Source organism: Mercenaria mercenaria, chromosome 17 (genome assembly GCF_021730395.1).
Source record: "Mercenaria mercenaria strain notata chromosome 17, MADL_Memer_1, whole genome shotgun sequence".
NCBI classification, from domain to species: domain Eukaryota; kingdom Metazoa; phylum Mollusca; class Bivalvia; order Venerida; family Veneridae; genus Mercenaria; species Mercenaria mercenaria.
In genome coordinates this window covers 3238589-3292605 of record NC_069377.1, presented here as the reverse complement: position 1 = coordinate 3292605, position 54017 = coordinate 3238589, and the positions used below count along the sequence as shown (strand labels likewise).

The 54017-nt window shown below is 33.8% G+C and overlaps 1 protein-coding gene and 6 non-coding genes across 7 annotated transcripts; 1 reads left to right on the top strand and 6 right to left on the bottom strand.

Annotated features, from left to right (window-relative positions):
• Positions 1 to 1728: 1728 nt before the first annotated feature.
• LOC123537458 (low-density lipoprotein receptor-related protein 6-like) lies at positions 1729 to 42760 on the top strand. Its single transcript, XM_053528790.1, has 23 exons — positions 1729 to 2190; positions 4120 to 4383; positions 4839 to 5091; positions 7718 to 7874; positions 9516 to 9626; positions 10024 to 10197; positions 12609 to 12767; positions 14963 to 15128; positions 16976 to 17110; positions 20861 to 20966; positions 22325 to 22481; positions 22627 to 22758; positions 23522 to 23752; positions 24552 to 24729; positions 25169 to 25299; positions 29019 to 29187; positions 30794 to 30915; positions 31044 to 31175; positions 31446 to 31667; positions 32276 to 32443; positions 34625 to 34745; positions 35331 to 35492; positions 37025 to 42760. Exons 1-23 carry the CDS (start codon positions 2123 to 2125, stop codon positions 37083 to 37085), a joined length of 3579 nt encoding a protein of 1192 aa, XP_053384765.1. The 5' UTR covers positions 1729 to 2122; the 3' UTR covers positions 37086 to 42760.
• Positions 42761 to 45370: 2610 nt separating this feature from the next.
• Positions 45371 to 45443, bottom strand: Trnak-uuu (transfer RNA lysine (anticodon UUU)). The gene has a single exon. It is a non-coding gene; the product is annotated as a tRNA-Lys (tRNA).
• A 3973-nt stretch (positions 45444 to 49416) lies between these two features.
• Positions 49417 to 49489, bottom strand: Trnak-uuu (transfer RNA lysine (anticodon UUU)). The gene has a single exon. It is a non-coding gene; the product is annotated as a tRNA-Lys (tRNA).
• Positions 49490 to 50905: 1416 nt separating this feature from the next.
• Trnak-uuu (transfer RNA lysine (anticodon UUU)) lies at positions 50906 to 50978 on the bottom strand. Its single transcript has one exon. It is a non-coding gene; the product is annotated as a tRNA-Lys (tRNA).
• Positions 50979 to 51678: 700 nt separating this feature from the next.
• Trnak-uuu (transfer RNA lysine (anticodon UUU)) lies at positions 51679 to 51751 on the bottom strand. Its single transcript has one exon. It is a non-coding gene; the product is annotated as a tRNA-Lys (tRNA).
• A 778-nt stretch (positions 51752 to 52529) lies between these two features.
• On the bottom strand, positions 52530 to 52602 carry Trnak-uuu (transfer RNA lysine (anticodon UUU)). The gene has a single exon. It is a non-coding gene; the product is annotated as a tRNA-Lys (tRNA).
• Positions 52603 to 53416: 814 nt separating this feature from the next.
• Positions 53417 to 53489, bottom strand: Trnak-uuu (transfer RNA lysine (anticodon UUU)). Its single transcript has one exon. It is a non-coding gene; the product is annotated as a tRNA-Lys (tRNA).
• Positions 53490 to 54017: the final 528 nt, after the last annotated feature.

Here is a 54017-nt window from a genome sequence, read left to right as displayed (position 1 = left end):
TAAATGAATTATAGATTGCAAAATAAGTTCAACATTATCTATGCGATAAACGAATTATATATTGTAAAATAAGTTCAACATTATCAATGAAATAAACGAATCATAGTTCAACATTATCAATGCAATAAACGAATTATAGTTTGTAAAATAAGTTCAACATTATCAATGCAATAAACGAATTATAGATTGTAAAATAAGTTCAATATTATCTATGCAATAAACGAATAGTAGTTTGTAAAATAAGTTTAACATTATCAAAGCAATAAACGAATTATAGGTTGTAAAATAAGTTTATCATTATCGATGCAATAAACGAATTATAGTTTGTAAAATAAGTTTAACATTATCATTGCAATAAACGAACTATAGATTGTAAAATAAGTTCAACATTATCTATGCAATAAACGAATTATAGATTGTAAAATAGGTTCAACATTATCAATGTAATACACGAATTATAGGTTGTAAAATAAGTTCAACATTATCTATGCAATAAACGAACTATAGATTGTAAAATAATTTCAGCAGTATCTATGCAGTCAACGAACTTGAAAATGTTAACAAAAATGTCTCAAGGGGAACATTATCTCTGTAGCAAGTAAATTTTTATCAGTAAATGTTTTCTTAGGTGAACATTATCTCTGAAGCAAACTCATCAGTGAATATTATCGCTGAAGCAAACACATCAGTGAACATTTTCTTTGAAGCAAACACATCAGTGAATATTATCGCTGAAGCAAACTCATCAGTAAACATTTTCTTTAAAGCAAACTCATCAGTGAACATCATCTTCGAAGCAAACTCATCGGTGAACATCATTTTCGAAACAAACTGTTTAGTGAACATTATCTTCGAAGCAAACTCATCAATGAGCAATATCTTCGAAGCAGACTCATCAGTGAACATCATCCTCGAAGCAGACTCATCAGTGAACATCAAACTTGGAGCAAACTCATCAGTAAACATCAACTTCGAAGCAAACTCATCAGTGAACATTATCCTTACAACAGACTCATTAGTGAACATCATTTTTGAAGCAAACTCATCAGTGTACATTTTCCTTGAAAGAGACTCATCAGTGAACATTATCTTCGAAGTAAACTCATCAGTGAACATCATCTTCGAAGCAGACTCATCAGTGAACATCAAACTGGAAGCAAACTCATCAGTGAACATCATCTTCGAAGCAAACTCATCAGTGAACATTATCTTCGAAGCAAACTCATCAGTGAACATCATCTTCGAAGCAAACTCATCAGTGAACATCATCTTTGAAGCAAACTCATCAGTGAACATCATCTTTGAAGCAAACTCATCAGTGAACATTATCATCGAAGCAAACTCATCAGTGAACATTATCTCTTTATCTCTGAAGCAAACTCATCAGTGAACATTATCATTGAAGAAAACTCTTCAGTGAACATTATCTTCGAAGCAAACTCAATGTTGAACATTATCTTTGAAGCAAACTTCGAAGCAGACTAATCAGTGAAAACTATCTCTGAAGCAAACTCATCAGTGAATATTTTCTTTGAAGTACACTCATCAGTGAACATTTGCTTTGAAGCAAACTCATCAGTGAACATCATCTTCGAAGCAAACTCATCAGTAAACATTTTCTTTGAAGCTAACTCATCAGTGAACATTATCTTCGAAGCAAACTCGTCAGTGAAAATTATCTCTTTATCTCTGAAACAAACTCATCAGTGAACATTATCATTGAAGCAAACTCATCAGTGAACATCATCTTCGAAGCAAACTCGTCAGTGAACATTATCTTTGAAGCAAACTCATTAGTGAACATTATCTTCGAAGCAAACTTCGAAGCAGACTCATCAGTGAAAATTATCTTTGAAGCAAACTCATGAGTGAACATTATCTTTGACGAAAACTCATTAGTGAACATTATCTTTGAAGTAAACTTCGAAACAAACTCATCAGTGAACATTATCTTTGAAGCAAAACTCATCAGTGTTGTAAGAATCAATTCTTTCTTATTGCAGAACGTGGTTTGGTTTTAACAACTGTTGGCAAGGACCAGAATGGATTCATTATTCTTCCATTCTATCCTGGGTACGAGACTTTCGGCGACCGAGTTGCTAGATTTTCAATTTTAGACGGAATGCTTGTTCTCGATTTTGACGTAGAATTTAGAAGTAAAGAATTTTATATGTACGAGTACCGTCAATCGTAAGTACAAATCAATTATATGGAACTTTGGCTCTGTCCTATTTTTACATGTGTGATGATGTTTGGATAATATTATTTCAGTTTGAAAACCGCTTCCATTTCATGATTTCTAGATCTATATACTCTGTTTTCTCAACATGTACTGAATCTAAATTCCAGTTCAACACTCCGATTATCAATTGTAATTTTGTGTAAAGTGTAAAAATTAATATTTTTACTCTATAAGTAGCTTATATCACATACATCAGAACATTGGTATCCATGCGATTTTATGCGATATTAAGATATTATTTTTTAAGAATCAGTTTTGCCATGGGCCATTACTCTCTAATTCGCCCGCATTGTTTCCATTCTTTGGAGTTTGAATCAGAGGAAAAACGGCCTTTACTCAAGTTTCTAACAGATTAATAAAAATCTGTCACTGTATTCAGCCGTAGCTATGCTATACAAAGTTGCATTTTCTTCTGTCATCGTACTTGTATACAAGCATCTCGTTTTCATTGCCTTGTCTTTCTTTTAGATAGTAACCGACCAATTCACTTTTACCGACTAAAGAAAGTTCAAAACTTGTTTATTTCTATTTATGCGAAGTCTTCAATACCATAGAATAACTATTCAAATTTCTATGAAGCAAAAAATAGAATTTATAAGTAGCAAAGCGGCAACTGCGCAAAATATTGCGTAGTAACAGCTGCAGGAAATCTGTTTATCAACTTGCGACTCTCTACTCAAAACATAAGGTAAAAGCCCGGGCCTTTTCAAATAAATTTCTACTTACTCCGTATAATCATCGCAGTCCTAAGTTGGTTTTCAGTATTTTCTATCTTCAGAAGTTACCAACAGCACTTAATCTTAATGTAAAATTATTACGATCGTCTATTCACTGCGTGTCCGTATTTTATGCATTATTTGCGCAAGAAGAGGGACTATTTAAGTTAATTCTACTGTTTGAATCCTTTTATATGTTTCTTTTAAATTGTTTTCTAAGAAGTACATTACGGAATTAATATAGCCAGAACAATATGGCAACTATTTTTTTCATGCTATAACATCTGCAAAATACTTAGGGATATGTCGGGTGCCTGAAAACAATTACTGTGAAATCATTAATATTTGTGGGTGACTAATTTTCGTGGATTTCGTTTCCAAGTTTATTCAACAAATTCTCTGTTTGTATACATACAAAATCATGAGACAAATACAATAATTTAAGGAAGATATTACATAAAGTCACGCAAATCAATGAGGGCAACTCACAATTACATTAATTTTATCGAATTAAGGAATCTATTAGTTCGTGGTTGAGCTTATCCACGAAAATTAATCTCAATGAACAAATAAAATTCCCATTCATTTTGTTCAAAGGTTGAAATCCACGAATTCATATCCCCACGAAATTGCCGTTTTGACCAAACAAAAACCAAGAAATTAGATGATTTTACAGTAGTTAGAGGAGACACCACCTTATCCCGAGGAATTATGTGGATGCCATAACAAGATAAATAATGTGCCTTCAAGCTTTTCTAGTATGAAATATTTTCAAAGCTAGAATAAATTGATAGAACGTTTCCTTTCATAATTGTTGAACATTTCGCCAAGGCACGAGTATATATGATAAGATATTTTAGAGTGTTTGATCTCCTTGTTAACAACGTTTACTCTCACAGTGCGAAACGAACAATCAAATCAAGCTTTAACAGGCAATAAACTCTTACTGACATATGAACCATTACTCTGTATTTTGGCACATTCCATGCTCGAGCAGCGTTAATGCAGGTTTGCATCATGTTATTACATCAGCAGTCTCCCGAGGATTTTGCAGCTTTTTGTAATAAGAGCTAATATTCAAGATCCCTACATTTCAACTCATTTGATTGGCTCTCTATCTAAGTTCAGACTATCTAAGAATATCTTTTCTTTTCTTTTCAGGTCAATAATAGTTGGCAGTGGATACAACAAAGACCTCAATTTTACAGACAGTAAATTTAATTCTCTACACGTGGGCGTGTCTAAAGGTACCGTACAGTTAGCAGTCGATTGGCTGTCACACACCGTGTACTGGAATGACCCCTTGTTTAGATGGATTGTAGCAGTACCAGGGGGAAAGCAGAAATTAGACAAAGACTATTACAAAATAATTGTTGATGATCATCTCGATGGTCCTAGCGGTATTGCACTGGATCCGTTGAAAGGGTGATATTGTTATTTATGTTTTAGTTTCTTATTTGATACGAAACCAAATAATGTTCAACAGAAGAGTAACCATGTAACCATTCAAAAGAGGCAAGATGCAAATTTAACGCTTCATTATCGAAGATAACCTCTTATCAAACGTACAATTAAAACCGATCGCTCAAGGCTTTTCAGATCAAAATCAGTTCTAAAATCGCTCTAAATACCAGTTGACAGGAGCTTTGATTGTTTCTAAAACACCCATAAAAACTGTATATATATTACATACACTGAATTAAAAGCATTTAAAAAATAAAATTGGTATTTCAAGGTCAGATTTTCAAAGTAAGTTAATGTCACTTCGATTTGATAAAATCATTCCAGTGACCTATTTCTGAGATACAACCGTATTGATCAACAACTTCAAAGATACGCATAAACACACAAAATAGAATAATATAATTTCTATGTGGCAGATACCTATTCTGGTCAGACAGTGGAAGACATCCGAAAATCGAGCGCTCAGATCTGAAGGGGAACAACAGACACACATTAATAACCAAACACTTGGTGTCTCCACTGTCAATGGAAGCAGACATATTTGGCAAAAGAATTTACTGGACTGATACATACACACACTCTCTTCTCTCGGCAACATACAATGGAAAAGATATGAGAATGATAGCAAGCGTACCGAATTCTGTTCTGTTTGATTTAGCTATTTACAAGGTAACTCCATCTCACTTTATAGAACCGTAAACTCTTGCTTTTCTTATCAAAACAATCCAGTTAATTTTGAGAACCATGACATCAGCATACGACCATGGCTTTCCCTAAGTAACAGCAAATATATGGACTTGTTCTATAAAATTCTTTTCTTGTGTAATCATTATCTGTATGATTAAAACTCATTGTTTTCACTTTGCTTTGCTTTTTAAATTCATTTTAGCATCCACAACATAAATGTTATTTCTAAAGGTCAGAAATTACTGTTAATGTTTAGACAATTGCATTACTTATTAACATTATACCAGCACATCAACAAAGTCAAACATTCAAAGAAATAAGTCCCATTGACGGAATTATTAATGACATATCGATAAAAATGACAATCACTTGAATAGCCAGGATGTCTTGTGTCAATTTGACTTAAATGCGCAAAACATCATGAAATGGTAAGTTGTCATGTTGGTTTGGACCATGCAAGAAAATCATAAATCATAGAAACACTGTGCACTAAATTTGTCCGATACAAGCATGATTTTAGAAAACAATATTTCCTTGAACTCTACCATAAACTACCAACATCATATTATTATTTTTTATTTTTTTATACCAGGTTTATGTAGCGCCCTTTTCATGATAAACACGTTCAAAGGTGCTTTACATATAACATCATTAATACATTAATGGAGTTAAAATAAACCAAACGGTTTTGACAAAATATAACTACAGTTTAAAATAACATTTCTCTGAGATCTTTAAATAATATACTGAAGAAAACATGTAATACAAATAATTCGTTTTATTCTATACCTATTTTATCTATCCAATCGCGAACGTTCATTTGCAACACGTGACCGTACAATATATTACGGTATTTGGATGCACGTGCGTACAAAAATCCCGTATTTTCTGTATTTGGACGCACGCGCGTACAAAAAATCCTGTATTTTCTGTATTTGGACGGTTCAACAGTCCCATGTTAAACATACGATAAAGCCCGAAACGCGTGAAAATGTTCCGAATGTAAATCAGATGAAGTTGGCGCTCTGTGTACAGAGTTTGATTATGCATCTTGAAATCTGGATTTAATTTGGGTTGTTGTTTTTTGTTTACAACACACAAAAACGATTCAAGAGATAACAATGCTATCTTAGATATTAAAACGTTCGTTAATAATCAAAAACTTAAAAATACAGTAAAAAGGACCATCAGATGTTGGAATATTTGAAAAGTCGCTAAAAGAAGCCGTTCCGGACGAAACCTAGAAATTGCTATCAGCCCTGACTATCTGAATAGCTACCTCAGTATTTTTGTTTAACGGTTAAGAAACAAAATGGAGAAGATTATAAATCGCAGCGGGCGGTCAGCATCCAAAACATGTCTGCTCTATAATTCAGTTTTCGTCGGCTCTTCACCAAACTTGCTGAGAATGTTTGTGGGCATTACACCTCGGCCAATTTCGATAACCAGCCAAATTGTACCAGGCACTCTTTGATTATAGTCCTTGAATTACTCGAAAAACGGGGAATTTAGCCTTGTCCGCTCTTTAAAGTCGAACAGTTTTCATCCGATCTTCACCAAACTTGCTGACAATGTTTGTGGGCATAATATCTCAGCCAAGTATTATTACCACCCAAATCGCCAAATGGCTGTTGTAGAGAGGTTGCACCATATACTTTTTTAATGATGATACGCAGAAAAAAACAACATTCAATGAATTACGTATATTACGTATGAAGTGAAATAAATATAGAATGAAAAGGTTATTTAAGGTCTAACATTGTTCTGTATAATATATATTTGCACTCATACCAAGCTGGGAAAAACTAGAAAAGGCAGGAATACAATATTCAGTGAAACATTTTTAATTTAAACTATTATTATAGTAAGATAAAATAGATATAGAATAAAAAGGTTATTTAACATTGTACTGTACAATACGAGATATATTTGGACTCGTACCCAGCTGAGAAAACCATACTGAACTCGCCTAGCGGCTCGTCCAATATGGTTTTCTCAGCTGGGTACTCGTCCAAATATATCACCGTATTGTACAGAACAATGTTAAATAACCTAATATTAATTAGATCTGATACAAACAGGTGGGGGACTCCAAATCAGTTAGCTCTCTCATCTGGCCAAGACTGGTATAATAATGTGATAATAATAACTGGGATTTGATTTGTACAAAGTTTACCTAAAGTTAAGTGTATAAAAGATTCATGTGGCGGTGAGTAGCTTTTTTACACTGTTTCATTATACAGTAGCGTTTTGGGTGTTAGCGAGATTTGGCGCAACTAAACTTAGCCTAGTTTAAAGTCCCCGTTTCAAAGACGGTACATTGCTACGTTCCCCTCATTTTCATACTTGTGTCTGTTCGTTACTTCTGTGGTTCACTTTTAGTTGTTAGGTATACACTTATGTACTCTATATGTACGTGAATGCAATAATGTGTAGGGAACTGTGTATGTTGGTGATAGCGTTATCTAGATCCAATGGACTTTTAAGATATGACACTATTTAAATATGTACAATGCACATTAGGTTATGAGTATTACTATTGTTTGACATTTGCATTTGACATGTGGCTATTATCAAGACGTTGTTCTATAATATTAATGTGATTCAGGACGTCGTCTACGTTACTGACATTCGCAATGCCAACTTATACACATTTAATAAAACAACTGGCCGATTAGAAGTAACTGTAAAGCTTAGTACTCCAGGACAAGAAATTTTTGGTGTAACCGTTTATGGAGAACACAACCAACCTCTTAAAGACACAGGTAAGAAGTAATAGTTAGGAATTATGGAATTATGTATCATGTATACCATTTGATATTCTGCTATAGCACCATTATTGACAAAAATATGTAATACTTCCATACGTATCTCAAAATATAGTAAGGCATCACATATTAAAGTGCCACAGCTGTTCCATGTCAATTAATTAATGATAGTCAAGAATTTTCACTTTTTATTACCTCACGACAGATCATTTTCCCTATCGGAAAATGTTTTTTTCGCAATGAGAAATATTAACGATTTCCCGGCTAGAAAAATGGTTTGAATTTACATATAATTGACGCAAAGTTGTAGTAATTTGTGTTTAAGTGACTGATATAAACAAGAGCACCACCTTGCGGGTGCTAACGTTCAGTTGACTTTTTTGTCTCTATATAATAAAAATATTGTCCTGTTTTTATGATATTTTCTAAGGAGCCATAACTCTTACAAAAAGCAGGATGGAGTTATGTTTCTTGCTGAACAAAGTCAGCTTCTGATGGTGAACAAGTGTTGCAAGTTTTAAAACAAAGCTTTAATAGTTTCTTAATCAAGAAATCTGATTTTCTAAGTCCAGAATTGGCCATCATACTTGCAAGAAGCAATATATAGTTACAGTACTTGTTGTGCAGAGTCAGCTTTTAATGGCAAATGACTGCAAAACGTTTTAAAGCAATAGCTATGACCGTTAATGAAAAAAGGTAACCTTAACGCGAAACATAACCAGGAAATCTGACATTTTGTTCAAAAGGGGCCATTATTCTTGCAAAAAGCAGGATAGGGTTATCTTTCTTGCTGTACAGAGTCAGCTTTCAATCAAAGGATCTATCAAAATATTCTAGGGAATTACATTCTTAGTTACTAGAAGCCTTCCAAGTTAAACCAGATATTTCTTGGTTTGGTTACGTTACAAGTAAAACGTTTTGGCCAATCATCGACGTTACGCAAAATAATTGGTGAACCAATTAAAATAGGCCATTAAACCGTTGTAGCGTCCTTGAGGTAATTTTTAAACATAGGATTAGAGGAATAAATCTTTATAAATCGCACTTAATTTCTTCTGTATTCATTGTTAGTAAGTACTTTGCTTAGTTCGAAGTGGGCGTGCCGAATAATAGCGAACATTGACTGAAAACACTCCCGGTAGTAATAAAGAATGATCATGCTCACAGAATAAACAAAAAAACATAAAGTAGAGGTTCGTCTTGCGATTTTGAAGAACCTCTGATAGATGAGAAAATGGAATCATAGAACGCTGTAAAGCAAAATAATAACAGCCTGGGTTTGACTTAATCTGTGCGTGGGAGGTAATGAAATACATAATACCTTACACGCCACCCAGAGTACTTGGTTAAGCTAAACTCTTTAATACAGATATATTTAACAGACTTGATGATCTCAAAGCACGTGGAACCCCCCTCACGCCATGTGGAAAGTGTGTAAAATTTGCTAAATCGGTTACAAAGTGTTTGCAGGGTACTTAAAGCACATCGTATTAGAAAAAGCTTGATTTTTTTCACTCTACTTTTGATAATCGTGTTTTAATATTCACAAACAGTTTGTTTTTTAGGTTAATTAAAGTATGTACAGAGACCTTTATAAAGCAAAAAAAGATATTTGTGTGACTTTCTTTTATTTTGTAGACTATTGTGGTAATGAAAATTGTGAACAGCTTTGTATATCTGAAGAAAATAATGCCACGTGTATATGTTCCGAGGGGTATGAGAAAAACGCAACTACCGGAGCATGTCAGGGTATGTTTATTTCTGTATATTAAGATATCCTTAGAATAACACAACATTTAGCACCTGACATACTTCTTTTGAACATATTCCCTAGTCATGAATATCAAATATCCTATTTCTGCTTTATGATTTAAACGACCTCGGTTTGAGGTGAGGTTTTATGTGCAATTGGTTAATTATTACATTGACTTCTTGATTATATATTTTCAAACTTTGACCAATATGTACGAAACTTTGCCGATCTGTTAATGTTCATATGAGACTCGATTGTCCTAGCCAAAACAAGTCAGGAAAAAATCAAATTCAACTATTTGGAAAATATCACAAATTTAATGTACATATTAAAAAAGACACCATCAATATAGATATATAGAGAGTAAAAATATCATTATTGCCATATTTTCAGATTCATATGCCGAATTCCATAAAGCTATTGTAATTGCAAATGCTACTCATATTTGCATGCTTGACATTCGATATTTTGCCAACTCTACCTACGATGTGGTTTGTAGGTACACAGTCATTGGACCACTTACATCAACAGTAGCCCCAGATTCATCAACACAACCAGCACCAACAGGTAATAAAAAATGAATATGCAGAAACAGAAAAAATGACTTTGCAAAGGAGAGCAAAACGTTATATTTTTATTTACGAGTGAGTTTTATTTACAGGGTGGACAATATTTAAAAGGTTTCTAAAGACCAGTTGTCCTTACAGGTTGTCGTTTGCATAAGTACGATTGTATTTCTCTTTCCTTCTAAAGTGAAAGTGCCCGTGATATATTTAAAGAGACATAAAAAGTAAAGATAAACGACATATATCTCGAAAAGCTTAAACACGTGTATAGGAAGACAGTTTTGAAGCATAAAACCATATTATCAAGCAAACTACTATTTATAGCAGTCTATTTGATTGGGTTTATTTATGACAGGTGATTAAAACCTTCTTACCCTTTGTACCGACTTAAGCAAAAGTTTGTTAAATAGTCTTCTGATTACTGATTACTCCAAGGTAAATCAAGTCTATAGGAAGATACTTTGGAAGCGTAAAGCAGACATCCAAAACAGGAATAAAATTATATAAATTATTAAAATATTTAAAAGAGTAATTGTATCTACATCTACAGTTGTGTTTCAATAATTTTGTACATGTACATTGCTTGCAAAAATCATTGTCACCATCTCAGTAATCTAATTATAACTAACTTTAAAAACGGTTTGCTTAGAATTGAAAAGAAAACAGTGAATTAGGGTCTGAAAGACCATACTTTTTATATTGTTATATAAATGTTTTTCTTTTATTAAGCATGTTGTTTAATATTTTGTTACGCTAATCTCAATATTGGATAAAATGTTAAATGAAATATTCATTTATTTTCAATGTCTTTTAAACAACAACTTGCCCATTGCAAAGCATGCATTCAAACGAAATAAGTTTCTTTACAGTCAAGCACAAATCTTTTCACAAATGAAACTAGAACTGTCACAGGAGTGACTCATACCCCCACCATACGGTCTTGTCACAGAAGAATGGCAACCATAAGTAATCTTAAAAATACTTAGAATAATATAAAAATGTCAAAAAAGCTTAATACTTAAAAAGAAGTTTACTCGTCTTTGGAGTACTTCATCCTGGGCTTCCACATATAAGTAATACTAGTATAATTATGTGCCCTGGATGAGGGATGAGGTAAATATAAAAAAAATATATCTAATATTAGAGATACACTAAAAGTGAATACAAAAATGTGTCTTACCGACCCATGTTACCACAGAAAAATGTATTTACTTTTTACATTTTTACATAGGACTGATAACAAAAATGTTAGAAAAATACCAAAACTATTGAAAATCTAAAAATAGGATTTCTAAAAATAGACTAATTCCTGGAATTTAAGGGGAAGAAACTCAGTACAAAAGTTAAAAAAAAGGTTACTTCCATTTGGCTCTAAGCCAATCAGAATGAGATATAGTGAAAATACATCAAAATTAACCTTAAATTCTAAGTAAAAGGGGACATAATTCAAGGAAAATTGGTGTCAGAGTTATGCACCTTGTGTCACATGTGGGTGATAGGGTGGGACATCTATTTTAAGTTTAAATCAAATCCATTTAGTAGTAACTGAGATACAGTGAATATACATCAAAATTAACATTAAATTCTAAGTAAAAAGGGGCATAATTCATAAAAACTTGGTGTCAGAGTTATGCACCTTGTGTCACATGATGTGGGTGATGAGGTGGAACATCTATTTTAAGTTTGAATCAAATCCATTTTGTAATAACTGAGATATAGTGAAAATACATCAAAATCAACCTTAAATTTAAAGTAAAAAGGGGACATAATTCATAAAAAATTGATGTCAGAGTTAAGCACCTTATGTTACATGATATGGGTGATGAGGTGAAACAACTATTTTAAGTTTGAATCAAATCCATTTAGTAATAACTGAGATATAGTGAATATAGTAAATTCTAAGTAAAAGGGGGCATAATTCATGACAACTTGGTGTCAGAGTTATGTACCTTGTGTCACATGATGTGGGTGATAAGGTGGAACATCTATTTTAAGTTTGAATCAAATCCATTTAGTAATAACTGAGATAATAGATTTCGGGACGCGACGGGACGGGACGGGACGCGACGCGACAAAACTGACTCCTATATACCCCCCTCCAAACATGTTTGGTGGGGGTATATTTAAAAATAAAGCGTAGAAGCGAATATTTCATGTAGTAAATACAGTAGGAAAGTTAAAGATGTTTTCGTCAAAATGAAAGACTTTGTGTCATTACAAATACCTGTATTTGTCCTGGCTTTTTTCTCAGAAAGATAGCAAATTGTGTGTAAATATTGTACTTATATCCATAGTAAACAGGAATTATAGTTTGTACAATCTTATGCATTAATTTCTTACTTAAGTATGACAAAAATGTTTTCATGACATTGATTTTGGAAAATTACATGGAGCTTGTGGTGACAATTTCAGCATCACCTAATGAATTGATCAAGAAGTTTGATCTGGACATTAGCAACAGAATGGTCATTTTTGCCACTGCGGACAACAAAATATACAAAAGACCAGCGGATTTGCCGATAGAAAACGATGCTAAAGAATTAATTATTCAAGCGTCTGGAAATATAAGCGGTACGTTGTATATATATTAGCATATTGTTTTGTTATTACCAATTTGTGTAGTTTTCACCAATGTATTTTTGCTTCGATTCAAAATACCATAAAAATGGGAAAAAGTGACTGGACAATCTTAGTTAAAGTTTTGGTACTTTCGGTCGAAACGCTAATATAATCTGGATTTACCCGCATTGCCTAAAAAACATGTTTTGTTGAACAGATTTTACAAAGTGTTAACAATCTTTGCAAATAAAGCCTTTCAAAGCGACAAACGATAAGTTTAAATGCTTTTATAGATATATAAAAGAATTTCTTTCTTGTTCAGATAGCACAGTTTTGTAATTTGATACTTTGTATAGTTTAGCAGATAAAAATACAGTGTTTTCATAGTAAGATTGGAATATGATTATTTTCTTTGTGTACTTGGGACTAAACATATTAAAAAGGCAATGGACCTCCGCATTATGACAACTTTAGATTTTAATCAGAACAGTACAGTTAGATCTTATTTCTCATTATACGGTGTTGTAATTCACTATCTTATTTTTATAACAAACATGTAATTACGCACTGTTTTGGTAATTTGATTTATCAAGCCCAGCTTCGTTACAAGTTATAGATACTAGGACTTACAGTATATGTAAAGGACAGCCAAAATTGCTCTCTTTATTAAATGGTTTTAAATGTTTTTGGTAGTGTACAAGGACAAGTAATGCATTGATTTTCTGATGCACCGTGCATTTCATGTACATTGTACCAAATAAACACGTTAAACTCATTTAAGAGAATTGTTTGTTTTGTTTGTTTAACTGTGACGAAAGGTTAATTGCGTAGTCCTAGATAAGACTAGTGAGAAAATGATCAGGAATTTTTCATACGCGACACTGTTATGCTTCACCTTTGTGTGTCACTTCTCGCGTCAATGAAATATTCTTTAAACGGGAAGCACTTATTTAGTGAAAATGTGCAGCATTAAAAGAGTCCGGTTACAACAAAGGAGTCTGATAAGACGGGTGACCGTATGTTTGCTGTCAGCTGCATATACTTGTACCGTTTTGACAAACAAACTATTTAAATGTTTTAATAACTACCTAAATTAACAGGGTAAGAGTATACATGGACAGGTACATGTACATCTAAAAACCGTTATGAACTCTTCAGCTGTACTCTTTGATATGTATGATCTATGCCGAACAGAATTGGCTACCACCGCCGTCCAGTTTATTTTATCTGATGCCAGTCACTTCATAATTCAATTATCGTATTTTACCATTGAGATACAGTTGATCTCACTAAAATACAACTTAACTGATATTTATCTACAAATGTGCTGTGATACTGAAATAAACATAGAATAGATTTTCATATTACACTTTGTTGCATCGGAGTTGACTATGTTATTAAACCTGACTTGGAGAAATGACAGAAATAATCTGACAAATGGTATGTTAATTTTTACGTTGAATATGCATTTTGATCCTGTTCATAATGTTTTCCGCATTTTTCTAATTCCTAATTTTGAGATTGTAGTTTGTAGATTACTTCTTTGTTTTGATGATTTACTCCTAAACCTTAATGGCCCAGTATCTGTGCTGTGATTTAAGCACAAAGCTACTTCTACAAGATGTTTTCCTTGTGTTATTATGGTAAAATATTCTTAAAAGTATTATCAGTGAACTTTTGTTAAATTTACACATTAACACTTCTCTTCTGGCTTCGTGTAGATCTATTATTGCAGTAGTTTGAAGACGCGCCACAAAATAACTGTATTCTTTTGTATTTCCATGATGGTAATACATATGATTTACATGAAAAATATGAGATATACAAGAATTTAGTTTTAACTGACCGTGACATATATTAGGCTAAGACAATATTTTTAATATCTTAACATTTTATTGAATTAATGTAGCAGTATGTACATAAATCATTGTACAAAAAATGTATTTAGTTAAACTTAAATCACATTTTGTTTTTACAGTGTAAGATAGTTATTCATTTATATTCTAGAAAACTATGATGAAAGGAGTTTGCCTGAATAATTTTTCAGACCAAGTTGTGAAAACACATTTATTCAGGAAAGGCCTAAATTGTCCACCTACACACTTTTAATATAGCTGCATATTTGATGAAGTTTCTGTAGGTAAAAAAAGTAGGTCACTAGGTCGTGGTGGGTCTGTAATTATTAGCCGCTTTTCATTTCTGTCCAGGCATGGCTTATGATACCTATTATTCTGAAAACTTATACTGGTCCGAGTCGGACACTGGCAACATTTGGCTCGTGGATGTCGATACAAAGACTGTAAAGAGAATTTCAATTGAAAATTCTGTAACCCTTGTTAATCCGAGAGATACCATTCTTCTTCCAACATTAAGGTAAGTTATACAAAGATGATGTTATGTCTTGTGAAAAGTAGGATGCTATTGACATTGCTGACATCATTATGTTCACCATTATGTTGCATGTTCATGATTTTGTTGTGATTGTAAAAAGGTATTTATATAACTATATAAATTAATTTCTCCTTTAACTGGCTCTTCAGTATTTGATGTTACTATGCTTATATATTTTTGTAATTAAATCCCGTTAAAAAGACTCGTGAAGTCATTTTATCTATTTCATTAACACCATCCCTTAAATAATTTCGCATTTTAATCACAGAAGGAGTGAGTACTATGTTCTACATGTGTGTATATGTGTGTATTAAAGTAAACATTTATTCTTATAGAAAAATATAGTTCTTGCATCTGAATTAAGATCTTTTAAGTAAAAGTTTGGTTATTGTCACTGGACTTAAGCAGTTGATGTTATATTTATGTGATTAAAAAAATACAAAACTGTTGCCTCTAGATAAGGTATAAAATCTATTTTATATACCGATCTGAGTACGCAGAGGTTTGAAGTAATTGTTTTGGTTTGTTCTCTTTTCTTGTAGTTTATTTTTAGCTGATATATCTTTAAACCGATATCATATCTATACTTCGTTGTTTAACCTATGTACCTCCTTGTGAAAATAATAAAATGAAAATTCAGTTTTACATAGAATCAGCCACAAAACCTCACACGCATTACTAAAATTACATTACAATTTATACAATTGCTTTCTAACTGAAGCAGTAACTGTAAAAAGAATGATAGTATTATAACAATAACATGCTCCTTACGAAATGTCTAGCGCTCTCTTAAACAAAATAGCAATATCTTTCATATGACAAAAATCACAATCTCATGGATTTAGGACAATGGTCCCCAAGATTCAAAAGTTTTCAAAATCGATAACAACATGTACATTATTTTGCGCTTTTTATACCGATACTAGAAACAATACAAAAAAATATCGATTAAAGTATAAAACTGCGGAAAGTCGGCTTTAATCTACAGACTTTATTTTAAGGGATCTTTCATCACAAAATATACATCCGATATTACGATAGTAATGCATGTGCCCATTTAATATCTGAAAACAAGATTCTTTATACTTTTCAGAACGAATTTTGAAAATGAAAGTTCTATTTACATATCGGTAATGTTTCTTTCTACAAAATGGTGAAAATATCTATACCTTCATTTGGAAACAACCTACCAAAATATCGATGCTTATTTGACAATTATATTATTTAGGACAAAAGTATGTAATTGTAAGTCTATTAAAGTATCTTATAAGAATTGAGAAAATTAGGAGTCATTTTGTTATGAAAACCCTACCACTAATTTATTAACTCATTATTGTCAGAATTGTAAATGATGTGGAGTGTTAAAATGTAAAACAAACAATAGTACATAAATTATAACAATCACTATATGTTATGATATTTATGAAAAGAAGTGTGGTTACCTGTGTCAGGGAAAGTGACTATTATGTGAACCTGTTGCCTTTACGTATGTTAGGGTTTCCCTTGGCGCGGATTACTTTTACACTGTCTTGTGACTCTGGAACATGGTAGGGTAAGTTGGAGGTTAAACCGGTTTAAACTCCCAAGTGGTGGTTTTGCCACTGACCGTTCCAAGGCGGTGCCCCACTATGTTCCTGTATTTGTTTGTTTTGTCCTTTTGTGTTTTATTTTTATGTGTTGTGTGCGAGTTGTTCGTGTGTGTCTTTGGGGAAGCTGCGTTTTTTGAACGTGGCTTTCCCTGTTGGATATTCTTCCTTGTTTTTTTTAATCCATGAGATGAACAATACATATGTCTTCGTTGTCAATTATAATTTTGCTACTATTGCAAGACGACTGGCATGGGTGGAAGGCAATCAAGGTGATGTATCTCTTCAAACAATGACCATTGATGGAATGGATCGTCGTACAGTTGTTTCTGGATTATCTGAAATAACTTCCCTTGTCTACGATAATGAGGCACGGTTGTAAGTATAAGTAAATTTCTTCTATTATTATGGTTTATTAGCTCACCTGAGCACGAAGTGCTCAAGGGTGAGCTTTTATGATCAGTGATTGTCCGGCGTCCGTCAACACCTCTCAGCCTAAACCACCAGTCCAACTTTAACAAGAATATTCCTTGCATGATCCTCTTTAAAAATTAGTCAAAGAAATAAATTCCATACAGAACTCTTTTTGTCATGGCAACCGAAGGGAAGAACTTCAAAAAATTCTTGTCCAAAACCACAGTAGTTACAGCTTTGATATTTGGTATGTGGCATCTTCTCATAATTCTACCAAGTTTGTTCATATTATCCCCAAAGGGTCAAATACGGTCCCGCCCTCGTGGGGAGGTGGGGGTGATCACATGGATTACATGGTTTACATAGATTTATATAGGGAAAACATTTAAAATCATATTGTCCAAAACCATAGGGCCTAAAGCTTTGATATTTGGCATGTAGTGGTTCTCCCCGCCCCTGGGTCACATGGTTATATATACTTATATAGGGAAAAACTTTGAAAATCTTCTTGTCCAAAACCACAAGGGCTAGGGCTTTGATATTCGTCATGTAGCATTATCTAGTAATTCTCTACCAAGTTTGTTTAAATTACCCCCCAAGGGTCAAATATTGCTTGCCCCGGGGGTCACATGGTTTATGCAGACTAAACTATGAAAAAGCTTTAAAAATCTTCTTGTCCAAAATCTCAGGGTCTGGTGCTTTATATTAGGTATGTAGCATCATTTTATAGTCCTCTACAAAGTTTGTTCTAATTATCCCTTTAGGGTCAAATACGGCCCGCTCTGGGGGTCACATGGTTAAAATAGACTGATATATGGAAAAAATTTCTTGTTTTAACGGGGCCTAGGGCTTTGATATTTTGTATATAGCATCATCTAGTATTTTTCCAGCAATATTGTTCAAAATATTCTCCTAGGGTCAAATATGGACCTGCCCAGGTCCGGGTCACATGATTTATATAGCCTTGTATATAAAAGAATTAAAAATATCTTCATGTCTGAAACTGGAAGGCCCAGGCTTTTGATATTTGGTATGTTCCATTGTCCAGTGCTCCTCTACCAAAATTATTCAAATTATGCCCCTTAGTTGAAATGAGGCCCCACCCAGGGGGTCTCAAGTTTTACATAGACTTATATAGGAAAAAAATCAAAACTCTCCTTGTCTCATTGTTTAAGGTATAGGCCTTTGGTATTTGGTATGTATCATTGCCTAGTTGATCTCTAACAAGAATGTTCGAATTATGCCCCTGGGGTGAAATGAGGCCCCGCCCCGGGGGTCACTTGTTATATGTATAATTCATAAGTTTTTTTTACGAAAACAATACTTAAAAATTATTAGATCATGTTTCCTAGACTGTTTAATTAATAATTTAATAATTACCTGATTATCATTTGACCTTGACCTACTGATTTTTTTCTTATTTTTAATGATACAGCCTTGAAATTTGGATGACGAGTACAGTTTAGAACACAGATCTTAATACTGACATTCAATGACCATGAATGTGACATACTGTCCTATTTTCTTGTTTTTTAAGAATCGGCCTTGAAATTTGGATGACATGTATAGTTTTGCACATCGATCTGAAAACTGATTTTCAGTGACCTTGAAGGTGACCTACTGACCTACTTTCTTGCATTTTAAGATACAGTCTTGAAATTTAGATGACATGTACAGTTTTGCACACCGATCTAAAAGCTGACTTTAAGTGACCACGAATGTGACCTTCTGACCTTCTTTCTTGTTTTTTAAGATAAAGGCTTGACATTTGGATGTCATGTACAGTTTTGCACACAGATCTTAATACTGACTTTCAATGACGATGAATGTGACATACTGATCTATTTTCTTGTTGTTTAAGAATCGGACTTGAAATTTTGATGACATGTACAGTTTTGCACATCGATCTGAAAACTGATTTTCAGTGACATTGAAGGTGACCTACTGACCTACTTTCTTGCATTTTAAGATACAGTCTTGAAATTTGGATGACATGTACAGTTTTGCACACCGATCTAAAAACTGACTTTAAGTGACCACGAATGTGACCTTCTGACCTTCTTTCTTGTTTTTTAAGATAAAGGCTTGACATTTGGATGCATGTACAGTTTTGCACACAGATCTTAATATCATGAATCTTTCATTTTGACGACGTTGAATGTGAGTACATACCATGATCATATTTTCATGATTGTTTACGACATTCGGACTTGAAATTTGGATGACATGTACAGTTTTGCACATCGATCTGAAAGCTGACTTTCATTGACCATGAATGTGACGTACTGACCTGATTTCTTGTATAGGGGAAAACTTAAAAAAACTTCTTGCCTGAAACTGCAAGGCTCAGGCTTTTAATATTTAGTATGTTGCATAACCTTTTGGTCCTCTACCAGAATTGTTCAAATTATGCCCCTGGGGTTGAAAGAGGTCCTACCCTGTGGGTCCCAATTTTACCATAGATCATATGGTGGAAAAATATAAAAATCTTCTTGTCTGAAAGTTCAAAGCCCAGGCTTTGTAAATATGTATGTATCAGCAGGTATTTATCTTTGCCTAGTGGATCGCAAACTAGATTATTCAAATTATGTCCCTGGGGTGAAAAGAGGCCCCTTCTTTGCGGTCACTTGTTATATGAATTATATAGAATTAAATACTTCAAACTTATCAGATTATATTTTCTAGACTGTTAAATTAAAATTACTTGATGACCCCAAGCGATTAGGGGTCACTTGACTTTGACCTTGACCTATTGACTTACTTTCTTGTTTTTTAAGATACAGTCTTAAGATTTAGATGACATGTACAATTTTTGCAGTACGATCTTAAAACTTTCAGTGACCATTAATGTGACCTACTGACCTACTTCCTAATATTTTAGCATCAGTTTGCCATTTTAAAGATATGGCTGATATTACTCAGGTGAGCGATTCAGGGTCATCATGACCCTTTTGCTAAAAATTGAAATTATCTGCGGTAGAAGGAGAGTCTGAACGATTGTCAACGACTATAGGAAAGGTTCACAGTCTGAACGGTTGTCAACGACCGCAGAAAAGGTTCACAGTCTGAACGGTTGTCAACCACCGCAGAAAAGGTTCACAGTCTGATCGGTTGTCAACCACCGCAGGAAAGGTTCACAGTCTGAACGGTTGTCAACCACCACAGGAAAGGTTCACAGTCCGAACGGTTGTCAACCACCGCAGGAAAGGTTCACAGTCCGAACGGTTGTCAACCACCGCAGGAAAGGTTCACAGTCTGAACGGTTGTCAACGACCGCAGAAAAGGTTCACAGTCTGAACGGTTGTCAACCACCGCAGGAAAGGTTCATAATCGCAGAAACATCATCATATCTACTATCCAGATACGTCTGTTTTACGATATAATGGATGCCATTTCCGACTCTGATGATTTATAAGTTATTGTCATATTTTATCAATAACGAAAAATCTTTTATTTAATTCTGTAAAGATTCAAGTTACATCTGTTATATTACTGAAGAAAATTTCCACTTTTTTCCAATGCAGACATATAAGATGAAAGGCTATGTGACAAGCCATGTTATATTTATGGATGATGAACGTACAAATATGGAAACGTGTGCAATTTAATTTTGCATTATATCTACGGAATGCATTTCCATTTCGGATATTTTACGGGAACACAACTTAGGATTTTATTTCATTTCAGTCTCCGATAGAAGTACTTGTATTTCAGATTTTACTTTTTATCGAACGGAACTCTGCACCGGACGACTCTAAATGGGTCTGAGCAAATTTCAAGTGTAGAAGACCAAAAGGCATATTTGCTTGTCCAATATAAGGTGTGTAATATCTTTTAGAATCTAGCAATCGAACTCGAGTAATTTAAAAGCGGAGAGGTTTGTGTAGCGGGGGATATAGGATGTGGAGAACCGGCCAAACGTATCATACAGCCATTAACAACAGACAACGCTTGTTAACATAAAAATTTTCGTTTCATCTACTTTACTCTTTCAAAGTAGGCGTCCGTTTTTTTTCTGTGAAAATAGGGTAATGACATAAGCATACCGGTATGTTGGCCCGACTTCTGATGTAGGCAGCCCTCACTAACTCACTCCCTGCTCCTATACATGTGTCACGTTACTTCAACTTATAAGCTGTATAAAATATAAATTCATCAATTTGACTTATTATCCACCGACAAATATATTTTTGGCGTTGTCCGTCCGTCCGTACGCGTCTTTCCGTCCGGAGCCATATCTAGGAAGTTATTTGGAATATTTAAATAAAACTTCATATACATATTTACCACTATAAGGTGTTGCGGTCAGTCAAGTTTCAGTCAGATTGCCAAAGTAACACTAGAGTTATGGCCCTTAGAAATTTCTTGTGTTAACTATATAGGATACATAAATATGGCAATATCTGCTTCATAACTTGAGATAAATTTGACATAGAACTATGAAACTTTTAAAAGATGAATTTAATAATTCTTGTTAAAATCACTCTTTATTTTTTTAACAAGAACTATTATATCTACTTCCCTATGAAAGATGTTTGAATGAATTTTAAAGCAAACTAATAAGATACAACAGTGTTTTCATCATATTTTTAATAAATCGAGTTTTTTTAACAATTACATCTCATCATTGCTGTTTTTTTTTATCCAAAATATAAAAAATGCACTCAGGCACATAGCTTTTATAAAAAATAAATTATGTGTATTTTGAACAATGATATCTCTTTAATTGCTAGATTTTATACTACATAAAAGAAACGTCATTTAGACAATACAAGGGAAATTATGCATGTTCAATATATTAAATCCTTCTGTCCATATTCCTTTCTTATTTATTGAAAATGCAACTAACGCTTCTTTAAATTCTAATAAAATCCAGCAATTATTTTTTTTCTGGTCTTATTTTGTTACTTTTGATAAACTACTAGAATGAAGTTAAGAGCTGTTTTGACACAACATTTTGTTCAATGTATGACAAACAAATAGATAATGGTTATACAATGTTTTAGTAATTTATATTTACAACATGAAATGCCACATAATTACAGCATGAAGGATTGAGTAGAAAGCCAAGCCTTTTGAAACTCTCTCCTTAAATAGACTATTGATATTCTTTAATAAAGTAGAAAGTTGTCCTGCAATTCATCTAAACAAAACAGTTTGGTTCTTCTTTAATTTCAGAAATATTTAGCTTGGATTTACATTCACCCTTTATACGGTAATATCTGGAATTCCATATACAATGGGGCAACTCAGAATAATCACACTTTTAATACCACGTCGCCATTTGTTGACATGAAGGTGCTGGATATAAAACCATATCTGCCTGAAACAGCAAGTAAGTTACAGCAAAAATAAAAAAGGCGGACAACGAACGCTACTGAAATTTTGGAACGTGTAAAAATCTACAAACGCGGCTTGTCTGTCTGGTTTCGTCAATGTATTTAACATTAAAAGATAAACTAGGATATTGTCATTTGCAGGTCCATGCGCATATATGAATGGCGGCTGTGAACAGATCTGCATACCTAAATATACTGGTGATATGATGGTCAAAGTTTGTGAATGTAGTATTGGCTTTAAGCTTGACCCTGACAAAGTCAGCTGTCGTTCAGGTAATCAGTTGTAAAAAAAAGAGGTCGATCTTAATAGATCAAGCCGATGATAAGACAAAGGATGAAGGTATTTCTGCTTGAATTTATTTGATTTTGTTTACAATATCACATCACTATGGTTACATTAATTACAGTTCCTGAATCTCATCTAAAGGACTGACTGTTAAATTTCAGTACGTGGCGTTAAAATCTATTTTTTCATATCAACTGTCTATCAATACAGGTATATACTTTCAATAAAAATCAAAGGCCAAACCCAAGCTTCGAATCACCTTTTCTCTTTTAGATGCTGCCAACTTTATTTTGTGGACAACTTTATTTAGTTTCAAAATGGACCATTACTGCTTTACATTATGGTAATGGCTCCCGAATGACAATCAGAAATTTCAGTCCAATTACGTGACGTCATATGTTATTTCGGCATCCTTCGACCAGAACTGTAAAAGGCTTTCCATAACAACCGTAGAATGCCGAAATCGCCTACGGACAAGACGTAATCGAATATAAAATTAGTTTATAGCAAAAGCGTGTTTTAACACTATTTATGCACGATGGGCTGTCAACGTCGGGCGTAATAATTTCACGATGGCATCTCGTGGATTTTGCAAGTGCTTGCGCGCCTCGTGAGATCCGATCTGGCAAATTCCACTCGAGCCGAATACTGCATCCCAGATCAAGCTACTGTTATAATAACCCTATTATATGTTTGTTCATGAATCTGAGCTCAATTCAATACGTCTTAAGATTACTTTGTTCTTTTCAGATGTTGTCAAGGACAACTTTATTTTAGTGTCAGACTGGACCCATAATGCTTTACGTCAGATTGATCTACAAACAAATGAAATTAATTCGATAATGAACAGAGAACATACCGCCTACATGGGGGTTTATTTTGATTCGAACTCAAAGAGAATTATATGGTCAGAATACTTCAGGAGTGAGATTTTCAGCTCAGAATTGGACGGCAGTGATCAAAAGATAATCGGTGATTTAGGTAATTATTCAGTTTGTTTTGCTTCTTTCATTTCCTTTCATTCCATGTCGCTAGATTGCGTACAGAAGCCCTATGTTCTATACAGGTGAACACTTGTCACGTATGTACAATTATTTTGAAAGAAAGAAATACATTGGTATTTTCTTTAAAATCTATATAATATAGTAATTATCATTGCCTAGTAGTTCTTATGAATAGGGTACAAATAAAAATAAAGCGTTGTAAGGTGACGCTCGATGTTTTATCCGTATTTATACATTAAATAATTTGAAAGCGTTGAGGATTGAATGATGTCTCCTACTATTTTGTATGTAAAACAATGTATAGCATCTTTTTTTATCAGCATTTCCAGCCTTCCACTTCCTTTCAGACTATCCTGTCTTGAAGGTCTGTCTATAGGCAATACAAAACATCAAAAAAATTAGGTTTACTATAATACAATGGCACGAAGGTAATGTGGCTAAGACAAGATAAAAACACTATCATTGCGTAGTTTGGCAAGAAGGAAATACCTATAACTATTTTCCGGCGAATCTCTACCTGATTATCTTTAAATTCACGAGAAATATATAGAATTCGAATCGCAACGAACAAATGAAGCTAAAGCTTGCTTAATCTTTAAAATGTGCAACATGAAAATTTGTGTCGTCAATTCCAGTTAAGTATGTAATTAATTTGATCAGTTCGGCCATTAAATTCAACAATTTAATCGATTTCACAAACAATATTTGTGCCACCAGACATCAAATCGCTTCTTATACCAACTCAAAACAATTATTTTGATCTTCTGTGTTCATAGGTAATTCCTTTCCTTACCGAATGGACAAGGACTTGACAACTGGAAACCTGTATTACACAACTACATCTCATTCCCATTCTCATATTGGCTTACTGACACCTTCTGGAGTAAATATTTGGCTAAAGCGGGATATTACTAAAGAGACACTTGGAGACATTGTTGTTCATCCAGGGAAAGGGTATGTTGCCGTTGCATCTGTTATGTTAAGTGTCAAGAATATAGTTATAGTATATTACTTTTTTGATTAATAATATACAAGCTAGGGCATTATGAATTGATGTTTAAAAAGTTATTTCTATTTTGTTCAATAACTAATTTTGAAACTGTCACAACGAAACGACTAATTATTGGACAATCTTATTTCTTGAGGTAACAGAAAAACAATGTTACTTTCTTATAATTTGCTTTCCCTATAATAAAACTCGCTCTTTATTAAAAGCAAGACTTTTACTGAGCATTTTGTTACTTTTGTATTACATCGAGGAGTTAGCAGATAAAACACAATTATTCTTTAGTTAGTGGAATTGTGTTTCAATATTCCTATATTTCTTTCCTGGTAAAAAAGAAGTGTTGACTATAAAGACATATGCAGATATTATAAATATGAACTTTTTCAGCTGGATGTTTTACATAGTACTTCACGCTATATCCTACATAGCACGTGCAAATATGGATGGGACAAATGAACTGAAGATTATAGTCGGGGACAATGTCACTAACCCAGACGGTTTAGCCATTGACTTTACCCGTATGTATACTACTTCAAAACAATGCACTTTATGGGGCATAATAGCAGGCTAGTTTTAGTTTCAGTTGTAGCTTACTGACGGATTTTAAAATTAAATCATAAATGAATAAAACTGCGAGAAAATGCGACCTAATTTGCTCTGTACTCTAAAAATGTAAATTAAATGCGTATGTCATGTCTAATTGCACGAGGCAGTATAGCAAAACACATCTGTAGCGGGCATCTCTTAAAGACGAATTACGGCAACCTCAAAATCGGCTTTCAACTGAATTATACTACAAGCATTGTTCTAGATGTCAGATTGTATAATTATTAAATAATTAGTGATTAAATAAATCATGTGTTTAAGTGTTAAAAGTTCATAGTCTAAAGTAATAGTGTTTTTATTTCTGATATGACATGAGATGTTTTACATGTCTATCTAAACTGCAGCTAATAATGGACCTGAAATTATTCATTGTTTGCTTGGCTGCAACCAATGGCTGCAACATGTGGCTGCAACAAATGGCTGCAGCCTGTGACTGCAACCAATGGCTGCAGCCTGTGACCGGAACCTTTGGCTGCAACGTATGGTTATATTTACAACAGTTGTTTTTATATGACGTGTGTTGGCCGTAAATGTCGCCTAAGTCTGTCTTTTGTTATCATTTCTTTTCATTAAGCATTGTTGAGCCTATACACGGTTACCCTATAATAGAGGACTGCTTATATTAGAGAAAGGGTGTGCATCTTGTACTGTATGTATATTGTGATGATTTTTTCCCCTTCCGATTGTTTGTTTACTTCCCTTTTTTCATCGTACTTATGCACTGAAACTACCGACAGCCTGTTTGTCTATTAAGACACCGTTATGTGCTAATAAATGGATCGATCTGATCAAGAACATTGCGAAGGTAGATGTTTCAGTACCTAATAAACAACCTTCAAACACTTTCCAATCGCTGTTGTTAATGTTTGTTTTTTTTTCATGCGGGAATTACCCCACCCACAGTATTTTGCTATGAGCTTCATTCGGGGAATCAGAAAGACCAACAACCAATCAAAACAATCGTTGCTAAATCTAAAGCTAATCAGAATCGTTCTTCCTAAAAACGGTATTTCATTCAGTCTGCAGAGGGCGCTCTCATCATTACCGAGACGCTTTCATAATAGATTTTCAATACACATCAAGCGCCAACAAACCTAGACAGCCTTAGTAATCAATTATTCATGAAAGGTCATGAACTTTCCCCATAAATAGCTAGACTCGCTGTTACTCCGGATCTTTCTTACTTAACACATCAAACGATCAACATCTAATTGAAAACATAAAATATATGCCCAAGATAAACCACTTGTTCTCCAGAAACATCTTTTGAGTAGAACATTTTGTCCACCAGTCATTCTGTCCTAACAGATCGTCCATAGAACATCTTGTCATAGGCCAATTTGTTTGTAGTGCATTCTGATCTAGCGTTTTGTCAAGCACGCGGTGTTTCATCATCAGAAAGTTTGTCTCTGTATTTTTTGTCCCAACATGTTGTCTAAACATTTTGTTCAACAGACTTTTTGTCTTGATTGACATATTGTTCGAACGCTTTGTCCACCAATCATTTTGTTCATAGAACATTTTGTCCCAATCCTTTGTTCGTCAAACATTTTGTTAAACAGACATTTTGTCCTGACATACTGTTCAAACACTTTGATCATCAAACATTTTGTCCTGACATATTTGTTCAAACACTTTGTTCATCAAACATTTTGTTCAACAGACATATTGTCCAGACATCTTGATTCAACATTTTGTTTGACGGACATATTGTCCGAATCGACATATTGTCCGAGCGTTTTGTTCATTGAGCATCTTTCCCTGGATAGTGCTCAAACGTCTTGTTCTGCAACAAATACTAGCATCATTCAGTTCATTATTTTAAAACGTATCATTTGCGACTTGTCATAATAACTCACATCCTTACATCTTGTATGCTGACGGCTAAAACACCCATTCTTTCCTAATATTTTCAACAAGCAACATCAATTAATAAACTAAGAGCCAAATAATAGAAATATCGATACATCAGTTAAACAATTACTTTTTTGCCTTAGTAAGAATGCTCGTTTGTTTCAACATGTCGATACGTCAGTCGAGCATTCTTCATCAGAACATCTTGTCCTCGTCTTTTAACACAGTGTAATAGCATTTCATTGTGCACTGAACATTTTGTTTTTGGTATCAGAGCACCCATATCAAATGCTGTGTTTCCGATAACGAGATAGCTAGTTCATATCTCCCTACATACTGTCACACAGCTCTGACTGCAAACCGTAACTGTCGAGACATATGTATTCGGCTTATTTTTAAGAAAACATTGTGTTCATCAACATAACGCAATGTCATTCGCTCATTTGTCAACAGCTCATTTGCAAGAGGACATTGTGTTCATCAACGTAACACAATGTCATTTGCTCATTTGTAATCAGCTCATTGGAAGGAAGGAGAACATTGTGTTCATTAACATAACGCAGTGTCATTTGCTCATTTGTCACTAGCTCATTTGTAATCATTGAACAAGTTCCATGCACATTGTTCATCAACCTTATGTAGTGTCATCTCCTCATCCCCAATGTAACAAAGTGTCCTTTGCAACTTAATTCTATGACATATCGCTTTTGTTATGAACTCATTAAATTTTTGTCAACTCATTTGTAAACTGTTCATTTGCACTATGACAAAATGTCCACTACTTAATAGCTACATATCGTTATGTCGTTAACTAATTGTAATCAGCTCATTTTTGACAACTTGTCGGTCGAAGCAACATGTACTTTCATGTTTCTTTTATTCATCTACGACTTGCATGTTCACAAAATGCATACTAAGTATTTCTAACCCTAATTTCTACTCCTTATCTCAAGCCTGATAGTCTTCATCTCTAACAGTCGCATCCCGTCAGTATCTGACATCCCGCGACATATTAATTATTGCTGTAGTATACATACAGCCACAGCTCAACATAGTGCTTAACTAAACCGTTACACGTGATTCTAGGGTAAATAAAGTGACAATCTGTTGTTCAGTCACCAAGGTTGAAGCGATACTTTTATATCTAGGAAGCTATAATGGCGAACCCAGGCAACTGTGTGCCATACATCTCTATTTTTATACTAGCATATCTATAATAGACCAAGTGAATTCGTCTTCAAACGACGCCAACGTCAAAACTGTATTTCAGTAATGGCTTTATTTCATTCCCACTACATCAAACATCAATAAAAATGTATGTGCAAATGTAAATACATATATGTAGGTACATGCTTATATATTAATTTACTCGTGCACGTCCATATTTGCATGCATATCTGTAAATATACAAGCACTCAGAATAAAGTGTGCAAGCATAAAATTATACGCGTACCATGGTAAATATATAATTCGCAACTATCATCTTTACTTATTGCTCAGTACCTCAGCAAGTTATCTGAGGCTTACCCACATAAAAATAGCGTGTTTTAATTATTGTTTCCATTGTACATTTTCAAACAATCATAAGTTCACCATGAATAAATCGTTATTTCGGAGTCGTTAAACACTCCGTCACAAATTGAGAAGTTTTTTAACTGTACCGGGTTAATTATATTAACTTATCGGCTAGTGAAACTAACCACAAACCTGCAGCACGTTACAATATATTAGCTTATATATACTGTCACTGATAGGTTAAGCTTGTATCGCTATTCAGGTGATCATCTGTACTGGTCAGATGCCACCCACGATACTATACAACGTTGTAATCTTGATGGTGAAGAATGCTTGACAATAGTTAATGAGACAGATTCACGGAAACAAGAGGAAATCAAAGACCTGGTTACAGATGGAACTTATCTGTATTATTCTGCCTACAGGAACGAGTAAGTATGACGTTCTTAAATACTCGAACAAAAGGGATATTCTTATCAACAATACAATTCTGATTGGAAAAAAACACTTTGAAAAGTATGATGTCGTGCAATAAAATGCTTATTGAATGGCTGGCTCTTGCAAAACTTTAGAACAGTTTTTACTATTAACTGACAAAAGATAATAGGTAAGGGTAGATTTTACGGAGGCACATAGCACCACAAACACAGCCCCAGCACCACGCATTTGCAAAGTACGTCCACAAAAAAGCCGTAACGGAAAAAATATAGACGGATTGCTTCAAAAATCGAACAAGAACATTTTAATTTTATGCAAAATATAGAAAAAGGGGGAGGAATTGGTAGCTGGTAGAAGGGGGTTGGGGGTTTGAAGGGGAAAGTGGAACAAGGATGAATATTCAAAAGAGAATGCTACGTTCCTGAATCACAGCCGACCTACAACGTAAACCAAAGCAGAGCAGACACTCACATACAAAAGACAAACATACATACTAAACTAACTCACATAGATAAACAGATCTGAGATTGCACATTGTTTTTTACACGTCTTTTAATCACAACTTCTCTAAAAAGTAATATGACGACGTGAAATGCCAATTGTATAGCAAAAGGTATTTATATATCAATATATTTTCACCCTGATATCCTCTACAAGATTTTTTGTCAAAGCAATTTTACCGTATTCTCACTTTCTTTGCAGTGCATTGGCCATAACATGACGTAATTTTATCAAAAGATAATAGGTAACGGTAGATTTCTCGGAAGCACACAGCACCAAAAACACAGCCCCAGAGCCACGCATTTACATAGTAGGCCCACAACAAAAAGAAGCTGTAATGGAAAAATATTTCAGACGGGTTGCTTCAAACATATATTTTTTGTTCTCCTATGGTTATTTGTATTTTTGTTTTCAAAGAAGTCTATCATTTTCTCACTCTGTCTCTTTGGTTATTGGCTATTTCATGGTGTAATTTCGTTTCAAATACCATAGAGCTCAATTTATTCTCAGGTGATTTTCTGTGACACTTTTTTCAATGTTGTCTATTCTTTTCTTTCTCTCTTTCACAGTTAATCGACTATTTCATAGTATAACCAAATAAGATAATATAACACTTATTTAATACTCTGGTGATTCCTTTTCAGTCTTGTTTTCAAAGAATACTTTCATTTTCTAAATCCTCCTCACAGTTTATTGACCATGTTACGAAATGCTGTATTACACATTTTGTTCTCTAGTGATTCTGTGTAATTTTGTTTGCAAAGTAGTCTTCCTTTTCTCACTTTCAATGCACATATCTTTATCTTTCAACATTTTTCATCTTTGTTGTCCTCTGGTTGTATTTTATCTGAAACGGTCTGCAAGTTTCCTATTTTTCATTATGGTGACTAGTTTATAGTATAAGTTTAGTTTACAGTTTCAAGAGCGTTTTTTATCCCAAGTCTAATAACCCTCTGTAAGGTTTGTTTTCAGAAAAGTTCTCCCTGTTCTCATTATTACCATTTCACAACGTACATTTACTCCGTACTTTCATAATGCTATTTTATCTTCGATATTTTGTTTCCGAAAAAGTCTCTACTTTTATCACTTTCTTCACAGCCATGTTGTTCGAATAAACTTGACGAAACCCGATATCAGGACCATAATAGCTCAAAGCCCTGGACTTGGAAAAATTGACACAATGGCTTTGCACAGAAGTTCAGATATGAATATACAACCAGGTAATATATCTTTACCATTGCTTTCGCAAAGAAGTCAGTTTTGTGAAAAAAAATTACTTTGTCCTTTATTCATTATCAAGGTGATAAAATTGCAAACAGAGATAATATTTACTATTTTAAATCTTCAGTGAACCAAGCTTGCCGAGCTCGTGGTGGGCTTGGAGACTGTAGCTCAATATGTCTCCCAACCAACACTGGCAAGAGATGTGCTTGCAGAGGGAATATGCCACTTAAACTGGACGACAGGACTTGTTCCAATAGTAAGTATATTGTTGGTTTGAGCATGGGATACTTGCACCTGTTTTCTGGTCTGTGATTTACCTTTGAGATGAATATGAACCTAAATCCTATATCTTCCATTCATAGCTATTATTACCAACGTTTATTGAAAAAGCAACCGTATCCAACGTTTTACACTGATATCTGATCTTTTTATTTTATTTTACTTTCGTGTAGGCCAAATAGGGAATTACCTCAACACCATGGAATGTGTTACCTTTTTATATTTTGACCTGTGTTACAATTTTCAGTTTACCAGTGCTCAGATGTAATTCGTCAGGAGGCCCAAACTGCAACAGGAAGAGAAAATATTAATATAGTTATTGAGAAAGATTGTCATCGTCACCTCAACGATACGTGCAAGTACCGTTGCCCAACCTTTTACGGTCATGACATCAAGGTAATCAAAGGGACAACAACGGTAACCTGCACTAATGTTGGATGGGATAAAGAAATGGCTCCGCTTTGTAAAGGTAAGCGAAAGTTGATAAATATTTTGTATGAAGTACAGCATCCTGCTATATGTTACTATAACTAGAAAATAGATCAATATGCCATGCATATGTATAGTTATATCCTGTAACCAGTTCCTGAGCAAATTTATCGTTCAAGTATAATAATCTGTGTACTAACAAAAAGACTTTTGATCTTTAAATAATTTGCTATGCACAGTCCATAAAATAAACAAACGTGTTTGTAAACATGGTCGGATCCAAACGGAAGGGGAAGAAGTATTTTAAATTTATAGAATTATGTCGATGGCAAAATACAATACATATCCGTAGCCCTGACCAACCTATAAACCGGACCAGTCTATTTTATAAGTGCAACAACACGGTTGATCCATTTAAACGAGTTGTACAAATCATTTATGGCAATTTTCAAGACAACATAACTAGCTGGAGCTAGAGTTTTCAAACTAATATTCACAATGTATTCTAAAACTGAGCTCGAATACTGAAAATATTTAACTGGCAAAAAGATATAAACACTAGATTATTTTCAGGGAGGTCTGTATTAGAAATGATTATAATTTGTTTCTTTGTTTTGTTTGTAGTGTTTTCTATTTTTTCAATTTTAGAATTAGTATGTTCGGACAGCTCTCTTACAAACGGAAACATAGTTGGAAATTGTAGTCGGAGGATTTATGATACATGTACGTACAAGTGTGAACAAGGTTACACAGGTAAAACAGATGTGGTGTTTTGCAACAGAAATATGAAATGGACACCACACGAACCTTGTACTGGTATGTTAGACAAATTAACCTTTAGCCTGCTGTTGGCAATTGATTCTGACTTTGCGACCGGTGCCGACCAATATCAGCCTGCGCATCCGTGCAGGCTGATCATGGTCTGCACTGTTTGCTCTACGGTCAATATATTATCAGTGAACACCCCTTCGAATAATAAATAGGTTTACCCAAATTGAATGATGGACAAGTCATATTTTAAATTTAGCAAGCAAGGTAAAGGTTAAATGCAAAATATCACAGGCAGTTGGGGCAACATTGTAGCAATAACGTTTGCTGGACCTGAAGATAAACGTGTGCCTTATTGTCAAAAAAGGCAGTTGGGCCCCATTATAGCAATTACAAACTTACATAAACTGGATTTTAAGATAAGATCGGGGATCTTAATTTCAAATAAAAATTAAAAGAAAGTTGTGGCCCAATTGTAACAGTCACGAAAAATGTTAATCGTGTGTCTTCATGTCAAACAAAATAAAATGGTTTTGGACTGCCTTCATGTCTAACAAATTAAAAAGATGCCAAGTTCACATTATAAAACTTACGCAAGCTTGACCTTAAGATGGTCATGCGTCTTCGTGTCAAACAAATTAAAATGAGGTTAGAACCCCATTTGTAGTACTTAAGTAAGTTGGCATGTAAGACAATCGTGCATCTTCATGTCATCACGTCAAAGACATTGCAATGAAATTGGGGGTCCATTTGTTGTAATTACGTAAGATGGACCTTGAGTAAATTGTACATCTTTATGTCAAACAAATTTAAAACACGATTTCATAGGATGCTAGAGCCCCGTTTGTAGCAGACAATTTGTTTTACCTTAAGATAATCTTGCGTCTTTAGGTTCAAGAATTTAAAAAATCATTTTTACAGGAAGCTTTGGTCCCATTCGTAGCTAAACCGTTAGCTACACATTAAGTTCATAGAGCTTCTTTATTTTGACAGAAAGTTTGGGCCCCATTGTAGCAAAACTATTTACTAGACCGTAAGATTATCGTGCGTCTCCATGTCAGTCAAATTAAAATAATATTTTCGCACAAGTTTAGCCCAATTTTTAGCAAATAATTTTGAACAGAATCGTGCGTCCTTTATGTCAATCAAAGGGGAAATCACGGTACGGATCTCATTTGAACTTACCAAAGGCCTATTGACAGGAGAAAGGTCATGTTAACATGCACCACCTTTCGTCATTGTTGAAAAATAAAGAACTACTTGATGAATGGATCTTAACCAAACCTGGAGTGTAGCCTCTGTCAGCTATTAAACTGTTACTCTGCATATGCATTCTTCAAAGTACGATATATAATTCAAAATTATAGCTTCACAAATTTTGAATTTACTTGTGAACTTCATTTGTAACAGGCTGCAATTTGAAAATATGGTAGTAACGATATGGTGTTTAAATCATAATTTCCCGGATTGCTCGAGTAGATAGTATATCTGTATGATGTTTAAGTTATAATTGCATGTGTTCCTCGTGCAGATTGGTTCAATAATTGAAAGTTATAAAGAATGGAGTTATTGGATATGATGCTAACTTAACTATGCTAAAATGCTTATTTTAGAACATTTGCACCAGTCTTGTAGCAGAAAGTTATATCTCTTGTCTGCTAAAAGTTGATATAGATGATCAACAGAGCAGCTTCACAGGTAGACAAAAAGACACGGTGTAATACATAAGAGGTCTTTTGAAAATATTGCTTAGAATTTGAATCAGTGCTACGAAGTATTGGTTGAATTCCAAAGCTATACAAACACATAAAATGCATTTATGGTAAAACTTGTGCAAATATTTGCCTATTGCTACCTTTTGGTAGATTTTGCTCATGGACACAATATCATCTTTTGTGTACTGTGGAATTATCCTTACTGCACATCTTCATATTAGGCAGGTTTGTTTTCATCTTTTATTATATTATTTTAAAAAGGTTAAGATGAAATTCAGCCTACTACAAGACTAGTATTTCATTGGTACTATCTGAATATAGATGATAATTTATGTAAGAAAGCTAGAGACCATTTTCGCTTTTAGAATTGTGCACTTTGTTCCTGGATTAACTAACTAATGTCTTGAATTCAAGACACTTGTAAATGTGTTATGTGTTTCCAGATGTGCCGTGTCTAGTTAGTTATTTCTGCCTTCCAAACTGAGAAAATTGATAGATGTATCTTGAATTTTAGTGACTACAACCCTGGCACAAGAACAGAAAGGTTTACCGGTGGCTGGAGTTACTATCGGCATAGTGTTTCTCGTCCTCGTAATTATCGCCCTTGTTATCGTCATTGTCTACCTGGTTCGGAGGTAGGTCGCCAAAGTCTTCATTTACACAAAATGTTTATCTAATATTGAGAAAAAATAGAATAAAACCAGGAAAATATTTTTGCAAAACTTGACAGTTATTTCTAAACGTCTCAGACGTTTCGCACCTTTTGGATCATTTTTCTATTTTGTTTTAGTTTATACTAATTTGATTTAGCTCAATTGTGATTTAAGCTTATTCGAACCACTCTCGAGTCCGCTTCCTGGAAAAGCACTACTGGTGTCATATGAGAAGTCATGGTCGTGACCCCTGTGGTGCTCGAACCCACGACCCTGGTTTGAGCGGCCGACAACTTATCCACTAGACCACCGCCCCTTCTTTTTATATTAGATAGTCACGTTGCAAAAAGTAAAATGTTAATAGGGTATTACAAAAAGGTCACTATTGCATACTGTTTATTTTAACACATTTAAGAGAACTTCATTTTACCAAAACACAGTTTTAGGTTTTTTATGTGATATAGAATGACCGTTTTACTTATTTAAGAACTGTTAATGAAACCTTGTATTCATTCTGCTTGATCTTTTGGACCCAATACTAGTGTTTGCTTTATTTGAATTTTGAAGAGGTGTCAGCCAATACTCTGCGTCGGCGAATTATGGCTATAAGGCGAAGTTTCACAAAGGACAAGACGGAAGTATTGCCATTGAGAATCCTGCGTATCTACCGAGTGACACGCCTACCACTGGCGAGAGGGATGAACATCCATACTCGACAGTAGATTCAAGGCAAGTACAGCCTGTGTATGTCCCCATGAAACAATGATAAACTTTATTACAGGGACTGTTACGATTGTTGGTTGTGTATCCTTCGTAACTTTAAGATGAAATGTCGCACGACCAACGATCGAGCGGGATGTTGACAATAAGTTAATCAACACATATATAATTGAGTAGATTATTCGACTTGTGAAGTTTTCCGTTTAATTGTATAATTCGACGATTCAAAGTCGAATATTTGTATATTTTATGAAATTATGCAAAATTTAAAGAACTTAAACATTCTTTACTTAAAATCCTTGAAAATGTAAATGCCTCTTAGTACCTACGTAAGTGTAGAAAAGGCAATTGAAACACTGTGCTGCAATATACTTCATTAAACATTATATCAATCTAAATGAACTTTCACTAGGACCATAAACATGAATGTTTTTCCATACTGATGTGTATATTTTGTATCGTATGTATGACATCCTGTCTGAGGTCATTTTAAGGTGTCGTCGCATTAGAAAGTTCATGAACGGCAATATTTTCAATTTTGCTCAAAGTAAAGAGCATATTTATATCATTTACATAACGCTAATATAGTAAATTAACATGTAATAAAAAGATTTAAATAGTATGATTGCACTGAGGTTTATGCTGTTGTTTATATAAACGAAAACGTAACTTTCCTTTTAAAGAAAAAAGAATGAAAACAACATTATTAGCTCTATCACATGAAATTTTTCTATCTAATGCTGACAAATCCGCTTGAAAGTTGCTGCTCTCTTAAATTACGAACATAAGGATGCGGATCTGCACATTATATGTTTCAATACAACAGATAATGTGTTTATTTACAAACTCAAACATGGCCCGACTTATTTCCCTACTTAGTAAAGAAGACTTAAACTGCGTGTTATCATGCAACGCACACACACACAGTTTTTACGTCACAATTATTACGCCATAGCGTCAAGCCTTAGAGTGGAGTGCTGGAAAAGAAAATCACAAAGCAGACACATGCTTGTTGAATGTCTTCAAAGACGTCAATGATAATCCTTGATAACATGTTGGAATCTAAATAATATATCTAAAAAAACGATGGATTTGCTGTTGGATAAAATCATTGTTTGTCATCAAGATGCGTCCTCGTGATTATTTCGCATTTTAACACTAAACAATGAATTTATTCAACGACAAAAACACTTAGATCTAATGAGAGATATTATTTCTTAATTAAAGAAACATTGTTAAAATATTCTATTTGAGAAAATATCAGAAGAAAAAAAGATTTCTACGTAGCCTCCCATTATGAAAACTTGTGTAAGGTCCAAATATTTCCCTTCTTTTTGAATATCTAGGGCCTAAATATATTCTGAAGTATTTAGAAGACCGGGTATGCTATGAAAATTCTCGAATGTAGAAAGAAATGAACTTTTTCCGCCAGTGTAATGTAAAGCAACATACAGTGGTTGATATTGAATAGAACTATATCTTAAAAGTTTATTCAAATATTGAATAAATAGAATACTAAACGACGCTGTTTTTGTTTACAGGCGAGGCGGATATGAAACACTCCAAGAGGAGGCACACGTTGAAGTAACCCGTGACGTATGAATCATGGATCAAAGCAAGGGAAACGGAGCGGCAGAAAAGAACTGAAGTGATATCATGTTACTTTTTAAAAATTAACAGCATACATGTACTATAATATTTCCCCTAGTAATATAAATTAAATTTTATGTGCTTGAGTGACAATTATATAGACATGAAATATATAAAACCCCTATTTTTATACCTTTTATTTGTAATTTAATCCCATTTGACAACATCGTTTTAGTATATATGTTGAGAAAACAGATGAAAAAATAACTGTGCCAGTGTGTGCCTGAAAGTTAACTGTTTTGTTTCTTGTGAAATCAAACGTAAATAATAATGACATGTTTAGAAGCTTGCTATACAAGGTTAGTATACGAGTGTAAGAAAACTACTGAAAGTCGAACTCGGGCGATCCAGCGATTTTTTATTCACGAGTCTACTCGCCTAATACTGCGGGTTACTATACGTGTGATTCTTTCACAATGGTCTTAAGATATACTCTGAATGAGAAAACGCATCTATATTTTTTTAAATTTTTTTACTTCTGATAATGAATTTTATTCGGAACAAAAACTGTACGCGAATGTCCTAGTCTTATACAACTTTGAATTTATTATGCTAATATTGTGGTAATATCTGTAGAATGCATAAATTAATCTGACATAATTTTAAATTAGGGCCGGTATCTTCTGGTGAGAATGTTTTTAAATCTCCCACAATATACATAGAGGGAGAATTTAGCTAACCCCACCTTAAGGTGACTTTTGACAAATTGGTAAAAAGCTGTAAATTGTTTAGAAAGGGTCGCGCAAGAATTATTTACGATACTTTTTTAGATGTCATCAGGTCGTCATGTTTTTTACGAACCAGATAAAAGATCATTCTAAGTAAAAATTGGGCTAACAGTTTCTGAAAGATTCCACTATATGCAAAGAGGGAAAAGTGTCCACGCCCGCTGTTTTTTTTTGTTGTTGTTGTTGTTGTTTATCTATTGAATCAGAAAAAAATGAAACAATCTTGGTATCTTAGAATCAATTATATGAATTTTTTTTCAAACTGCAAAAAGAGCTGTAAGTGTATCACTAAATACATATGAGCCGCTCCATGAGAAAGCCAACATAGTGCGTCTGCGACCAGCATGGATGCAGACCAGCCTGCGCAACGCGCAGTCTGGTCAGGATCCATGCTGTTCGCTAACGTTTTCTCTAATTGCAATATAGGCTTTGAAAACGAACAGCATGGATCCTGACTAGACTTCGCGGATGCGCAGGCTAGTCTGGATCAGTGCTGGTCGCAAATGCACTATGTTGGTTTTCTAATGGCGCGGCTCAATTACAGGGAAACATTCCTGTGATATTGCATGTGTATTTTAATAGTTTTAATGAGAAGATATCGTTTGAAGATTTCTCTATTATAGCTCTGGTGGTCTTGTTCTTGACGAATCGTATAAATTTGAATAACATTAACATTTCTGAAGGATCACCAAAGGAACAAATATGTGGAAAATTATTTGTGCCATCACTTTTAAAAATAAAAGTTCCACTATATACTGAAAAAGGTGATTACGTTCTCTTGTGGCAATGCTTTTCGAGGAGTCTGAGTAATTTTAAGAATATTGGCAAAGAGTCACCCTCAGTCGGTCATGTTTTTGATGCATTGGATCCTGGTAAAGTGTTATTTAACGGTAATTTGTGGTCAGTTAATTAAAATCGGCCCAGCAGGTACTAATACAAATAGGGAACAGTAACCATGCCCTGTGGTAGCCATGTTTATGATGAACCGGATTAACTTTAACAAACTTTGTAGTGAGTCATCCACTGATTATTTCATTTGAAATTAGCTAAAATCTATCGGCAAGAAAGATTTTTAAAATTTCCACAATGTTCAGATAGGAAAAGAGTTTGTCTATCATGTTTTAAATGAATTGGAAGAACTTGAAAAACGTAGGTAGACAGTCAACAAACGGTCATTTGTCTGATCTTTTTTTAACAAAATGGGCTAGCAGTTTCTTACGGGGCTTTTTAGCTCACCTGAGCAAAAGGCTCAAGGTGAGCTTTTGTGTCCTTCGTCCGTCGTGTGCATGCGTCGTGTGTCAACAATTTCTAAAAAAAAATCTGCTTCTTCAAAACCACTGGGCAGATGTACTTCAAACTTCACAGAAATGATCCTTGGGTGGCCCCCTTTCAAAATTGCCCCAAATCGGCACCCCAAAGGAAAATCTTTAAAAATCTTCTTGTCAGAAACTGTTAGCCGGATTTCAAAACTATTTTATAGAAATTATCTCTGGTGACCCTCTACCAAAATTACTTAGCAATTCTGTGTCGGTAGAAAACATGGCTGCCAGGGGGCGGGGCTTATTTTCCCTATATGTCTTTATTGTAAATTTCAAAAATCTTCTTCAAAACCACTGGGCATATTTATACTAAACTTCACAGAAATGATCCTTGGGTGGGCCCCTATCAAAATTGCCCACAGAATTGAAATCCATGCAGAACTGGTTGCCATGGCAACCGAAAGGAAAAACTTTAAAAATCTTCTTGTCCGAAACGACAGTAGCAAGGTATGTGGCATCTTCTAATGGTCCTCTACCAAGTTATTTCCGCTCTGGGGGGTCATATGGTTTACAAAGACTTACCGGTATATAGGAGAAACTTTGAAAATATTCTTGTCCAAAACCATAGGGCTTAGGGCTTTGATATTTTGTATGTAACATCAACTAGTGGTCCTCTACTAAGAATGTTCAAATTATTCTTCTAGGGTTAAATATGGCACCGCCCCGCGGGTCACATGGTCAATTTAGATTTATATAGGGAAAAAATTGAAAACCTTCTTGTCCAAAACCACGGGGCCTGGGGCTTTGATATTTGGTATGTAGCATCATCAAATAGTCCTCTTTCATTTTTTTTTTTCAAATTATCCAGCAAGAGTCAAGTATCGCCTCACCCCAGGGGTCACATGATTAATATAGACTTATATAGCCAAAAGCTTTGAAAATCTTCTTGTTCAAAACCGCAGGGTCAAGGGCTTTGATATTTGGTATGTAGCATCATCTATTGGTCCTTCACCAAGTTTGTTCAAATCATCACCCATTGGGTCAAATATTGCCCCGCCCAGGCCCGGGCCACATGGTTTATATAGACTTGTATAGGAAAAAAAGTTAGAAATTTTCTTGTCTGAAACCATCAACCTAGGCCTTTGATATTTTGTTTGTAGCATTGCTTTATGGTTCTCTACCAAGGTTGTTCAAATTTTTACCCTGGGGTGAAAAGAGGCCATGCCCTGGGGGTCCATAGTTTTATATATAATTATATAGGAAAAAAACTTCATACATCTTGTTGTCTGAAACTGGAAGGCCTAGGCTTTTGATATTTGATTTGTTGCATTGCCTAGTGGTCCTCTACCAAGATGGCCAAAATACCACATATGCCCCTTAGTTTAAAAGAGGCCCCACCCAGGGTGTCCCAAGTTTTACATAGACTTTATAAGAAAAAAATTAAAAAGATCTTCTTGTCTGAAAGTTCAAGGCCTAGGCCTTTGATATTTGCTATGTGTCGTTGCCTAGTTGATTTCTAACAACAATGTTCGAATTATGCCCTTGGGGAGAAAAGAGGCGCCGCCCCGGGGGTCACATATTATATGAGTTATAAAGGAAAAAAATACTTCAAAAATTATCAGATCATATTTCTAAGACTGTTTAATTATAATTACCTGATGATTCCAAGTAATTAGGATCACCTGAATGTCTTGACCTACTTTTATTTTAAGATACAGCCTTGAAATTTGGATGACATGTACAGTTTTGCATACCGATCTTAAAACGGACTTTCTGTGACCATGAATGAGACCTACTGACCCACTTTTTTGTTTTTTTAAGATTCAGCCTTGAAATTTGGATGACATGTACAGTTTTGCACACCAGTCTTTAAAACGGACTTTCAGTGACCATGAATGTGACCTGCTGACCTACTTTCTTGTTTTTTAAGATACAGATTAGAAATGCGGATGACATGTACAGTTTTGCACTGACTTTCAGTGACCATGAATGTGACCTAGTGACCTACTTTCTTAATATTTTAGCATCAGTTTAACATTTGATACATGTAGCTCATATAACTCAGGTGAGCGATCCGGGGTAATTATGACCCTCTTGTGTTTTCAATTTTCCTATATAACCACCCCAGACCCAGCTGAATCTTAATGATTGTAATAGAGAGTAAAGTAAGCAACATTTCTATTACATTATTTTGAAATCGGCGCAGTGGCTTGTAAGGTGATGTCGTGTTCTTAGCTTTGGTGGTCCTATGTGCAACCAAGCGAGATCATTTGGAAGACAGTCATTAAACAGCATCCTCATCTGAGCACTATTTCATGCTCACGTGAGCAAATAAAAGGATATTTTTCAGCAAATTTGTTTCTGTTAGGCATTATTTTAATATGAAATTATACTCAGTGTGTAGTCAGCCTTCACATTTATTTTCATCGGATAATTTTGATAATATTTGAACGTTTAAGTTACCAAATTTTCAGAATGGACTACTATTGCATTTAGCATGTAGTTCAGTATCAACTAGTGTGCTTTCTTTATAAATAAAAGTATTGCATTGTGTTTTATTATAATGTATTAAATTGGATGGTTTATCAAAAGATAAAACTCACTTAAACGTTTAGATTTCATTGGTTAATGTAATGCAAAACTCAAGTAATGTTTGTTTCTAACAGCAATGTTACTTTTTTCTCAAGAGTCGTCGTAACAGTTACTTAAAGCAGTCTTTTGTATCGTTTGATTGTTTGTAAAAATGGTCGAAATAACTCTTTGAGCTTCTTTACTTATAATCGTCCAGATATTTTGTTATCGCTTTCTAATCAGTGCTTTAGTTGTAGTCCTCAAACAATTACGGAACAATATATGAGCTGCACCATGAGAAAACCAACATAGTGGGTTTGCGACCAGCATGGATCCAGTCCAGCCTGCGCATCTGCGCAGTCTGGTCAGGATCCATGCTGTTCGCCTTCAAAGCCTATTGCAATTAGAGAAACTGTTAGCGAACAGCATGGATCCTGACGCGGATGCGCAGGCTGGTCTGAATCCATGCTGGCCGCAAACCCACTATGTTGGTTTTCTCATGGCGCGGCTCATATATTTTTACTCTAATAGTTTCTGTCGTTTGTGTGGCAGTAATAAGTAAGTTCGGTCAATCTAATTTATTGTTGAATGCGAAATATTCGGAAATTGACTTTTGATTTATTCATTGTTTTGATTATTGTAACCATTTTTTATCTGCAAGTCTTGTAAAACAAGTAGGATAGCGATTAGTAATTAGGACGAAACAGTCAAAAGAATCACTTAAATATCTGGTGAATCTGTGTTTTATTATTTCAATGTATTGTGTCTTTTGTTATCAATTTATATATTGAATTGGTCGGATAAGTATATATTGTTGTTTTTATTTTAAACAAAGATTAGTTTTTTGTTCTGCAATTTTATTTCTATCCTAATAGGTGTAATATCCGTACGTATTGAATGTTGGCACTTCTTTAGAAAACTGACGGTCTGGCACTATTTTCTGTTATGTTACTTTTCTTTCTAAATTGTAATCGTTTAAGCATATTGTTCTGTTGTCCAGTTTTCATCTAACTGTTTCAATGTATGGTATAGAAATATAAGTGTTGAAAATAAATTATTTTCAATGATACTTTTTTCATCTTTTTTGTGATATAACTTATACTTAAATAGCCTAACCATCCATTTTCAAAATTTTGACTCACTTATTATTTTATGCAAGGTAACACAGTATCTATTAAGTAAATCCATTAAGTAGATGAGATAGATTGGTGGGCAAACACGGTGGGTGGGGGCGGGGTTCGCTAAGAAAAATATCATCAGTATCACTTAAATGTATGACTGTATGCTATGCTGGATGGCTGCTTGCTAAGTTGGAAGCGCAAGAGAATTAGAAACCTTTACCGCACCACACAAGACAAAAGCTTGCGCATGTGCACCGGAAGCGAATCCCACTACATTTTGACACTAAAATTCAGAGACATCGCAAATATATTAAATATTTACCGATTTGACAAGAGTGATTTTTAGCTCGACTATTCATAGAATAGTAGAGATATTGGACTCGCCCATGCGTCCGCGTCCGCGTCGGCGTCCGCGTCCCGGTTTGGTTAAGTTTTTGTATGTTCGCTGGTATCTCAGCAACCACTTGCGGGAATAGATTGAAACTTCTTATTTACACTTATTTACTGTGATAAATTGACTTACATTGCACAGGTTCCATAACTCTATTTTGCTTTTTTACAAAATTGTGCCCCCTTTTCGACTTAGAATTTTTTGGTTAAGGTTTTGTATTTAAGCTGGTATCTCAGTACTCACTAATTAGAAGGGATTGAAACTTCACATACTTATTCACTGTCGTAATCTGACATACACAAAGCAGCTCCCATAACTTTATTTTGCTTTTTTACAAAATTATGCCCCTTTTTCAACAAGGGAATTTTTGGTTAAGTTTTTGTATGTAAGCTGGTATCTCAGTATCTACTAATGGGAAAGGATTGAAACTTCACACACATGTTCACTGTCATGATCTAACATGCAGTACAAAGGGTCAATAACTCAACTTCGCATTTTAAAAAATTATGCCCCCTTTTCAACTTAGGAGTTTTGGGTTAAATTCTTACATATAACTTGATTAAACCTTCCCATTCGTTTTATATATTTTAAATATAAGAGGGGGTGGGGGGGGGGGGGTCAATATACGTTTCCGTAGGTTTGCGTATTTTCAATATTTTTTTCAGCCAAATAAACGAAGCAGTGAGCATAATGTCCAACTTAATAGTGTTGGAATATCACGCCATAGACACGTGACATGATACGCTCAGTTACTTTTTACGCTATTGTATTTTGTTTCATGTTTTGATCTGCTTAATTTAAAACGCTATGTATCTTATTACCGTAATGTAATTTTAAATTTATTCTATAATAGTTCGGTTACCATATTTTATTGAACATTAAATAGATGCTTTTGTGTAAAGCACTTTTGAACGTATTTTTATACGAAAAGAGTGTTATATAAATGTGGTATATAATAATAATAACAACAACAACAACAATAATATTATTTATTAATTAATAAATCAGTCAATCAATCAAACTTGATATATAAAACGTTTGACAGATAAAGATAACAATAAGAGCGTTTTTTTTCAACAAAATAAATCTCGCCCAACATGGGACTCGAACCCATAACCCTCAGATTAAAAGTCTGATTCTCTACCGACTGACCAAGCAGGGCGATATATAACTATGAAATATATTGTACTAAGTTGCATATGAAAGATGTTAATACTGATAACATAAAACGCTGACAAACATGGTTTTAAATTTCAGGTCATGATGGTAAAATAAGATTATTTACTTCGATTTGTTCACATTTCGCATGCTTATGTTGTATAATACCTGAGGATCATCTAACCGGTTTGATTCAACTACATATGATATCATTCATGCGTCCCTTAGTTCTTTGTTGCCATTTAGCTGAGATTTTGTATAAATCAATTCTCCATATGACATTAAAAAGACACACTTCTTTCTAATTTATATCTATAACCACTAGTCAGAGAAAATCCACTTCTAGAAAAATATGATTTTGACACCTATTATTTAAGAAATGATATTATATCCCAAACAGTGATTTTGACATTCATTTTAATGCTAGCGTATAATAGAAACTATGGAAACGCAAGAGCTTATTATTTATTATCCTAATATAAACATTGAATTTCACTAACTGACATATCACTAGAAGAAAGAAAGAATGAAAGTACATTATACTAGTATGCATTCACCTATAAAATTTTAAACAACAGCTGAAAACTAATTACATAAAAAATGTTGTATCTGACTGATAAAATACTTGACAAATAAAGGTAATAACAAGAGCGTATTTTAAACAAAAGTATTACGCCCAAAATGGGACTCGAACCCATTACCCTCAGATTAAAAGTCTGATACTTCACCGACTGAGCTAGCCGATGAAATATATTATACTATGTGACAAATAAATGATATTGAACAAAACGCTGACAAAATGCATTTAAATTACAGGTCATGACTGTAAATATATTAAATTTCACTTAAATTCAATTTGGTCCATATACATAATTATAATCATTGAGATATACATCTGAATTAAGTTATTTAATAAATAAAACAGCCAATAGTCAATCTTGATAGATAAAATACTTGACATAGAAAGGTAACAATAAGAGCGTTTCGTTTTCCAAGAAAAAAATAATCGCGCCCAACATGGGACTCGAACCCATGACCCTCAGATTAAAAGTCTGATGCTCTACCGACTGAGCTAGCCGGGCGACTTGTGTACAACATAAATATATATCAGCCGTAATCTTCTATCAATGATATTTCACATTCAAATATTTAAAGTTTAAACTAATCCTGATAATATGTTTCATTGACCTTCTATGGTTTGTAATTAAACAGCTGGGTATTGATTAAAATGTACAATTCTGACTTATTATTTATTTCATTTAAACTTTTTACCCGCATTTACATTACGTGACATTTGATGTAAAAAGACCTCATTTTTCAGTATGACAGTATTTTCTTAACAACTAAAGATGTTTATACTCCCTTTAAGTCCGTTTTACACATAAACCTTGTGATATAACGCAAAACTTTGTTATCAGATAAAGTTTAACATTTGTAAACATTGTCATGACGTATTTAAAAACTTTAGCTCGGCTATACGAAGATATGTAAAGCTATTGGTCTCTTTAAGAAATGTTTTACTTCTTTAAAAAATCCATTTTCTCTCTATAGTTTTTATGCTGCAAGCCAAGTTTAATCGAATTACGTAAAACTATACATGGAGATGAATATGAAACGTTTAACAACAAATAAACATGAATATACAACTAAATATGAATAGTTAACAAAGTATGACTTTTTAACATACATGTGAAGTGTAATGTATAAAAAGTATACGCCCAACATGGGACTCGAACCCATGACCCTCAGATTAAAGTGGAATTATATGCATTTTTCAAGTAAAAATCAAGCTTAAATAGATGTGCATATAAAAAGGATGGAAGAAATTATAGCTTTTAACCCAACATACCAAACTCTTTCTGTTACCAGTACAAAATAGTAAGTTTCCAAATATGATTTTTCTTATTTTGACTGGGGCAGTCTTTTTAAAAAATGTCAAACTGCAAGCAGGGGTTGCTTCCCTTCTACTTCAGAAATTTCCATTTTCAGGTAAGGGAGATCATTGCGCAGAAGATTGAAAAAATATCTATCATTTTATCCGCCCGATTTCTTTATTTTTAAAGCATCAACTTCAAATACTTATGCGGCATTATCGTTAATTTAACACATCTAAATGCACAGCAACCGAAAATTGCTTTTATAGAGCACTCACCCAAAACACACTATATGCAGTATTAGATGCGCATAATGCCACTTTAAAAGTCTGATGCTCTACCGACTGAGCTAGCCGGGCGATATATGACGTTGAACTATATTATCCGAAGTGTTCTATGTATGATATTGCACATCTATATAAACATGGTTTATTGATATAAGTATCTCTGACTTTAAAGCGGTTTGTTTGCAGATTTAAGGCGGATTGTTTTTCTTAAAAATTCGCAAGATAAATAAAATGCTTCAAAGATAAAGGTATTTTCCGTAAGTATTGACCTGGCACTCATGAATATTCCGTATATTTCCGTAAATTAATTTTCGATGTCCGAACATAAATAGCGATATAACTAAATATTACATATATAATTCCTAACTGATATATTGTAACATGTGCAGGTAGCTGTGCGGACAAAGCGTATACCTGCCAATATCAGGATTGTGGGTTCGAGTCCTATGTCTGACCATATCTTTTTTCCCCCAAATTTTATAAGCAGACTAAATACTACTCATTTGATCAAACGTATCGTGATATTTATGGTTCATTTATTAAAAGTAATCATATTTACCCGTTGTAAAAAGTGGAATATAATTGTTTTAAAAGTATTTTAGATAAAAAGACAAATTACCTGTCACCAACGTTCCAGAAAAAAATACAAGAGAAAAGAATTAAAATTCATGAAATATGATACATAAAATAATATAAACGATAACATTACAATACATTAAATTGAAGAAAAAAAGCTATATTCACGTAAGTGATTTCGAACCCGTGGTAACGAACATGGAGGTCAGACACCTTACCTCTACGCCACCGTGTCATCTATTAAGGGGACGCATATTGCTACATTCACAGTTCATACAGCAATGCGGAAGGGGTGCATATTCAAGAAATCGATGGTGGGAAAATAAAAAACATATTCCTAAACTGATATAATACTGATGGACACCTGTAATATTCAGTATTTTGTGGATAAGGATGTGGTACTATGAATGTAATAGGAAAACAGAGGTCTTTGTGAAAGTACATTCAACACAAAATATTAAGCTTTTGTATAAGGAAAAAACAGGTTTTTTTACAATAACAGTGTTCCAGATAATGTTGAAGGGATGAGATTTTCTTTCTAACACACCAGGTTTGCTTAAATATGTAAAAATTGAACGCCACGTCAGTTCATCTCGGGATGGACGCCATATTTTTCATTGATAAAAAATGTAAACAAAAAAGGTCAGAGTGGGATTAGCATTGCAAGGGCATAACATGACATTCTACACAATGAATACCTTGGAACAGATATCTAAGATGCTACACAGGTCAGGCGGGTTAAATGCATAATGTCGATCACTTGAAATTTATCTTGAAAAGGTGGTTAATTTTAGTTTGTTTACATGGTTTTTAATTTTCCCACGACTTCTCGGCGATTCACTGCAAATGTATTACTGCGCCGGACGAAAGGTAACTCTAATAAACAACGGGAGACAACTTAGGTGTCAGCACGTGTACGATTTTTAAAAAAACATGTCGATGATTATAATTTCTTATCAAATAATGAATCCTATTCAGATATTCGTCTTTAATATTAGAAAATTATTAATTTCTGTGGACATTTGTCAAAAAATATTAGTTACAGTGGACTACTTTGCGCATCAAACTGGTTTCCGCTTCAGTTGTGAGGCACTTCCGTTATACTTTTTGACAACAATAACAAAACACAAAATGAATCAATAAAGTCACTTATAAACCGACTGCTACTTAAATCAGCGTAAGTAAAGTTGTTCTTCCAACATTATACATGTTCGTTACGTTATGAGATAATGTTTATCTTGAACTGCATAATCCATTAATTACGTTTAGATGATATTGCATTTACAACTTATTTGACCCCGTTTTTTTACGTGAATGACAGCATTCTCGTGCAACTCGTGCAAAAAGAGTTATGAAAAGTATGGTGGAGAATTCAAGGACAAATTATAAATGACATTAAAGTGAGGATAACTGTATATTCGTCCAGTTTTGATCATTGACATTCCTGCTGTGTATTAGTAACTTTTGTGAACAAGATTAGAATGTTGCTTTTGCACATATACATATTGATTGGACCTCTCAACCAAATTTCATACCTTATTTTAGGGATTTTTAAGACAATACATTTTCAAAAGTTTGTTGAATGTGTTTTGATATTTAAGTGCATTGTAGTTCATGAATACCAAGTTAAAAATTAATAATGGCAACATTTCTAGGCCTTTATTGTAAGCCACTAGACTTCTGTAACGATAAATGTTTAATGTATTAAGGGGAATATACTCTTTTAGTTTTGGAATGTGGCATTCCTTGACCACCGTATCTTTTCTTATGCACTACTTTGTAAACAAACTAAATAATGTGTTTTAGCTAACATATGCGAAATGAAAAGCAAGACAGTGAACTTATTTCACATTCTTTCTTTAAATTAGAATCTGTAGGACATTGATAAATGTTTGGACAAAGTGAAGCACTATTATTTTCGCACCAAAAAGTCTTAATTGTTGACTTTGAATGTACACAAGAAGTCTTATGTAATTCAACAATAACTTTCTTGTTTCAGTTTTTCTCATTTTTATTTTAGTGAGCAATCCTTTGTGTACTTATAACAGTTGAAACAGTATTCATTTCATTTACCAAAACCTTGTACTTTTTTGCAAGTAAATTTTATAATACCCCACCCACTTTTTTCTAATTTCAAAGTATGCGTCCCCTTAACTTTACATGTTACTTTAGCAATGTAGATAATTTCGGGATACTAATATTGCGTAAATTAACGAAAACGCCCGAAAATATTGGTGAAGATTAATGAGTGCCAGGTCAATACTTACGGACAATAACAATAAGAGCATTTTTGTCAACAACAACAAAAAAAAAAGTCGCGTCCAACATGGGACTCGAACCCATGACCCTCAGATTAAAAGTCTGATGCTCTACCGACTGAGCTAGCCGGGCGATGTAAATGTATATGTATAAGGATCAAAATGAATTTAAGTGACATTCAATACATTTAACATAATGAAGAATATCTCGGCTGCAATCTTTTGAAATAAAGATTTTTTTTTCAGTGTTTGTTTGATATCGGTATTGGTAGCTATTCATATGCCACTAAGTATAATATATTATACTTAGTGGCATATGAATAGCTACCAATACCGATATCATACTTAGTGGCATATGAATAGCTACCAATACCGATATCAAACAAACACTGAAAAAATGCATTTAAATTACAGGACATGATGGTAAAATAAAAAATAAATACCGTCAATATTCACTTTGATATGGTAATATTTCGTATGGTTCTATAATTCAAAAGGATCATCTAATCGATTTGATTCAACAACACTTCGCATATATCATTCTTATTTGTTGGCATTTCGCTGAGATTTTGTGTAAATCGATTCTTCTTTTGACATTAAAAAGACACAGTTCTTTCTAATTCATAAATGTAAAATAATAAAAGTACATCATGCCAGCATTACTATGCATTCTCCTGTAAAAGCTGAAACCTAATTTCATTAAAATATTGTCAAAATCTTTATTTCAAAAGATTGCAGCCGATATTCTTCATTATGTTAAATGTATTGAATGCCACTTGAATTCATTTTAATCCTTATACATATAACCACAGATATAAACATCTAAATGAATCTGAGATCCCAGAATATTAAGAATAGTGGTGCTCAAATGTCGGACAGTGCGATTTGGTGACGGGAGCTTTCAGACAGTAGCTGCTTGGTTATGGGATGCCCTCCCGTCTGGCATAAGATACTGCAAGACCTTGCAAAGTTTCAAAAAAGCGCTAAAGACGCCTTATTTCATACAATTCTTTGGGAACTAATCTAACTAATTACCTGGTAGAATAATGTAGGTGCTTTGCCGGTCAATCAATAACTATTATCAAGAACTCTTGTGTGACAGACTAATGCAGACAGTGTTTTTTTTTCTGTGAGATGTATCATGGATGTTCTCGGGCCGTTTAGGTGGGGATTGGCCCTATCATCCGGGACGGTTTGCACGCTGTGATGCATTTCACAGGCATCATACTGGTTAATTATGTCTGTTCAAAATGTAGGATATCTTCTGTTCTATTCTGCTCTAACCTGTGTATTTGATAGGTGAGTTATTTTTTACGCTATTGTATTTTGTTTCATGTTTTGATCTGTTTACCTTTAATCTAAAACGCTATGTATCGTATTACCGTCATGTAATTTTAAATTCATTCAATAACAGTTCAATTACCATATTTTATTAATATTATGTTACTCAATAAATAAATAAATCAGTCAATCAATCAATCTTGATAGATGAAATACTTGGCAGATAAAGGTAACAATAAGACCGTTTGTTTTTTCAACAAGAAATTGACGCCCAACATGGGACTCGAACCCATGACCCTCAGATTAAAAGTCTGATGCTCTACCGACTGAGCTAGCCGGGCGATATATAACTATGAAATATATTATACTAAGTTGCATATGAATGATATTGCACAACTTGCTACCAATACCGATTACAAGCATACACTGACAAAAATGCATTTAAATTACAGGTCATGATGGTAAAATAAGAAATAGATACTGTCAATATTCTCTACCGTAGGTTAGATTTATTCATATTTCGTATGGTTTTATTATATAATTCCAAAGGATCATCTAGCCGGTGATTTGATTCAACTACAGATCGCATATATCATTCATGCGTTCTTTGGCATTTAGCTGAGGTTCTGTACAAATCAATTCTTCATATGACATTAAAAAGACACAATGCTTTCTAATTTATATCTATAACCGCTACTCAAAGAAAGTCCACTTCTAGAAAAAATAATTTTGACACCTATTATTTAAGAAATAATATATCACAAACAGTGATTTTGACATTTATTTTAATGATAACGTATAATAGAAACTATGGTAACACAAGAGCTTATTATTTACTTTCCAAATATAAACATTGAATTTCACTAATTGACAGATCACTAGAAGAAAGAAAGAATAAAAGTACATACAACCAGCAGGCATTCACCTATAAAATTTTAAACAACAACTGAAAACATATTACATAAAGAACTTTGTATTTTTTTGATAAAATACTTGACATATAAAGGTAATAACAAGAGCCTATTTTAAACAAAAATATTACGCCCAACATGGGACTCGAACCCATGACCCTCAGATTAAAAGTCTGATGCTCTACCGACTGAGCTAGCCGGGCGATATATAACTATGAACTATGATATACTTAGTTGCAGATGAACGATATTACACAACTTGCTGTCAATACCGATAACACACAAACGCTGACAAAAATACATTTATGTTACAGGTCATGATGGTAAAATATGAAATAAATACTGCCAATATTCAATACTCCAATTTGTTCTTATTTCGCATGGTTATGTTCTATAATTTCAAAGGGTCGTCTAATCGATTTGATTCAACAACACACGGCATATATCATTCCTGTGTCCCATAGTTCTTTGCTTGCATTTAGCTGAGCTTTTGTACAACTCAATTCTTCATATGACAATAAGAGGACACAATTCTTACTAATATATAACCGCTAGTCAGAGACAACCACATGTAGAAAACTTTAATGCTAACATTTGATAGAAACTATGATAACATAAGAGCCTATTATTTACCATCAACATTTAAAAATTGAATATAACTCATTGACTTATCGCTGGAACAAAGAACGGGTGAATGTACATCATGCAAACATAACTAAGCATTCATCTATAAATCTTAAAACAACAGTTGAAACCAAATTGCATTAAAGATATTGTCAACATCTTTATTTCGGAAAATTGCAGCCGACATTCTTTATTAATGTCACTTAAATTCATTTTGGTCCATATACATAAAAAAATACATAAACATCTGGATGATGTTTATTAATAAATAAACCAGTCAATTAATCAATCTTGATAGATAAAATTCTTAACAGATAAAGGTAACAATAAGAGTGTATTTTTTTAACAAAAAATTTCCGCCCAACATGGGACTCGAACCCATGACCCTCAGATTAAAAGTCTGATGCTCTACCGACTGAGCTAGCCGGGCGATATATGACTATGAAATATATTATACTAAGCTGCATATGAATGATATTGAACGACTTCTACCAATACCGATAACACACTCACAAATGAATTACTGGTCATGCGGGTAACATAAAAAGATAAATACTGTTAAAATTCACTACTTGAATTTGTTTCATATTTCGCATGGTTATATTACATAATTCCAAACGATCAACTTATCTGTTAGATTCAACAACACATCGCATATATCATTCCTTCAGCCCATAGTTCTGTGTTGGCATTTAGCTGAAAATGTGAATAAACCCATTCTTTATATGACATTAAAAGGACACAATTCTTACTGATTTATATTGATATATACATATAACCCCTAGTCGGAGAAAGTCCGTACATTGAAAAATAATTTTGACAATTATTTTAATGCTACGGTAACACAAGAGCCTTTTATTTACCAATCAACATTTAAAAATTGGATTTAACTAATTGACTTTTCACTAGACTAAAGAGAGAATGAAACTGCATCATACCAGCATAACTATGCATATGCATTCACTTATAAAATTTTAAACAACAGCTGAAAACTTATAACATAAAGAATGTTGTAAAACATTTATCTTTAAAGCATACAGTCGACATTATTCATTGTGTCATATGTATTGAATGCTTCTTATATTTATTTTAGTCGATATTTATGTAAGCAAGGACATTAATTCGGAATTATGCTAATGAAAATAACCAATCAGTCAATCAATAAATCTCGATAGATTAAATGCTTGACATTAAAAATTATGAAGGAAATAATATGAGAGCTTTTTTTTTCAGATAAAATATTACGCCCAACATGGGACTCGAACCCATGACCCTCAGATTAAAAGTCTGATGCTCTACCGACTGAGCTAGCCGGGCGATATATTTAACGAAGAGATATATTATCAATAATTTCCTATGTTTGATATTGCACAACAAAGTTCAATATTTCAAAGGCTGTTGTATTGACTAATACTGAGAAACAGTTCACAAACTTATCAGTCACATCGTTTAGTCATATAGCACAGGCAAATGACAGCTTTATTGATATATATTTTGTAGGACTTTTAAGTTCAATGAAAACATATTGGCTTCTTACTGATAAAATGAAGTATCTGTCAATGTTATTTAAGCTCTCAGGGCCGCAATTGCTATTTTTATAATTTGTTGTATTTTGATGAAAAATTAACGAAATTATACAGAAATAAGAACTTCATATTACGTTTAAGCCTTTGTATGTTTTCAAAAATCCCCAGCCTTTACGAAATCATTCAGCTGATGTGGTCAGACCAGCTTCGCGAAGAATGAGTTTACGTTTATTAGTTATACGTTCAGATTACTATGAAATTTTAAGATCAAACTGTAATATGATATTTACACAGTATATGATAGCGGTAGCATGCATGC

Coding starts and splice junctions, on each gene's coding strand:
- LOC123537458 (XM_053528790.1), top strand. CDS start 2,123: ATGCTTGTTCTCGATTTTGACGTAGAATTTAGAAGTAAAGAATTTTAT. Junction 20,967..22,324: donor ATTTGCTTGTCCAATATAAG/GTGTGTAATATC, acceptor CTTTAATTTCAG/AAATATTTAGCTTGGATTTA. Junction 24,730..25,168: donor GTTGTTCATCCAGGGAAAGG/GTATGTTGCCGT, acceptor GAACTTTTTCAG/CTGGATGTTTTACATAGTAC.